General features: G+C 62.1%; 1 protein-coding gene across 2 annotated transcripts; it reads left to right on the forward strand.

The window, feature by feature from the left end:
- Window positions 1-5,508: 5,508 nt before the first annotated feature.
- BAHCC1 (BAH domain and coiled-coil containing 1) lies at window positions 5,509-59,297 on the forward strand (the record flags this gene model as incomplete). 2 transcript variants are annotated; one of them, XM_082860270.1, is made up of 27 exons in its annotated part: window positions 5,509-5,690; window positions 25,001-25,176; window positions 35,231-35,365; window positions 38,565-40,310; window positions 40,593-40,701; window positions 41,038-41,246; window positions 41,399-41,557; window positions 41,803-41,999; window positions 42,178-42,565; window positions 43,586-44,437; window positions 48,408-48,607; window positions 48,746-48,882; window positions 49,517-49,627; window positions 51,829-51,949; window positions 52,799-53,094; window positions 53,857-54,035; window positions 54,135-54,436; window positions 54,664-54,771; window positions 54,858-54,993; window positions 55,078-55,192; window positions 55,293-55,368; window positions 55,494-55,602; window positions 56,340-56,459; window positions 56,608-56,784; window positions 56,891-58,077; window positions 58,241-58,477; window positions 59,091-59,297. In XM_082860270.1, 27 exons carry the CDS (start codon window positions 5,509-5,511, stop codon window positions 59,295-59,297), a joined length of 7,971 nt encoding a protein of 2,656 aa, XP_082716396.1. The 2 variants fall into 2 exon arrangements, with proteins under 2 accessions (XP_082716396.1, XP_082716397.1); XM_082860271.1 differs by having other exon boundaries at window positions 42,178-42,511; window positions 43,601-44,437.
- Window positions 59,298-68,725: the final 9,428 nt, after the last annotated feature.

Here is a 68,725-nt window from a genome sequence, read left to right on the forward strand (position 1 = left end):
AGGTCCTGCGGGAGAGGGCGGGGGGGCGGGGAAAGGAAGGTGACAACAGAAGGCCTCCGGCTTAACCCCTTCGTGTCCCTACCGGAATGAGCCGGCGGAGAATTTCTAACGCGTGTGCCTGTGTTGCTTGGCATCTAGTATAAATACCTTTTTTTTTTGGTCCCCCAGAGGGGCAGGCAGAGCTTCACGTGGAGAAAGAGAAGTAAAAATAATGTAGCCATCGCCACTAAGGCATCGCCTTGACTCCAGAGAATAAATAGCATATTGTTGGGAAACCAAATCTAACAGAAATATTTGGAGAATATCTTTAAAAGTAGTTTGCATCTGATTACGACGAAGATATTCGTTCAGTGGCTCTTTTAATTGAGGCGAGAATTTAGCAGATATGCAGGAAAGCAACATAGAATTTAGCAGATATGCAGGAAAGCAACATTGAAAAATACCATGCATGGTTTCCACACCGTGGGTATCAAGGTGAACATATTTTAAAAATCTAGTTGCAGATGAAGAAGGGGAAATCTTTGTTATGGCCATAAACCCCCGATTTTCATTTTGATCGGTGCTGCGTTGCAAAATGTAGCCAAGAGAGATAAAAACTGAGGTTCCGCAGATAGGTGGCCAGAGATACAGGACCTTCTCCCCAGGGTCTGATTCCTGGGGCAGGGGGAGGAGAAGACCAGGCAGGCGACTCTAGAGCCCGTGATACCCAGGTTGTGGGCATGGGACATTCCTGAGCTCGGTCAGAGCAGGCGGAGGCCTCGGAGTGGTGGAAGGGCCGGGCAACCCGGGGAGGCCTCCATGCTTGGGACTCGGGCCTACCTGTGCCGGGTTCAGCCACCTGCCAGACAGATCCCAGGTATTTTAAAGAGCATCTGCTTCAACGCGTGTTGCTGTTTCTTCTCCTGGCCTCTGTGCTCCAGACGCCAAACTTTATACCTGCTGGGTTAAATTTAAAAAAAAAAAAAAAAAGCAAAATACTTCCCCTCGGCGTGGACACGGGCTCCCACTCGCCCCTGCTCCCTCTCCCGCCCTGCGCCAACACATTCCCATTCAGCAGCAACGATCTGCGCAAAGGAGCTGCGCAGTCGCCGGGCTTGAATTAGGCGCCATCGGGCTCAGTAGTAGCCCTGCTGCTCCCTGATTGGCAGCTCCCTGGCCCGGCGCCAGCCTATTGGGAGGCCTGTTTACGCTGAATGAGTGGCATGAGCTCCCGGCAGAGGAGGGCCGCGCGGCCAATCAGCGCGCAGGCTGCTCGGGGCTGAGTGGCACGAGCTTATTAGTATGCAGGGCCCGTGGCTCGCCGCGCCGGGCTGCAGGTTTGAGAGCCGCTCTGGATGGGCTCGCTAGAGTCGTTGTTGTGGAAGCGGTGCATTTACAGTGCAACAGTCAGCACATTGAAAATACCAATAGGAATACAAAACAAAGTCACATTTACTGGTTTAATTGTATTGCATTCAATTGTATCCAGGAAACAGCCTCCAGTAAGTAACTGAAATTGCTTTCATTTTTTTGTTTTTGTATTTTTATTATTTTATTTTTTATTTTGGCTTTGGGGATTTACAATTTTTTTAGTAAGAGAAATTCAGGGTTGCGATGTTAAGAAGTATATATCTTCCCTTTTAAAAAATCCGTTATAATGTCGAGCAGGCTTTTTTTTTTAAAGATGGACTATATATAAGAGCGATTTTTTCTCCCTTTGAAAAATCTTATCGATCGCTTTAAAATTCCCCCCGTAATGCGTCCTTGCTTTGCTCTGAGCGCTTGTTGTCTCGATCGACACCCAGCATTAAAAATAAATGATCGCGACAGGACAGGGACCGCCAGGCTGCGTCTGGCGCAAGCCGCGCGGGCGGCTCCGGGTGGACAGTCGGCGAGGTCCCCGACGCACCCAACGCGCTCCCGGCTCTGGCGGCACCACGAACGAACCCCAGTTGTTCGCCCCCCACACACCCTGCTCCCCTCCCCCGAGCAGCCTCGGGTCAGCCCCGCCCGGTCGCTCCGCGGCGCCGGGAACCGGCTGGCTCGCGCTGGCCGAGGCGGCCCGAGCCGCCTAACAGAGGGGCTTGCCGGCCGCCGGCCGTGTGCGGGGCGAGGGACCGGGCGGAAAGGGGTAACCGCGAGGTTTTGGGGGGTTCGTTTCCCAGAGCCTAATTCATTTTAGGGCATTTCAGAAAATTTTTTCCGGGGGGGGTGAGGGTGGAGGAGGTAGGTGGCCAAGCGAGGCTAGCGCAGCGGGGCTTTCTCCCCGCGCGCATTCCGGGCGGTGTGCGGGGCTCAGGCCACCGCCCGTGAGGCGGGGTCTGCGGGCGGGTGCGCCCTGGGGTGCGGGGGTCCGGCGCGGCCCAGGGCCTCGGTCCTCTCCCGGCGTGCGGGGGGGATGGTGTCGGGCGCGACCGTTTCGCAGGGAGCGGGTTCTGTGGCGGCGCCCGAGCAGCCCGCGCCCCGCGCGCGCCGGGCCCCAGCCCAGCCTGCAGGTCCCACAACGCCAGCGCACTCGGAGACGGCGCCGGGGGATGCGGGAGGCCGAAGCAAGGGCAGGTTTTTCCGTGTATAAGTTAAAACCGAAGGAAACCCGAAGGAGCCCCACATCCTGGAGCGCTTGAGCCACGCGCAGAGGAACGGGCGGCTCCAGGGACCGCGCCGCGGGGTCCTGGGGAAGAGCCCGGCTTTCCGAGGTTCGGCTGTTTCCAAAATACCCTTGTCAGCGATTTTCCAGCCGGCGTGGGGCCCCGTGCCCGCCACCGTTTTCGCTCCGTTTCCTCTCTGAGTCCGGCCCGATCCGAGGCTGGAGCTGTCCTTTTCTGCGGCCTCTCCTGGAGCTGGGGGGAGGGGGCTCGGAGCCCTAGGACTCGCGAATGGCGGCGCCTGAGCTCCGGGCTCGGGGCGCCGGGCCCAGGCCGGGGCGGCCGTGCGTCGCCGCCCCGCTCCCTGCCTGGCTCGTGTTCCGCAGGCACCCAGGAGCCGCTCTCTGGCGGGCGGTGAGGCGCAGCGCGGCCTCTCCCCGCGAGCAAAGAACACAAAGAAAAGCTCCCTCCGACCTGGTAAGAATCTCTGCGGCACAGACGAGTGACAATAACCCACCTCCTTCCGCGTAAAAAGTCTAGCGGGCTAGTGGGGAAGGATCAATCCAGCCCGCGATCCACCCGCTGAAGGTGAAGATTAAAATTGCTGCTGGTAACCAAGCCCGCGTCCCGAGAATCGAGAGCAACTCTTTCTTTCTCGACAATTTTGGAATTTCTTATCGGTAAAAAGAAACCCCACAAAACAAAAGCATAGCATACACGGCTCCCCGGAGGCCGCCGGGAAGCCTCCCACCCCCCGCGCGCGCAGCCCCGGGCCCTCCGCGCCTTTGAAGCCGACCTCCCTCCCCTCCTTTCCCTTTGTCCCTCCCCGTGCCCCCCGGCCCCTAGCCCGGCGCGGGCAGCCCCTCCCTCCCCTGACCCCGGCGCGGGCAGCCCCCTCGCCCGGCGCTCCCCCGGCCCTGGAGGCCGGGCGCTTGCTCTGCAGGCCGGAGCGGCGGCGAGCCGAGTTATTTGTTAGACCGGGGTAGAGAGCTGACGATCCCCAGAGGGAGGAAGCCCCAAACCCCTTTGTATAAAGTTGAGAGACAAAGAGAACTCTTAGTGTAGGTTCCGTTTATTTACAATGCAAAAGCTCTCCGAATAAATATTAAAAAGCTTATCAGCTGAGCAAATATGTATTCACTTAATACATTATGTTTTCGATTGTAGATTAAATCAAACACAAAATAGTCTGCAAATAAGACGTGTAGAACCTGTAACATTAAATATAGCAATTTAAAATGGTATTCACAAAATGGAAAACATCTTAATCGCTTTATTGTCACGATGGGACGGCTAAAAAAAATCAGAAGACTTTCTGCAAAGTTCACAGTGAAGAATATTAAGCCTACCCATCTCCCTGTTGTTAAGGTGATATCAAACATTAAAACAATGCAGATTTAGGAAATGAGGAGAAATGTGTCGAATGAAAGCGGTCCTCCACGCGGGCGCACAGCCGTCCAGTCTATGTGTTGCTCCGCCGTTCCGCGCTCAGCGTCTGAAATTACCCCCAATTTCGCTTCCGAGTGGACTCTCGGCGTTGGGTGGGGGTGGAAGAGAAGGGAGGTGGGGGGCATTAAGTGCCCAGCCAGGAGGTGGAGGTGGACGACGGAGGCCGGGGGTCTGCTGGGACCTGGGCAGCGGTGAAGGTTGCGCTGGGCCCGGGCACTTGTCCGCCTCCCCAGGGCCCAGCCCAGCGTCGCAAACCCCACGTCCCCCGGCCGTGCAGAGACAGGCCTCGGCTCGGCGACCCGGGGCAGGCGCTGAAGGGAGAAATAATGTGGCCGATTTGGGGCGTTGAGAGAAAACAATTTCTGACTCTCAAATCGCCCCTCTCCAAACCTCCAATCCTCAGAGGAAGATCCTGGGCGAATTTGACTGGGGGGCGGGGTGATTGTTCCAGCCTCTCCAGGAAGCTCCCGGCTCCGGGACGGCCGACCGGGCACTGCGGCGTGGCGGCCCAGGTGACGCCGCCGGCGGACGTAGACCCCTGGGGCTCCGGGGAGCTGGCCCGGGGTCCTGGCTCGGCAATGCGGAGTGGGGGCCTGGTCCCGTTAGGGATGTTGGGGGGGGCGCGGCGGGTTCAAAAGAATGGGCCGAAAGACGCATGAGGGGGATGGGAGAGGGGAGAAAATGAAGGTTATTAAAAAAAAAAAAACTCTTGAGTTACAATCAATAAAATTACTCGCTTAATTAGCATGGTCATTCGGTTAAGCAGAATGCAGTAAAAGCTGAACCTCGGAATGGGGGGAGAGGAAAAAAGCTAGCGTCGACCCCAGGCCTTCCCTCAGAGACACCTTTGGGCAGCGGGGGAGGGGAGAGGGTGTGCGTGTGAGTGTGTGTGTGTGTGTGTGTGTGTGTGTGCGTGATGGCTTCGCAGATTTGGGTTTTTATCACCCAGAGGAGCCAGCAGCCTTTCGCCGAGGCGCCCTCGCCGCAGGGATCCGCGAAGGGGAAGCGTCGAGCTGTACGGCCGGGTTCCCTCAGGCTCCTCCGGGCGGAGCGTGGCCGGGACGGTGCGTGTGCGCGCGGGGATCGGGGCGGCCCGGGTGGCCAGCGCGCGCGCGTGCAGTGGGGAGACGCGCGGAGCTCTCCGGACCCGGCCGCCGGGCCTGGCCGCGAGGCTCGGGCCGACGGGGTGGGGGGGTGGGGGGCGGGCGGGGCGGAGACCCCCGGGCGAGCCGAGCCCCAGAGTCACCAAGTCTCCTCTGCTTGCCTCCGCAGACTATGGACCCGCACGGCGGCCGCCGGCTCGGCACGCGGCCGCCCGCCGAGGAGACCAGTCCGCCGGCGTGCTGACCGGCCCCGCCGCCGCCGCCGCCAGTGACCCCGGACGCCGCCTCCTCCGCGCCTCCCGCGCGCCGTCCGCGCGCCGAGCCGCCCCCGGGCCCCGGCCGCGCTGCTCCCGGGAGGCGGCGGCGGGCCGGGGCCGGGGCCGGGGCCCGGCATGGATGGCCGCGACTTCGCACCGCCGCCGCATCTGCTGTCGGACCGCGGGAGCCTGGGCCACCGCAGCGCCGCCGCTGCCGCGCGCCTCGCCCCGGCCGGGCCCGCTGCGCAGCCCCCGGCGCACTTCCAGCCCGGAAAGTACTTCCCGTCGCCGCTGCCCATGGCTTCGCACACAGGTCAGTGCCGGCCGGGTGGGCGCGGGAGAGGAGGTCCTGCCGCGAGGTGGGCACGGTCGAGGGTCGTACGGGAGCCTGCCCCTCCTCTCCTTGGAGCATTTGCGGAGAAGCCTTCGGTTTCATTTCTCTGCACCGGCACCGGTGGCGGCCCGCGCATCCTATGGGCGCCCCGAGCCGGATCATCGCGGTTTAGAGCGGCCTTCCCCAGGGTCCCCCAGTGTCTCGGAGGGGCAGCCTCGGAGCCGGCTAAAAATAAAGCCTTTCCCCTCCTGCCACCCTCCCCCACCCCTTCCTGCAAAAGAACTAAATTCCGCGGAAACCTCATTTCTGCATTCTGCATTCTGCATTCACATCCTTAAAACATTCCGGGGCTGGGACAACGAGGCACATTCTGCGGGAACAAAACGGCCGTTGTGAAGGTGGGGGGGGGGGTGCCGCGGCCTCTCGGATTAGGGCGGTGTGTGCGCGGGGTGAGCGTTAATAGGGACTGCTGGTGTAAGACGAGCAAATCCTGTTTCTATATAAAGCCTTGAAGTGTCAGGGCGAGAATGGGTTTGCAGGGGATGCATTTGCTTTAACAAGTGCCTCTGGTATCCTGCTAAAGCCGGACAAAGCGTGGCCAGATCGCGGCCCAGCCCCGCGGCCTGCGCCCTGGGGGAGCGCAGCGCCGGCGCCGGCTCGGCTGGGGGCGGCGCGGGGGCCGCCGACGGATTTCGGTGCAGGCGAGTTCGCAGCAAATTTGCTCCAGGAGGAGAGAGCTGGGGCCGCCCTGCACTCGGGTCTTCTCCAGTTCTCTCCCGGAGAGAGCTGTTCCTTGGCAGAGCTGACCCAGGCCTCCAGAGCAGTCCCCGTCTCGGGTGGCTTTGATATTACTGTCGAGCCAGGTCAGAAGAGAAGCAGGGCCGGGCAGAGGGTGGCGAAGGGGCCGCGATCTCGCCTGAGACCCTGGAGGTTACTGGCCAGTGCCGGCTGAGTTTGCAGGAAGCTGGAGGGGCTGCGCGTGTGGGGACCCGCTGGTCACCCTGAAAGGTTGGCTTGCTTTTGTTTACAGTTTGTTCTAAACATCAGAAATGTTGTTTGCCGCTTTTTTTGTTGTTGTTAATTTGGCAGTAACAGTTATTGCTAGCTTGATGAACTGTGAATACTAATAAAATTATATCTGCTTTAATGGGATTACAATTAGTGTGTGGATTAAAACGGATGGCAGAGTCAGGCTAAAAGGGAAAATGTCAGAAGGGAGGGCAGTCAGAAAGAAAAACATAAATTACCTAAAAAGAAAAAAAATACGAGAAATTGCTTGATTACTAATGGGCGTTTAGCATTTACAACGTGAGATACGAAAAGTTCGAGCACGCTGGGAGTAGAGGGGCTGGACTCAGCACTCTCCTGGAATCAGCCCTTCGCCCGCGTTTCCTGTTCCAGTGCGAGCCTTCTGCAAGGCTGCTTTTTTTCTCTTCCTTGCTCTTCCTTCTTCCTCTCCCTTGCTTTTTTCTCTTATAGATTTATAACTCAAAAAAGCAAAAGTACTTGCCTGGGCAATTGGTGATTTTAAATATCTGTCCTTGCTGTTCCTGTGGTTGTCTCTCCTGCCCCTGCATTAGAGATGCTGCCCGCCCAGCTCAGCCCACACTGGGGGGTTGAGGTTGGGGGCTTGTGGTGGCAGCAGGGACAGTGCTACAGTTTCCCTAGCCCCTTCTGGCTGCACACACACACACACATACACACACACACCCCGCATATGCCATACCCTCTAGCCTGGAGGGTACAGAAACCGGTCCAGAAGGGCCCCCGACACCAAGGGTCTCCCAGTAGTACACAGACAGGCTGGGGCTGTGCCCCCCATGGGGTGGGGCAGGGCCAGACCAGATTCCCCGTCAGTTCAGGTCACTGCTGTCTCTCTCGTCCCCATTCAACAGCCCACGGCCCTCCCCAGGTCCTGGTCAGCCGCCATTTCCCCTTTCTGTTCTTATATCCAGATGCCGGCACCACCGAGTCAGGTGGGAACGTGGTCTGGGTGGCCCAAACCATTGTCTTGTTCATTCCAAGTTTGACCACGTGGTTCTTGGATCGTAGGCCATGGAGGGTTTGGAGAAATTGGATGGGTGCTGGCTTGGTCTGTGTCCTTGACCCAGACCCTACCCACCTCCCCCATATGCAGGGTGCTCTAGGGGGCGCTGGAGGTCCCCAGGGCACCCTGGGGGGGGGAGCTGGAGGGCCACGTGTCCCCTGCTCCTGGAGGCTGTTTGCACCTCCCGGGGGACCAAAGAGACCTATTGTGCTTGGAGATGTTCAACCCATTTGTGACGGGAAGGCTGGCCTACAGGGCGTCCAGCTAGAAACATCTGCCGCTGAAAGCCTTTTGAAATTGCTGAAAGCCAGTATCTTGTATTGGTTTTAAAATATAGCTACATCAGTTTTTTTAAAAGGAATTATACCCCAGACTACTTTGCTTTGGTCTGTATCTGTATATGATCTAGTTTAAAAAGAAAATGGTATAATTAAGTTAAAATATTTTTTGCATCTCTTGTATGGATTTCAAAATGGCCAGTTTGGCAGACTTTCTTCCCATTTTCGCGGATGGCCTCAGGTCCACAGGCCACGGCTGCAGCAGCCCATCCCGCCCCTCCCTGCACTGACTACCCTGCTGAAAGGAAAATTGCTCCGAGCTTCTTCCTATTTGTCCGGCTCTAACATGGGAGTAAGATCCAGCCACCGGAGACTGAGTCCCTGGCTTCTGAGGATTGCTCGTCCCTGGCACAGACACACGGCCTGGCCAAGGGTCTCCCTCCCTGCCCTCCGCCAGTGCTGCCCTTCCTCGTCCCCACCCAGTGCTTTCAAAATGTCAGCTTGAGGGACCCCGATGGGATATTGGGCTCCAGGGCTCCTTCCATTGTTTTTCTAAAACTGAAAGTGCCGATAGCTTTACCATCGGGCTGAAGGGTTTTATGGTAAAGTGCTGTTCCAGTAACCTTGTCACCAAAAGGTGTAATTAGAATGTTTGGAATCGTTATTTTTAGTGCAGTGTTAGATTTTGTCTCTAATACAGATGGTCCGGAGGCAAAGCTGTGAAATCTAGGGGAAAAAAAAGGAAAATCAACAACGCACCAACCCAAGATTTTTCATCAGCGCTACTGCCTGGAGCGATTGGGGATCGCGCCTCTCCTCCGAGCGCGTTTAGTAGGAGGCAGCCCGGCCTGGGAGAAGCCCAGTCCCCGCCCCCTCTTCTAGCCGGTCAGCTCCTGCCCTCCATCCTTCTCTGTACGTCCCCCTCAGGGCTGAACCTTCGAGAATCACCGGGTCTCCACCCGAGGAAGGCGGAGGAGCCGATCAAGTCTTGGTTTCAGCAATGTGACAGCGGGTGGGTTCTCCTCTCCGCCCCTTCTCCCGGCTTCTTTGGGGTGTAAATGGCCGGGCCTGGAAGCCAGGTGCCCTGGGCCTGCGGTTGTTGGGAGTAAACAGGATGGCACGTTCCTTCTGGTGGGAGAACCACAAACTTCTCTCCTGCTAACAGTGCTTCTGATTGCCAATCTCAAAAAAAAAAAAAAAGGAAAAGAAAAGAAAAATGCAGAGGAAAAAAAGATAATTTCCGGGTGTAAAAAGACCCCATCAAAGGGTCCCCCTCCCTCCTCATGGGATATTTTTTTTGTAAAGGAAAAAAAATACATTTTCGTAAATACCTCATTAACTCAGTGACACCGTGGAGTGTTTCTGCAACAGTTACCAACATTAAGTAGGTGTGAAAAGAGTTACTTTCCGAAGACTCTACCCATCCTGCTCTGTAAGTGACAGAAGCAGACATCAAAGCCAAGGCTGCCCTGCGGAGCCAGGAATCCAGTGGCCTCGTGGATCGGCCAGGCTGTGGCCGCCTCGCCCACCCCAGTGAAGCCATTTTTGGAATGTGGGTTTTTTCTCAGTGGGGCTTGTACTGCCCCCATGTCTGATTTTTCCTACAAGGATATTCCTATAGGAATATCCAGGTCATGTGAGCACTAAGGCAAATTAGCCAGCGAGGCAGGGAGCAGCCTTGTGCCATCCCTCATCACCCCCAAACACTCCCGTGTATTCTTAGAAATCTCCCTCGTCTGCTGTGAGACTGGGTTCAACAGCCCGCACAGACAGGACAAAACGCACAGGAGGCTGTTAGAATAACATGGAGGGAGCTAAAAATACCCCTCAGAAACACACATAAAAAAGCCAAATCCAACAACAGAACGAGCTAAAAATATTCCAGGCTTTGGCAAAGAGCACAGAGTTAAATAAATTATACAAGAGCCATTCATGGGAGCAAGTTGACTTTCTCTCTTACGGGAACTTGGTTCAAGCTAATAAAAATAATAATTTACTGGCCACTGAGCTTTGCTTGAGTTTAGATTTAATTGGTGGGGCTTCTGGCGTTTGTCACTTCTTGGCGATTAGCGGGCTTGCCCTGGCCTGGGGTAGGGTGGGGATGGGGTGCTGAGTCTGGGTCCCTGGAAGCAGGGCAGTGTCTCCCCACCAACCCGAGGAGCAGGGCCTGGGTGCAAGGGCAGGATGCCCAGGAGGCCAGAGGAGGGAGGCTGCAGGGGAGTGGTCAGGGAAGGCAGAAAAGAGGACAGGCAAGGCGCCGCTATTTTAATTTGATAAATGATCGTATACCTTTAAGAGTGTGTTTTAACAATCAAGATACACTCCAGCAAGTTGATAGGATGTTCGCTGTCAACTTACATATGTCATCAGCGGGGGCTGTGAGCATAAATAATGTGCGAGAGTGTGCGGGATGCGCTACAGCCTCTCCAGGAGCCCGGCAGGTAGCACCCTTGTCTCTCCTGCTGTCTGGGGGCAGCTGCCAGAGGAGGATAGAAGTCGGGGCACTTCAGACAGGGTTTTTTTCCCTCTGGGGAGTTCCCAGGTCTTCCCACCAAAATAAGAGCTCCAGATGGCTTGCTCAGAGAGACCACTGCGGGTATGATCTGAGGGTGGAATCCAGCGTTGGCTGGTATCTTTTCAGGGCGCAGATGTCTTAATAAGTTCAGCCATTTCCCAGGAATGTCAAACTTCCACCTTGGGATTACAGTCAGGGTAACCTCCTCTGCTCTGTCCTCTTGCTTGCTCTTGATGAGACGCCCCTGGAAATCCCAGCAGGCCCTCCCAACTCCCAAAGGACTACACTTCCCAGAATGCTCCTGGTCTAGCTCCAGGGTCTGAGCCTGGGACCGGCCCTGAGCTGGGAATTCCCAAGCTCAGATAGAGTTCAGCCAGTGCCACTGGGAATGAGTGCTTTCTGGGCTGAAGGGAGCCTTGGTTGCCACCTCCAGTTAACCCCTTGCCCTTCCTCCTGAAAGAGGCCTCTGGGCCCTGCTTGGCTTCCTCCCTACCATAAATATCTGAATATAGGCCCCAAAAGATGAGAGCTGCCCCTCTGCCCCAGGGGCACCCTGTGCAGAGGGCAGCTGCCTTGATTGGCGTGGCCAGAGTCCCAGGGGGATTCCCACCATATGCCCTGATCCCAGCCCATTGCACGTGGCCTTCTCAGAGGGGCCCTGGTCACACTGGCAAAGGGTCAGCTTGGAAGGGACGTGGGGACTCCACCTGGGTGGCATCAGGGCATCTCTGCCTAGAGAGTCCCATGAGAAAACCCTGCACAGACTTTGGGGCAGCGCCCCACTCCCCAACCTCCCACTGACAGGCGGCAGTAAACCCTATCAATGCCGTATTGACCAGTATCCACCTGGATGACTTCTGATGAACAGAAACCATCCCCCCAGGACGGGGGTGCTGCCCTAGCCCCTCTGGAAGGAAGGCCTAGCCCATCATCACCCATCCAGAGAAAGTTCTCACTCCTGCCGCTCCCGACAGCCTCCTGGAGAGGTGGGCACCCCTTGGGAAAGGCCCTCGTCGGAGGTCTTTGCTGGGACTTGCGCCACAGCTCTCGAGCTGAGGCCAACCTCAGGGCTTTGGGGTGCAGCATGTGCCCTGTCTGTTTGGCAGTAGGTAACTTGCACTGCAGGGCTTCCTCCTGCCTTGCCCGCCAGGGGATGGCTCCCCGGGGTTCCCCTGTCCCCATTAACCTCTGGGACCTCCTTTCTCCCACCAAAGACTCCAGATTAAAAGCAAACAACAAAATTACAACCAGCATGCACTGTCTAGAACATGTCCCCAAAGCCCCGGGCCACGCCAAGGAAGGTTCGGGTTTTGCAGCCCGCACTCCAAGACTGCTGCTCCGTCTCGGCTTTGACGCCCTGCCCGATGACGTTTTTATGGGATAATATACCATTTAGATCATGCAGGCCTATTTGTCAGTGGGCCGCCCCTGTTTGTTGTAATATATAATATTACTGCCTCCTGTGGCCCTGCCAGCAGCTGCCACTGGAGGACGGGGACCGGTCGGTGGGAACTGGGTGTGGGCTTAGAGGAGGTAGGGGGGCGCCGGGTGGGGGTTGCCCCCTCCCCGTTTATGGGATTGGTGTGGGTTTGCAGTAGGCTGCGGGCCTGGCGGAGAGGCATCCAGTGCCCAAGCTGGGAGCCAGCCGGGCTGGCATCTGAGGGCTGCTGCAGCTGTCCAGACGATTAGGTTCCAGATTGGATCAGCCAGGAAGCTTTTTTTTTTCTTTCTGACCTAGGGTGGGGGAGGGGGAGGAGGGAATGAACAGGTGGGTTGGGTTCCCTGCCCCCTCTCCCCTCCCCCAGGGCCCCCAACAAAGAGTCCAGTGTTTTTAGATCCAAAGACTTTTGAGGCTGGGGAAGGGGGGACCCACTGTGTGCCTGGAACCGGAAGGAAAGTTCAAGCAGCCCTGCTTCATCTAAGTATAGGAACTTGGTTTCCTCTAGAAATTACCAGAAATGCAGGGAAGGGGCAGAGGATAGGTGTGCTGCTGAGAGAGGCCTCTGAGCAGTAGGCTGGGGTCCCCAAGGGTGGCCTGGGGTGGTGTCTTCTTGGGGAGCCTCGCCAAGTAAGAGAGACCCATCAGCCACATTTTAGTGGCGGTTTACTAACTAAACCACGCTCTGCCATCTTCTTGGGAAGAGGCAGTCTTGGCTGGATCCCTCTGCTCCTCCTTCAGGGAAGCCAGAGCCTTTCTTCCCTGGGACTTCCTTGTGAAGGCAACTCTGGGGAGGGCACCATGGCCCCATCATCACAGAGCCAGACCAGGCAGGGCCCCCCACCATCAAGGCAGGCATGCTGGGAGCACAGCTGGATGGGGGTGAAAAGAAGGCAGTTTGGGAACAACCAAGGGGCGGAACCCAGGGTGGGGACGCGGTGGGGGTGTAAGGAAGGGGCTGCGCTCCCAGGCCGCTGTCCACCAGCATCTCACGAGCATCTCACAGCACCCTGTGGCAGGCTCCGTCTCAGCACAGGCATTGCTGCCTGGCTCAGCCCGTGTCCCCTTTGGGGGCAGAGGCACAGACCTACCCTGCAGACCCCAACGTCCCCACAGGCCCTCCAGGGCATTAACTGGCTGAGCTCACATGAGCCCACAGTGAATGGACACACGTCACACCTGCTCACGTGTGCTCACACCCCCAGGCATGTCCTTACACCCACACCTGCTCACACTCATGCAGACACTCGCTCACGGACACTCACAACTGGCCTTCAAGGAGTCACATCCCAGTTGGCCCCTGGGAGAGCCAGCCCGCCCCACAGTCGGAATGTGCTTTCTGATCTGTCTCCAGTTCCCGCCACCTGCTCCATCCTTCAGCTCCTGGCCACCTGCTGGGGATGGAGCCTGCAGGTCCCCAGTGACCCTCGGTGGCAGACTGAGGGCCTGATGTGCAGAGCTTGGTGCTGGTGAGCTGCCCACCCCCGCTTCAGCCCCCTTCTTCACTGTGTCACTGGCTTCTGCTGAACTGGAGCTGGTCCTTTCCCAGCACCCGCCCCAGGCTTCTGCTTCGAATGAAGCTATCCCCACGTCCAATTCCTCCAGGAGGTGCCGGTCAGCTTCCCTGCTCTGCCTCTACCTGCAGGTCAGCCCCGAGCCTGTCTGAGCCTTCAGCCCTGCTTCTCCTTCCCTTGGGGCCTCCCTTACCCAAGCCCCCTACACCGTAGGTCAGCTCCCACCTACCACCCTTGTCATATCACTGTCCCCGAAGGTTCCCAACACTCAGCACATGTGCCAAGCCACCCACAGGCTCTGGCCACCTGTACTCCCCTCTTTGCTGCCCCAGGTACCTCCTCTGCTCCCCTTCCCCTGTCCCTCCTGGAGTCTCCCCACCTGGGCAGCCCCTACAGCCACCAGTGCCCAGGCTCCACCCGCATGGTCCGTGACCTCCGGCCCTGACCGCCCTTGGCAGTCTGTCCCCCCAGGCCTTGCAGCACCCCCGCCCTTCTCCACGCGGGGCCATCTTCCCCGTGGGACCCCAGCGTCCTGAGTCTGGGTGTCTGTGCCCTCCATCCCTTGGTTCCCCCAGAGCTGGGCCTGGCCGTTGCTGGCCTCCCTCCCGTGCAGGATGGCTGGGGCCGAGACGGGGTGTGCGTGCCTGTCCACACTTGGGTAAGGCACACACGTGCCTGTGGACATGAAAAGAGCCCTGTTCGTTTTTTTTCTCCTGCAATTTTGACCCCACACTGGAAAATCGAGACGATAACCCTCTGGGAGAACCTCACGAGGAAGAGAAGGGCAGGAGACACCGGATTCTGAATTGGCCCTGGTCTCTTCACTAAAAACCAAGATGCCCGCCCGACACCCGACCACACATACATGGGGACATTCACGTGGGCAGTATCTCCAGCCTGTGTGGCCACCTCCCAGGGGCCAGGTCAGCATCTCCTTACCTTCCAGAAGCATCTTCTGTCGTCCGCAGAGGCTCCCAGACTGTGTGCACTCCATTTAGAAGAGGTGTCAGAGCTAAAAAGATTGGCAGAGAGGACAATCCGCTCCTTCTTAGTGTCACACCCAGTGACGGGGTGAGGGGGTGGCAGTGAGAGGTCCACTGGGCAGTGCAGCCCAGCGTCATCCTTGTGGCATGCGGGCTGGCCTCTGGGCGCACGTGTGAGGTTGTGCAGTGGAGAGGGGGACCAGTGGAGATAGAACAAGGCTCAGGATGGGACTGTCCCTGTGGAGACACCGCTACCCCTTCCCCCTGCAGTAAGGGAGGGACCTAGTGGTGCAGGAGCTGGGCACCGGGTGGGACCACTTTCTGCCTGTCCCCTGACTGGCCCCTGCAGGTGACTCCCTCACCGTCAACATGTGTGGTGGGGCACCTACGATAGATTGGAGGACAGAAGCCAGCGGCTTCACCTGGGCCTTAGGGCCTGGTGGGCGAGGGGGGACAGACGCTGGGGGAGAGCTGCCCGCTCCCCTCCCCTCCCTTCTGTGGTGGCTGTGTGGGTGGCTGCATAGGCAGGGGCTGGTGGGGGGACAACCAACAAAAGGGAAATGAGGGCCCAGGAGAGATGAGGGAGCAGGGCTGTGGCCCCTCGCCGTCTGCTCCATCTCCATCCCGGGCAGTCAGGCATGGCAGCGAGGGGCTGCAGGCACTGGAGCATTGTGTTGCCAGGTGGGACCCGCTCGCCGCACCACTCTGCTTTCCAGCATTTACACACCAGGAGGCTTCGGAGCCGCTCCTGGTTTGGGCCCCAGTGCCCAGTCTGGGAGGGGTGCGTGGCTGCCCGGGGCTGGTGTCAGTTAGTGGCACACCCCTGCCTGCACATCTCGTGGCGGCTCTTCCCCACAAGCCCTGACTCTCCAGATCCTGGTCGCTTCTCTCCCCCAGGCAGTGCTCACACCCCTGCACTTTGTACTCAGTGGGGCACAGGCCCTTGATGCCTCTTCCCATCACTCCCTATAGGGTCCTGGCGGCCGGCAGGTGGGGATTCAGGACCCAGTATTGGACATGGACGTGGGGAGGGCAGGACCGGGGCTCCCGCCCGCCTCCTGGCCTCAGCAGCACCGTGCAGAAGGGTGCCAGCAGATCCCTCTGTGCCTGGCCTGTGTGCACAGCCTTTCTCACCCTACACAGGTTGCTGGGGAAGGAGCCGGACCTGTGGCCCCCCAGGACTTGCCTGTTTGCCTGGTGAGGCAGCTGCCCTGTCCAGCTGGCCTCCCACAGGCCTGGCCAGCAGGTCACCTGAGGGCAGTTTGCCTGAAGCCAGTCCCCTTTTTGAGACATTTTGCATCCCTTTGGGTCTCCTAAAAATAAGCTTTCAATTTGTTTTAAATTAATATTAAAATTAAATCTAAATTAAATTGCAATGCATCTTTAGGCGAACTCCTAAAAAGCCCTTAACGAGTATGAATACAGATAAAATCAAGAAAAGTTGGGAAGGTGCCCACGAGCAGCGTCATCTTTCCACCTGTCAAACATCTGCTCCAAGACACAGGCCAGCGAGACGGCCCCAAGCAGCTGCGCAAGGTTGTGGGTCACCAAGAGGTCCGAGGGCCATTGTTGGAAGCCAGGGTACCCGGGCAGCCTGCGACTTCCTGGGATTCCAGGGTGAGGGTGAGTGACCCTGCACACTGCAGCCACTCAGTAACTGTTTGTGTAACGAGTGAGCTGGGTTAGAACTCCATTCTCTGGACGGGGCTCAGGGCCCAGTCTGTGGCTTGGGTGACAAGGACGTTTGTGCTGTCCGGTCTGGACAGCACTTTCTTCCGATGTTCCCACGCCAGCTGCCTGCCCTAGTGAGGTCAGCAAGTGCCCCGGGCTTACCTGGGCACTCCTCCTGGACTGCCTGCAGCCGATGGAGGTTCAGGGCAGCCCCACCAGGCCCTGGCTCCTGAGAGCCGCTGGACCAGGTGGCCGGAGGGCATGGTGCATCTTGAGGTCTCTAGACTGTGTGGGGGGCACCCTTTGGAGACCTCATTCCACCCGGGCAGCCCAGCCCAGAGCCCCCTCCCCTGGTCTGGCAGCAGAGCCTTTTCCACACACGACACTTGGTCGGAGCCCAGCATGTGAATCGGGCGAGGGGTCAGTCCTCAGGCTCAGGGCTGAGTCCCCTGCTGCCCCCTGGTCCTGAGGCAGGTGGGGTCCAGGTGGAGGCTCAGCAAGGCCACGTGCTTACTCTGTGGTCACATCGGGAGCCACCCAGGAGCACAGGCTTCTGGGCTGGAGGTCCAAGGCTGGTTCTCTGCCTGAGCCCCCCGCCCCTGGCATGGGGTGGGGCTGGGGGAGCACAGGGCTGGGTGCCCCAGGCTGTGGGTGAGCTGCACGGGGCAGGGGTCTTCCCTCCGTTGGGAGCTCTTGCTGGGCCGCCCCGAGGCTGGTTCCCCGCTGGCTCCCCTGGGCTGGCTGGCACTCCATCCCCATTTGGGACCCCCAGACCAGTGGGGTGCACTTCACCCCAGAAACAGCTCTCCTTGCCCTGTTCACTTCAAGAGTTCCCAGAAACACCGGAGTTTTACGTCAGAGAATTGAGGTTTTCTCCCTACTTATACTCACCGTCTTTAGAAATTAAAATACTTTCTCTCCGTTCTTCGAAGGAAGTGGGGTGGTTTGTCAAAGCGGCGCTGTTAGAAGAAACTACAAGGATACAGAGCCCTGGGTGCGTCCTGCCCCCACCCCATCTCCCTTCTTATGGGGGTGTAGCGCTGCCCCCAGGAGCACACTGTGGGGGATCCCTGCTCCCCAGCGGGCTGCCCCCCAAATGCTCCTCCCACCAGGAGCCGTGGGCAGCCGCGGTGCCAGGCCTTTCCCTGCTTCTGGTCACAGACATTAGAGTCGGGTTGGGAGGGCAGGTCTGCTGAGAGCCTCAGAAGGCAGGAATGGGGTGCAGAGGGTGGCCTGTCAGAAATTCCAGAATGTGGGCTCCCTGGAAGGCTCTGCCGGGAGAAGCACAGGGCACCCCCCCATCTGCTGGGAATGAACTGGGAGTGTTGGGTGCCCTCTTCCCCTGCCTGCCCACAGCTGAGAAAGAGGCGTGTTCAGGCCAGCTCGAGGTGCTGGGTGCCTGGGTCCAGGGGATGGGATGCAGGAGAGCGGGGTGGGCCCCTCCGACCCTGTCCAGATGGGCTCTCCCTCTGAGGGGAGCGGTGGGGCTAGGGCGTGAGTGTGCACCCTGCTGTCTCCACTGGACTGCAACCACTAGGGCGTCTGTCTCCCTGCAGCTGGCTTAGTTCAAGATGGTGTGAAGGGAAGCCTTGCCTTGGCTGGAGACGCTCCTCCAGCTGGCGGGGTTTGGAGGGGGTGGTGCCGACCAGCCCTGGTCACCTCCCCGCGCCCCCCCGCCCCCCGCCTGTTTGCTGGCCTTCAGGGGCGTCCTGGAGGGGGAGTGCTGGTCATTCGCCAGGGAGGGTGTGAGAGGGAAGGGAGGCGGAGACCCCAGAAGGTGTGAAGAATAGGAGGGGGTGGGGGGCAGCCCTCTGAGTCACTCTCGGCCAGAGTCCGAGGCGGCCCTGGTGGGGAGAGTTGGCCACCCCGCGCTCCCCGCCTAGCCAAAAGGCTAAATTTACCCTTTTAATAAGAACCAGACTTATATCCGGTTTTCCTTTTCTTTTATTAGTTCTGGGCTGTTGGTGGTTGGGCCCGTCCCCTGTCATCGTTGCCTCTATATTTGTGGGCCTGGTGGCTCAGCAACCACAGAGTTTTCCTATTATGGCCTGTGAGACACGGCCTTTGGGCCAACCAGGTCTTCTAGAAGGTTCTCCTGGACCAGCAGAGAGGGGCTTCCCCTGTGACGCACTCATGTTTCTGGGCGGGCACCCCTCACCGGGGCTGCCCCTGCGTCCCACGGCTGCCCCTGCGTCCCACGGCCGGGCTGGCGGAGGCTCACATTCTGCCCCCACTGCTGCCGTCCCACGCCCCTCCCCCACCAGCACCCCCTCTCCCACGGCTGCAGCTGTCTCTCTCTGCCTCCAGCCTCCTCCTTCTCTTCTGTCCTTCCTTCCTCCCCGTGCTTGTCTCGGCCTCCTCTTCTTGTCCCTCTGTCTTCTCGGGGCTGTGGATGGCAGCTGGGGTCATTGGGTGGCATCCTCAGGGATTCTGGGACTGTGGCAGCAGGGGGTGGCTTGAAGCAGGGCAGGCTCTGTGTCCGGTGAGACCAAGTGAGTGAGGGGGGTCAGACAGGCCGACATCTGGAGGCCACCGGTTTGTGGCTGGAGGGGACTGCCCCAGATCCCGATAATTTCTGTGTCCTGGAGAGCCTGCCTGGTGAGGCTGGGCCTGCCCGGAGTGGGTCCCAGATCGGAGGGGGCTTCTGAGCTGCTTTTCCACCACAGAGGAATCAGGCTGTCTGTGGGGAGATGGCCCCAGCCACGTGACCTGCCAACTGCCCCCAGAATCCACACAAACGCTGGACCCGCTTTCAGGTCCAGGTGGCTGGGGTCTGAGCAGCTGGGCTGGGGAGGGGGCCGACTCCCAGGCAGGAGGGGGTCGGGGGTCTTGGTGCTGCCGCTTGGTACAGGCTTGAGACTAGAGTTCCCCTTCCACCGTGAGTAGGCTGGATGTGCCCCCCAGGGTGGAGAAGGAGGGGGGTGTCCTGTTGTTTCTCGCCTGCCACCACAGGCATCAGACAGAATTAAAGGCCAGGAGCCTTTTTCAGAGTCTGGGCCAGGAAGGAGACCGGTTTGGTGGCAGTGTGACCCTGGGAAGCAGCATCCCTCAGGGCCGGCCCAACCCGTGTGTGACTCCCTCACACAAGAACAAGTCACCACCTTGCGCACACTTGGAGCCAGGTGTGCACACCCACGTTGAGTGCACCCTCGGAGCCTCTGCCCCAGACCTGCATGCACATCTGTGCCTGTGTGCACGGCCATTGCCCACATGCACACTCAGCCATGCACACACAGCCAGACACACCCTGAGTGCCCACACATAGTCCCATCGCTGCCTCTGTGCCCCTGTACACAGACACACACCCAGGCACACACATTATCTCATGCCTGGGCCACTGGTGGGTTCCAGCCCAGCAGGGAGTGTCCCTGGTGGCATCAGGAATTGAGCTTGCAAACTCGTGTACACCTAGAGTGGGTCTGGTGGCCGGTGGTGTGGTGCAGCCTCTGTGGCCCCTGCTGTGGCCACTTTGGGTTTCGTGTGGGGCAGTCCAAAGCGGCCCCTCCCACCAGGGCCTGGTATCCCCATCCCTGTCCCCCTCCCCCCATTCTGCTCCTGGGTGGTCAGACAGATGGACACCCACCTGCCTTCGAGCAGGCTGGACTGAAGCTTCTCCACCCCCGTCCACGCGGACACCCAGGGTGGACATCCTCCCTCCCCTTCCCTCTCCTGGAATGAGAGGAATGTGGGCCGGGTCCACACAGTGGGCTGTTATCCTTCCTGCCTCCTCTTCTCCAGTCCGCTCCCTCTGGAGCCTGGCCCAGCACTGGAGGGGCACTTTGGCCTCCTAGGCAGGCCGCCCCTGGTGTCCTGAGGGAGACCCAGGGATGGCCTCAGGGAGCTGGGTGTCCCCACGCCCAGGCAGGCTCTGCAGGGGGCTGGAGGCCGTGGGGAGCCTGAGCAGGTGTGAGCAGGAGGGCGGGAGCTGTTTCGGGCGGAGGGTGCAGCCGCCAGACGCAGAGCTGGGGAGCCCGGTGCCAGCAGCCTGTCAGCTGGGCCTCCAGAAGCATCAGGAGAGCCTGGGAAGGGGCTTGCTTCTCCGCAGCTGCCGCCAGCCGTCGCAACGAGGCCCTTTTTGTTTTTTACAACCCGTTTCACCGTTTCCAGAAAAGGTAGCTCACTTAAGTCAAAACAAATGCTCGTTCTGCTGTAGCTCTGCGCTCCCGCTCGCTCTCCCCAGCTCTCCGAGGCCCTTCTCTGTCCCTCTGTCAGCCTGGCATGAAGGTGGACGCTGGAGGGAGAGGGGGTGAGCAGGCGCGGTGCACACCTGGCTGTCCAGGGCTCCGGATCTGGCCTCTGGTGTGCCAGCCCCTCGCGCTCTGGGGCTTTGCTGCCGGTCAGCCCCTCCCTGGACTGGAGGCTCCCCGGGGTAGCACGTGGGCTCCAGGAACGCCCTCAGCACCCCTCGGGCCCGCCCAGCATCTGTTGACCGTCTCGGCTGCAGCAGGTGGGCCTGGCACAGGTTGACAGAGGAAGGCCCCTCCCCTGGTTTTGCCTGGGCATGTACGGTCACCTCTACCACGGCCAGCACATAGAGGCCCTGTGAGCAAAGGCTGGGCTTAGTGGTCAGGGCATTCCCGCCCAGCTCCGTCCAGCTGGGGCAGCTGGGAGGGAAGTAGCCACACAGCCAGGGTCCAGGTACGGCCTGTCTCCCGGTCCAGGTTGTCTGGGCCTTGGAGCGTGGGAAAGGTTGGGCCTCTGGGGGTGGGGCCTGGCCTGAGGAACTGGGCCATGGCAGTGGGTGGGGGGTGTCGACCAGCCCTCCTGAGCATTCTGGCTTCCGGAGTGGTTTTCTCAGCCAGCCCGGCACCCGGGCCAGGCCTCCGTGGTGTCCTAGGCAGAGCTGAGGCAGCGCTGGAGTTGGGGCTGGAGCCCTGTGTCTGGGGCCGCAAACCCTGGATTGGGCCAGCCGGGCAGTAGGGATGGCCAGCTGGGGGCTGGTGCGTAGTACAGAACGGCCTGCCTCACACAGCCTGACACCTCACACCGCATTCGGGTCCCTGTCCCAAGACGATGCTAACCTTGGCCAGATCGCTTTGATGAGAGCCTGCAGAGGATGCAGGGCACTGGCCACCGTGACCATGCTCACTGGAGGGGCCAGGGCAGCCTTGGAGTGGACAAGCCTCATCCAAACCCCAGCCCGGGCTCTTGGGGCCGTGGGGCCAGCACTGATGATGCCCATTCCTTTGTCAGCCCCGTGGTGGGACCGCCACCTGGGATTGCGAAGACCTGAATTGATACAAGGTTCATAAAGCCCTTGCCGAGAGAAGGGCTAGTGCAGATGGTGCCAGGATCGGAGCTCCCAGCCCGGGGGCTCTGAGCTGAAAGCCCCTCTGGCCCTCCCTGCTGCTTGGGGCTCCCACTGTCCCCTCCCAGGTTGCTAACCACAGCACTCCGTGGGCAAGGACCTTGCCAAGAGGAAAGAAGCCTCCAGCCCAGTTCCCGGCCAGACTTGGCCGTGCAGCTCCAGCCCTGGCCAGGGCCCAGGCCGCCTCTGCTCAGGCTCTGTCTGGGCCTGGCTACTGGTCGGCGGGCGGGGGCTGGGGAGGTGGCAGCCAGGTCTGCCCACGCCTCTGCTGGCTGGGCACGGTGCCATGGCCAAACTCCTTGGAGGTGGAAGTGACACAGGAGCCCGCACGCTCTGTCTGAGGGTCAGGGGCCAGCTGGGGGGGATGGGGGGACTCTGGGTACCAGCAGTCCCCTCCCCCACACCCACCGTGGCAGTGCCCGCCCAGCAAAGCCTGTAGGACTTTGTCTGCTTCCAAACTTCTAGCCCAGGATGGCGGGGGAGAAACGGACCCCTTCAGAGCAAGGCTCATGGAGCCCCATCGTGCAGGGCCCAGGCTGGGGGGCCCGTCAGGGAGCTGTCTTTGCACCTGCCCAGCGTGCATCCCCCAGGGCTGGCCTGCTGGTCAGAGAGTATGAGAGCCCTTGGCAGGACCTGCTGCCGTGGGCTGGGGTTTTCAGAGGAGAGGCCACCTGGGTACCTGCACAGGTCTCCCACCAGGGCGAGTGGGTGAGTGCCCAGAAGGTGGTCCCTGGGACACGTGTGTGGCTCTGCCCCAGGGCAGTGGGGTCTCCCGTGACCTCTGTTTCCTTCCTTGCTGTGTCTATCACTGGAACGTCTTACAGTGAAGATATAAAGACATAATATTCATGTGACAAGCCTCTTCCGTTTTCAACATGAAAGGAAAAAGGAAGGAAAAGACACCCCAGATAAATGGCCCAGACTGAGGCAGGACACAGGGGGCTGCAAGCTGCCCACGAGGCTGGGAGAGGTGGAGCGGCAGGGGCAGCCCGGAAGGCTTGGAGCAAAGGGGGGCCCTGGAGAGCCCAGAACCGAGGCCAGAGGGCAGGGCTGGAGCGCTGTCCCATTTGCTCACTTACCACACTCTGGGACAGAGGTTCCTTCATTATGGACTCAGGAAGGGCCCCAAGAGGGTCCCCCAAGTTGGGAGACTGGCTGGCATGGGGCAAGGTAGGCACACAGCAGGAAACTCTGCCTGTTACTGGTTTGTCCCCTGCCCCGTAGAGCCGGGACTGGGGCCAGCTGAGCTGCAACAACCCCCACAAATCTCCCATGCAGTGGGACCCCCTTCTGGGATGGTGTCAAAACAGGCACCCTTGAGAGTCCCCACCCAGGGCCAGGATCGGTCTCCCGGGGGAGGAGGGCATGAAGTCCCATGCCTCCCCCACCCCCACCCCAATTCCAGCTTAGGGGACCAGTCAGGTCAGACACCCCTCTGGGCCTCAGGCCTGCTTCCTACCTGCCCCTGCCCCAGGTGGGTGGTCCTTGGGGGTGTGGGTGGTGGGTCTGCAGAGGTGGCCTGCTGCCCGTGCAGGGCCCCCCGGTGTGGGAGACCCTGTGAGGGGGCCGCCTCTGAGCCTCGGTTTCCCTGGATCCTCAAACCGGAAGGGCCCTGTGGGACGCCAGGCCGCTTCTTCCACCCAGCCTGGGGCCTGCCCACTGCCCCCGCCCACCGTGGTGTGGGAGAACTCAAGGTTCTCAGGCCAAGCTCCTGGAGAAATCCTTTATCCAGACCGACTCCTGGACTCGGTTGCTTCCCACTGTCCCCGGGAAGGGCAGGGCGGAGGGACTTCCCTGGGAGGGTGCGGGGGTGGGAAGGCCTGGGGGACATGGGGTGGGCCCGGGCGAGGCAGGAAGAGGCCTCAGTCATCCCACAGGCATGGCCCTCTGCCTCCAGGGTCCCTGGAGCACAGCAGGGGCCGCCCTCCATCTCCTGCAGGCTCTACCCGCCCGCCTGGGAGTCCAGCACTTCCCTTCCCAGCCCAGGGTCCCCTCCCCGGCTGGACATGCCTGTGGTCTGGCTGGGGCCCGTGGAAGCCCCAGCCTTGCGGTCTGGGAAGTCCCTGGCTCCTGGGCACCTTCGCCCCCTGCCCCTGGGTCCTCGCACGGTCTCCCTTTGGCCTGACACCCACCACAGAGGTCAGTTCACACCTTGGTGCCCGGCAGTTCTCACAGACTCTTCCTCTGAGGCCCGTGGCCAGGAGAGGCCTCTCTCGTCCACATGTCCCATTCCCGCACGGGAGTGGAGGGAAGGGGAGGGGAGCTGCCAGGGTCCCGGCGGGGCAGCCCCTCCCTCTCCCCCGCTTCAGGGCCGTGCCGCCTCTCTGCTGAGTCACCCGGTGTCTGGGAAGCTCCCAGGGCCAAGCCAGGCTGGATGAGGCATCACAAATTCACAAATTCCCCCTGCCTCCCGGGCAGGGAAACAGCTGCCCTGACTCACCTTGGGCCGGGCCTGCAGCCTTCTGGGGCCCCCAAAACCCTTGCAAACCCCGCCAGGCCCCTACACTCAGCCTAATGGGATGGTGAGCCCCCAGGTTCCAGTCCCCTGTCCCCTGGGATGGTCCCAAGCTAGGCTCTCTGCCCATGGAGTAGAGGAGACAAGGTGCCGGGGGCCCTGCTGGGGTGGGGGCTGAGCAGTGCAGCCCAGACCACCCACCAGGCACCGGGTGCTGCTCTGCGTGGAGTACTCTGTGTACATCCTTCCTATGCGATCCACTGGTCGCCACGGTAACCTGAGGAGGCTTGATCATCCTGGCCTTGGGCGCTGGGCTTGGGCAGATAGGGTATACAGTGTCGGAGGGTGCAGGTGAGCAGGCTACGGAGGCTGGCTGCCAAGGGAAACGCCAGGAGTGTCCTGGACCATAAGTGACTGCCTGCATCCCGCTGCCGCCGGTCAGGGCCTGACCCTGAGCAACCCTGGGGGCGTTAAAGCAGATGCTGACACTTCCATCCTCAGGCTCCTCTTGCATGTCTCTCTTCCTCTGCCTTCGTTCCTTTTCTTGGTCACCTGGGAGAGGGCACCCCAGTCTGATGAGGTGGTTAACTGGACCTGGGGAGAAGGTTGAAGATGCTGCCTGGGGGAAAGGCCGGCCCTCCCAGTGCCACCCAGGCGGTGGGCAGAGACTGCCGTGCACCTGCTGCTCCTGGACCTATCCAGGAGGTATCTACTCTAGCAGGTCTGCCGGCAGCTAAGAGGCCTTGGCCTGCGAGAGTCAGAGTCAGAGCCTCCGAGTCGAAGGCCCGCCCACAGGGCCACCTGTTTCCTACAGGCCCTGGGGCCCACAGTACGTGGCACCTGGCTGATGGGGGTGGGGGTGAAGGTAGGTCATTCGGCAAAAGTGCCATTCTTGGGGGTTTTGCAGTAACAAGAGGGTGTCAGGGCCTCAGGGGCCTGAGCGGGCAGCTTCTCCCACCTTGGCTTCTTGGCTGTTTGAAGACAGAAGCCCAGGGAGCTTGGGACCTGATAGTCAGCCCTGGAGAAGGGCTCCTTAGCGCTGTCCCTGCCCAGACTCACTCTTGCCCCCTGTGTCCACAGCCAGCAGCCGCCTGATGGGGAACTCTCCGGCCTCCTCTTTCATGGGCAGTTTCCTCACCAGCAGTCTGGGCTCAGCGGCCTCCGCGCATCCCAGTGGCCCCAACCCCTCCCCCTCGGATCAGGCCTACCGTGGCTCCCACCCCACCACCTCCCAGATCTGGTTCTCCCACTCCCACGAAGGTAAGTCGGGGCCGGGGCTCCCAGCCGCACCGCGCGGCTGGAGCCACTGACTGTGGTGCCCAGGGCCAGTGGTGAGGCAAAGGGCTCCCCCGCTGTGGCTGGCAAGAGCCAGCTGGCAGACCATGCCAAGCACTCTGGCGAGGGGCTGCCTCCCTGTTGAGGAAGCCCCCACGGGGGAGGTGGTAATTGGTTGGAAACAGGGGGCCAGTCTCGCCAGTCAGTGATCCTGGCCAGATGTGCACCAGAGATGGTCAGAGAGGGAAGAAGGGGGTGGGGCCAGGAAGGCTCTGGGGAGCCGAGGAAATGTGGAACACAGCTGGGCTGGCCGGGCAGGGCTGCGCCCACCTCCTAGACTCGGGGAGGCATGGGCTCCAGATGTGTCAGCTGGGAGGGAGGGGTGGGGAGGAGAGAGCTGTCAGCAGACTCCAGCTGCCACCCCGGGGGCCTGGCCGAGAACAGAGCCCCTCCCGGCCCCTTCCTCCCCCTCGCTTGCAGCCTCACACACACAGTAGGTGCCTCATGTGTCTCAGGCCTCGTAGCTGGAGAAGGGCCCCTGCAGACCCTTCTAGGACCCTGGGGCTCCCGTTGGCTTTCCCAGGGAGGGACAGAGCTCTGCACCGCCCAGCTCCCCACTGTCCGCTCAGCCCCTGGGCACTGTGACGTGGGCAGAGGCCCTGGGCCCCAGTGTCCCCCACCCGAGCTTCCTGGTATTGGCTTGGCCACCACAGCGTGGGAAGGGTTAAACCCGACAGCGGCTGGCACACGGAGAGGTAATTGCAGTTGGCAGCGGGCACAGAGGGCTCTCCGCTCCTGGCACCGGCACCGCCGTAACTCAATGACTGCTGAGCAGCGGGCGTTGTGTTTGCAGAGCACGTGGACCCACACACCGCGCCCGCTGCCACCCGCGTTCCAGGCAGGGAGATTAGCGCCCAGTGCTGCTGGAGAGCGAGAGAAACTTCTCTTTGTGCAACAAGAAAGGGGCTGTTTTCCAAACAGGACAGGTGACGAGTGAGGGACAGTTGTTAAAATAATCTGGGCTTTAAGCGCCGTGTGGAGCGCACATGTTGGGCAGGCGATAAGGAGCAGTTCTCCTCCCCGGTGGAGGGGAGGCCGGGCTGGCCCTGAGGACCCAGGTGGGCAGAGCAGGCTCCCTGGCCGAGACACCTCTGCTGCCTGCTTCCCACCCCTGCCTCTTAGCAGCCTCCCCGGGGGAGACCTGGTGCAACAGTGCCAGGCCCTGGTTCGGGGCTTCCTGGGCCGGCCATGGGTGGACCCCACAGGCTCGTGGCACCCCTCGCTCCCCTGCTCTTTCCAGCCCTTCCGCCTTCTGTGGCTGTCAGGCACACTCCTGGCCCTGGTGGGAGCATCTGGCTCCCAGGACGTCTGTGGGAGGGAGGAGAGGGCCGATTGCTGTGGCGAGGGCAGGGGATACCCACAGCAGCCATGTGGGACCACCTCGACCGAACTACCGGCCGCTGCCCTGCCCTGGCCCAGCCACAGGTGTGTGGGCACAGCCAGGCTGGCTGCAACGGTGGCCCCGGTCAGGGTCAGGATGGCAGAGCTCTGCGTCAGGAGACATATATCCCCCGCCGCTCCGGCCCACCCTTGGGGACCTTGCCGGCAAGGAGGGCAGTTTGTGGGCAGTGCCACCTGCCCTGGGGCCCGGGGAGAAGGTGCCCCTGTCTTGCCCCTCTGGGGACTGCTGGGGAGAGGCGGGTGGGAGGCAGCCTGCAGATAGCACCCTCAACGGCCTCCAGACACTCACTTCCCCCGGCCAACGGCTGCCTCGGCGGAGCTGCTTGTGGGACACCCCGCCGCGAACAGCCACAGCCTCAGAGCCACCTGGCAGTGACAGTTGTCACCACCCAGTGGGATGGGACCAGCGTGGGGGTAGCACCCTGGCTGTGCCGGCCCCCTACCCACCCTACCCATCCTGCATGTTGGGGAGGCAGCTACTTCGAGGCAAGGGCAGTTTGAGCAGCCCTGAAACAGCCCCGGGTCCTCCTCAGGCTGGACGTGCCCATGGTCTCACGGGGGAGGGCACGCGTGTGGGGCACTGGGCTCAGTGGGCAAACACTGGTGGATGCAGGACAAGGGGAAGCAGATGGGGCCTCCGAACCTCCCACCTCAACACAGCCTCTGGAACATGGGGTGGGTGGGGAGCAGGGCCCATCCGGGGCTAAAGATGAGTGTGGGAGAGCAGCAGCCCCCGGGGAGAGCACCCCAACCTGCCGGGTCCCACCTGAGGTAGCTAGTGCATCTGTCCTGGGGACCACACCACCTCCCAGGCCTGTGCCTCGGTCTCCCCCTCACACTCCCCCCTTCTCTGCCTCCGGGTAGGCTGCCCAGCCTGGGATCCCCTTCCTACGGGGTTCCCCTGCCCTCCGCCCTCTGCAGCCTCGCTCCGACAGGCCACGTGGTGTGGCTGCCTCGCTGTGAGCTCCCAGTGTAGAGGCCGGCGGGCGGGCGGGCGGGCGGGGCCGAGTGGCAGTGCTTGCTGGCGGGCTGCCCTGGCAGCTTGCCGGGCTGCTAGTTTGACTGGGTGCCAGCTGGCTCCCTGCGTGCTGGGGCCTGTTTCTCTGCCGTGTGTGTTCAGGGGAAAGGGGGGAGAGGTGGGCGGGGGGCACGCGACATGGCTGGAGAGCGGGGGCCGGCAGGCACGGTGGGCTGCCTGGGCGGGCTGCTCAGAGGTCTGACCTCACCCTCATCCTTTCACCACCCCCGGGATGGGTGGGAAGACAGGTGCCTGGCAAAGCCTGCTTGCCGCCCCCTCCCCAGCCTGGGGCTGGTCAGGGCTAGGCCCTTGAAGGGGTTCTTAGCTTAAGGGCAAGGAGGCCAGGATGGGCTCGGGGGATGTCAGCGGGGGCCAGGAGGGGTATGGGCCCAGGCGCCTTTCCACTCCAGGCAGGGCCCCCCAGCTCTCCGTGGGTGGACCCAGTCCACCATCTGTGGGACAACTGCTAGAGCAGGGGCCAGAGCTTCCTGGTTCCCTGGTGGAGCAGCTGGGGTGCAGGAGAAGCACCCCGGAGCTGGAGGAGCCGCCCAGGAACATCTGGCCTGGGGCAGAGCTTGTCTGTGCAGCCCTCGGGCCTCCTGGCCCCCCAGGTTCACCCAAGTGAGGGGTCCTGCCAGAGACTAGACTTTCCCTTCTGGGGCCTGGGGTGGGGTGGGCGGCGGAACTGGCCCAAGGCAGGGGTGAACCAGTGTCCAGCCAGCCTGTCCTGGGTGGGTCCTAGCGGGGGTGGGGTGCAGCACAGCTGGTCCTATTGTCAGCAAGCCTGGCCCCCTCCCTCCCTACCCCACCCCCGGTGGCCTGGTGGGACCACCCACAGGGCCATGAAAGGGGATTCTGTTCCTGGGGGTTCAGCTGGGGAGGGATGGGGGCCGGAGCTGCTGTGCTCCCACAGCCTGGGCTACTTATGGTCTCTTGTGCCACCTGGAGGGGGAGCCTCGAGAGGCAGCAGGCACATGTGCCAGCGCTGGCCGTTAGCCTGCCTGGCCTCTTTGTCAGAGCCGCACCCACCCCGGCAGCCACTTCTCCATCCAAGGCTGGGCTGACCTCCAGTGGGGGCAGGGGCTGCACCAAAGGGCCACTGGGCACCCCCTGCCGTTCCCGGAGCCCCAGCTTCCCTGAGCCCTGTCAGCTGTCCCTCTGTCCCCCTCTGTCCCCTCTGAGGCTTCAGGGCTCACCAGGGCTTCTGGGAGCATGTCTGTGTGAGGGACAAAGGTCCCAGCCAGTGTCACCATCTGTGTGTGGTGACACCGTCTAGACGAGCGCTCCACCAGCCCTTCTCTGAGGCAGGTCCCTGCCCTGGACCTGGTCCTTTTCCCCCAGACCCTGGCAGCTCCAACCCCTTCTCCTGGCCTCAGTTTTCTTGGTGGCCAAAATGGCCTCTGAATCGGCCCCCACAGGACCACTGACGATCACTGCCCCCCAGCCCAGTGAAGATGCCCCCACGTCTAAGCGGCACCCCTCACTCTGCCCACCTGTCCCTGCCCATGCTGGAGGCGAGGAGCTGGGTCAGTGGGAGCAGCTGGCTCCTCTGAGATCTTGGACAGCATGGGGGAAGGGCCCGAGCTACCCAGATCCAGATGTGGGGATCAGGGCTGCCCTGCCAGACAGGCCCTCTCCCGCCAGCTTCATCTTAGTCAGAAGGAGGCCTGTCCCGTCTGGACCTCTGACCCCCTCCAGAGCCTTCTTGGGCCAGCCCTCCCTGTGACCTTGGCCCCTCACTTGGCCTTGCGTCAGCCCGCCTCCTCATCGGGGTCTCAGCATCTGGGGACCCCTCTGTCCTTGCAGGTCCCCTGTAGCAACTGTCCACTGCTGGGCCGGGGGCCGTGGTGCCTTCCTGCGCTGACATTGCAGCAGGGGTGTGTGTGGGCAGCCCTGGGCCTGACAGGGCTGGGGAGAGGCCTGGTGTCACATCCAGGTGTGGGGCTGGCTTGCATTGTTCCTGCGGCCCCACGCCCCGTGTCTTAGGCACCCCGGGGTGGTGGCGGGGGGAGGCAAGGCTTGGAGTGTGCAAGAAGGCAGCGTGCGGAGCCGGGTGCAGGAGGCCTGGGCAGGGGCGGTGCAAGGGTTCCCTCCAGCTGAGCTCCCTGGCAGTCAGAGCTGCCGGCTGGGGTGTTCGTGAGGGTTTGGGAGGTCGTGCCAGCTTGTTCCCAGCTCCAAGCTCTGAGATTCTGTTATCTTCTCCATCTTTAGTCCTGCAGCGAGCCCTGGGACCCAACCCTCCCCAGCCCGCAGGCCTTGCTCCCTCGCAGGGACTGCTGCCGAGCCCTGCATCTCTGCTCTGTGCGGCCTGAGCCCAGCTCCTCCCTGCGCAGCACGTGCCAGGAGCCCAGGACTGTGCACAACCGCCTGGCTCCTGGGCTAGCTGCCCGCTGCTTTTGTTCCAGAGGTGCCCGCGGCAGCCTGGCACCTTCCCCCGGCTCTGAGCCACTCCTCCCGGCCTGGGAACAGACCAAGGCTGCCAGGCCCAAACCTGGGGTGACTGGGGGTCAGTGTGCGTGCGTGGTGGGCCAACTCTGATGGGATGGAGTGGAACAGGAATCATCCTGTGCCGCCCTCGGGCCCCCACCCCAGCCCCCAACTGTGAGAGGCTGAGGCCTGGCCACTCCCTGAGGGGCCCAGCTTCCAAAGCCACCTTCAGCCCCAGAAGGGGTCTCGCTAGGCTCCTCCCAGCAAAGCCCAGGGTGGTTGGTCCTGGGAGCTGCACTTTGATGCACGGCCTGGACACCCATGGGTTCTGACCACTGTAAACCTGAGAGGGCTTATGGACAGAAGCTGGAGTGTTTGGCAAGGAAGAGGGAGGACATGGGGAGGGGGCTGTTGCAAGGTTACCCACTTCAGATACTAGAGCAGGGGTGGTGGCAAGCGTCCTCCCAACTTGTTGCCAATGCCCCTCCTGTACCCAGGGCAGACATTATTAGTCAGTCACAGCACTTTCTAAACTGCATGTGGATGCAGCCTCAGAATCCTTCTTAATCCAGCATTCTGGGTGGTCACTATCGTTTAGTAGTCTTACGCACCACAGTCGAAACCCATTGGCACCCTGAGTGAAAGGGGTGTCACATGGGAGAGAGCCAGCACCCAGTTAGTGTTGGGCATTGGGTTGGGACCCCTAGCCTGGCACGTGTGGCAGAATTCAAAATGACAGGAGTGTGCAGGGCCCCAGGAGCAAGGGTGGTTTGCCTAGGTGTCTGCGGGGATTGCTGTGGGTCGAGAAAGGATGGGATCTGTCAGGGCTGGCAGGACACGGGTGGGGGGATGGCGTGGTCTGGTGGGGCTCTATCCAGAGGGGCTTTAGCCTCTGCTGAGCCCTGGAGGGTGGCCCCAACCCAGAGGAGATGGGTAGTTGAGATGGTCCGATCCAGGTTTCCCAGAGCCTGCCCAGAATGGCTGGCTATGTAAAAGGATGGTTCCTGGTCCCAGGGGTTGGGGGCCGAGCCAGTCATGTTGCGGGCAGCTGCCCTTGGGACCTGATGCCAGAACCCTGCTGGCAGCCCCTGGCCTTAACTCAGGGCTCAGTGGTGGGGAGAACTTTCTAGCAACTTGAGCCTCCAGAGAGGTGGCAATGCCTTTGTCAAGGTGGCATGGGGGGCAGGGGGCATCCGTTGCAGAAGGCCTTGCCCTCGTGGGTGTGCGTACAGGGAGCTGGGGCAGGACCCTGGTAGCATGGGGGTGATCAGAGCCCTGTGCGTCAGGCCCCTGGAAGAGTTTGCTAAGCCTTCAGTGTCTGCACTGAGCTCTGTGGGCCTGGGGGTGGGGATCTCGAGGGACCCTGTGGTGGGAGGACCCCTGACCCCCACCCCGCTCCAGGGATTCTGGTCCTCTGTTGGCTGGCCATGCACCCCTCCCCCAGGACCTGGCCAGGAGCACTCCCACCATAGGGGATGCTGGGGGCGGGGTGCCGGGGCGTCCCAGCAGCCCAAGGACCTGGTCTGTGCTGCCCCTGCCCCGTTCAAGACTGCTTCCACTTCACTGCACCTCATTAGGTGCTGATGGCGTCAACCTTTTGTCCTCCGTTGCCACTTATGTCACAGGATTGGGTTGCCTCCTGGCGACTCAGAGCGTGGGGCCAGGATGGGGGGCATCCTCAGTGAGGTGTTCCCTGAGGCCCAGGGCCTCTCCCCGGAGCTCACCAGGGGCCTCCAGGGCTCCGAGGGCAGCAGGGCCCAGGGATACAGCGTGAGCTCGCGTGTCAGTTGGGGTGATCACAGTAGCCCGACCTCAAGGGGTGTGAGGGCCTGGGAATGACGGGGTTCTGGACCACACCACCCCTGAAAGAGTACTGGGTAGAGGAACTCTGACACCCGTCCGCTGCTCCCTGAGCCCCCTCGAGAGCCCTGCACTACCACCACGTTCTCCTCTGCAGAAGCCCCTTCTCCCAGGCTGGACGCAGCGGCCCTGGCTTCTGGTTTCAGAACAGCTGCTCTGATTCATGAAAATCATTTTTTATTTTCTTCTTCAGTTCAGAGAGTACAGTCTTGTTGGGAGAAGAAAGGGTCCTTTCTGTGGCTGGGCTGGAAGGACTTCTCCCCTTCCTCCCTCGCTGCCCCCCACCCCAGATACCCACCCGTCCGGGCCTCTTTCCTCACACTCGCCCCGGCCGCCCCACTCAGCCCTGGCCCATACCCCCTCTGCTTCTTCTTCCGTCTCCCCCAGCTGCTCCCTCCTTCCTCCCTGAACCTTAATTCCCCTTCTGGGGTCCCAGAGGGTGGGGCTTCAGGCAGGCTGGAGATGGGGGAAGGGCCCCTGGTAGATTTCTGTCCCCTCATCCCTGGCCACCATCTCCGGGTCAGAAGTGGAAGGACGTGCATGGCCATCGCCCTCCCACTGCCCCCAAAGGGTGCGGCAGGAAGGAGCCCACCACTTGGCCAGCTGAATGCCTGCTTCCCGGAGGGCGGGTGGGCGGGAGGCCCAGACCTCCCGAGGGGTCATGGGGGTCTGTGCCTGGGAAACGGCGTCTGGGAAGGAGGAATTTACAGACTTCTGTTTACCAAAACGAGGCCCCGTAAAACATTTAACAGCAGCCAATTAAAGGAGGACAGCTGTGGTGGTTTAACCGCTCCCCACACTACACACACAGGCCTCTGCCCCCCTGCCCTGGCCCGCCCCACCCCCGTCCGGCTCTCTGCTTTTGTCAAGTCTTCCAGGAGCTGCGTTTAATCTAGGGAACATCTGCTCCAGATGTGTCTCTGCACACAAACCAGGCCAGTTGGCCAGGCTCTCCGAACTCAGCCGTGCCCTCGCAGGAGGGGGCTGCAGGGGGACAGGCCTGGGGGGCGGTGGGCACCTTCCCTGCGTCCTCAGATGGGCCTGGGATGTGAACCCCCAGTGGGGAGACGTCTTGGGACTTCTCAGAGCTTTCACAACGTGCACGCTGGTGGAGAGCCTCCGAATGGGGCTGGCACGGGCCGTGTTCTGCGTGGAGCACCTCTTGGGGATAAGCGTTCCAGAGCTTGACCTCAGATCCCCTGGGCTAGAGAACGTGACACTGTGTCATTAGGGCTGAACGGTGGCTACTGCCGAGGGGGCTGCCAGGAGCAGGGTGCAGGGTGCGCCATTTGGACTGGGGGCCTTGATCCTGGGGCATCCCAGAGTGTCCCTGTTGGATGCCTGCCCATTTCCCATTCTGAGTGGTACTCCTGGGGCTCCTCGTCCATCCCTACCTCTGAGCTGGGTTCCACAGCCCCACCCACGCTGGCATAGCTCCCCCTCAGCCTCAGACCTGCCAAGGGGCCTCTGGGCCCCCCACGCTCACGGTGAGCTCCAGGGCTGCCCCCTATGCCCCCACAGATGCCCCCAGCACTGAGACAGAGCCGGCCTTCACTCTCCATCTCAACAGCTGCAGCAACATGGCAGGCCGGCCTCCGGGCCTCTGAGGGCCTGGGGGCCTGGAGGTCTGTGCTATGGCTCTGAGCCTCCCCTTCTGGAAAGGTGTTTGTCTCGTGTATTCTGTGGAGTGGAGCGGAGCGTGCGGCCATGAGTTGCCACAAGGAGTTCCACTGAAACGGCAAAGGGCTTCTGTCCTAAAAGGAGTTTGGAAAACAGTTAATGAGCAGGTTCACACGGAACTCCCTGACTCAGACTCATCCGTGACTTCAACACGACGCACTAAGTGGGGTGCTGGCACCCCTGCTCCCCAGGCATGGGGCTCGCAGCTCCCTTGTTTCAAGGCACAGTTATGACCTTGTTCAAACACTTGCCCTGCGACCCGCGCCGTCCCCTCGGGGACTGCTGCCTCAGGGCCCTGCTCCAGCCCCTCCCTCTCCCTGTCCCTGAGGCCACTGCTCCCTGGGGAGACCCAGTGACTCCTACTCCCCCGTCAAAGCCCAGGAGCCCCAGAAGTCAGGTGGGAAGCCGCTCCCAGCAGCCGGTCACTCTTGGGACAATCATGGGGTCCCCAAGACAAACTCTTCTGGGACTCATTTTCCATGGGGAAAATGTTCAGAGCATTAGCTCGAAGCATGAGTTGTGGAGTAAGACAGCGTCCTGCCCACCCCAGCCCAGCCGACTCGGCCATCCCAGCTGCAGGCCCTCCACCCACCCCTGCCCCCTCACTGCTGGGCCTGGTGGGGAAGGACCAGCTGTGAGGAGCCACATTCCAAGTGGCTGGTAGCTCTGGGCGTCCAGCAGACACACCTCCCCTGGATGTGCCTGGCCAGGACGCCAGTGCCTAGATGGGCCTCCCCGGCCAAGTGTTAGTTCTGTCTGTCTTCATCCCTTCTGGGGGGCAGGGTGTGTGTCCCAGGTGGCCAGAGTGAGGTCCAGGGTGTGGCTGGTATTCCTGTGCTGGGCAGGGCCAGGCCAGGAGGACAAGTCCAGGCCCCTCAGAGGGACAGAGAGGGGCCTGCTTGACCTGACTGGGAAGCTCCAGGGAGGGTCTCAGGCTGGGGACCGATGCAGGGAACTCTCCTGGGGGCGATGCTGCCACGGCTGGGCACCAGCTCCTTTTGCAGATCTCACAGCACAGAGGAGGCCCGGCTGGTGGAGAGCCCCATGCCTGCGGCCTCCAGCAAGGCAGAAGCCTGTCACACCCAACTAAGTCAGCCCGGGGTGTGGGTCACTGACCCCAGAGCCACTTGCTCACCGGGAGGCTATGGGTGGTGCAGGCGCAGGTCGTGTCCAGCCCTGCCCCTCCTGGCCAGAAGCTCAGCCAGGGCTGCAAGGGCCTCTGTCCACTGTGTGTGACCACCGCATCTCCCTCCTCCCAAGATGCTCTCCAGAGCCCCTTTTGTTGCCCTGCCTCAAAGCTCCCGCGCTGCCAAGTGCTGCTGGGTGAAAAATCAAAGGCTCCCTCCTCCCTCCTCCACGCTCTCCCCAGCCCATCAGCAATTCAATTTGTGCCACACCGGAGGGATGGCATCAGTCGAGTCAGAGTTAATATGATGTATTGATGGGTTGATTTCCCACCGGCGGGCTGCACGCACCAGGCTCCACGGGGCATCGCTCCCGGGCCACCCGCCAGCTTCTCGCCTCCCTGGGGTCAGGGCGGGTGCGAGCCTGGGGCCTGGAGGTGCCTCTACAGCTGTCTCCTTGCTTCTCTAGCTCCAGGGTACCCCAGATTTTCAGGGAGTCTGGCATCTACCTTCCTACCCATGAGCCACTTGGATCACCATGGAAACAGCAATGTTCTCTATGGGCAACATCGTTTCTATGGAACCCAGAAAGGCAAGTGCTGGTGTGGGGCCGTTAGGGATCGCGTGGGGCCTGGGGCACAGGTCATCCTGGAGGGGTGGAGGGCAGGGCTGGGGGCTTCTGGGGTGCCAGGTAAAGGTGGCCAGCCTGGGTGAACCCTCACCTCCAGGTCTCAGGCCACGGCAGGGATAGGGGCTGGAGGAGGGTGGGCCTGCTTCTCAGGCCGCTGGAGACTTTGAACTGCAGGGCCCAGGACCACAGCCAAGCAGCAGGTTACATGCCGGGGTCAGGCGAGCTCGCTGAAAACACAGCCGAGCTCCCTGAGCTCTCGTGGCTCAGATGAAAGCATCGCAAACAACCGTGGCCCTGAGGGGTGGCACCCAGGTCCCTCAGCACCTGGCCTTTTGCTGTAGCACCCCCCACCCCGCCCCAACAGGGGTCCCAGGGACATCGGGTGGGAGTAGGGAAGGCCCCCCAGAAGCCTGTACTTCATGCCTCACCAAGCTAGGCAACACGAGGCCCAGGACCCACCCCACACCTGGGCCTGAGGTCAAGACAGGGCAGGGGACGGGTGGTGGCGGGGGCGGGCGGCAGCAGGGAAGGGGGGCAATAGTGTGCCCCCAGCAGACAGAGGAACATCTACCCTGTTGGCAGGAGGTGTCGCTGGAGAGGGGATGCTGAGGTTGAGGCTTTGCTGATGAGAAGGCGGGGTTGGTGGAGCCATGGGGAGGGCATTCCGTGAAGAGGGCATGCTCACGCCATGCACGCACACACTCACACGTCTGTGTGCAAAGGCCCAGCCTCAAGGAGCCCGTGGGAGATGTAGCCACCTGGAGATGAGACAGGTGTGGGGAGTGGCCTGAGGCCTTGGTGCCCTGTCTGCAGGATTTTCCTTGGTGGGGTGACGTCTCATTTGCATTTTATAAAGATCTTCTGGGGGTGGTGCCCAAGAAGCTGGGGCAGAGAGATTTTTCGGTTAGTTACTGTGTTTAGATGACAAATAATGGACTTGAATGGGGACATGGGATCCCATGGGAGACCTGAAATGGGCATGAGGGTCAGGGGGTTCCCAGATAACCCCCCATTTGTGGCCCAGCCTGTAGGAGGGCGGCGCACCTGCAGAGGAGCAGTTCAGAGGGGAGGGGTGAGTTCAGCTTCCATGCAGAGGGACTGGGGGACCTGCCTTCCCAGGGGTGACTGGACATTCATGGTGGGGGGTCAGTGCCAGAGGGGTGGGTTAAGAGGTTGACCCAGGCCAAGGAGAGGGACCACCTGGGTAAGAAGGGTGGATAAGAACAGAAGCAGCTCCGGGGAGCCCAAGGATCCCCAAGATCAGGGCTCTGAGTGGGGGTCGGCTTCAGGTGGCAGCAGCTAAGCAGGAGAGAGTCCTGAAGGGTCTCACAGAAGGAAGGGGACCCCAGAGAGGTGACCCTGCGAGGAAGGTTGGGGGCGGGCCTGTGGCCAGCCCTCCTGCCCTTCCACCGCCGACCCCAGCCCCTTCTCACAGCCTCCCACTCTGTGACCTCAGCTTGTCTATGTCCTGGAGCCCATCTTGCATCTTTGTCCAGGCAGGGCTAGGGAAGGCCTTGGCCCAGCCCAGGGCTGGCCAGCTTTGATTGGTGCAAGTAAGACCCCGCCTACAGACAGGGCCGGGAGAGCTCCCCAGCCCCATCAAGGGTAGGGACAGACGCTGGACGCTCCCAGGGAACCAAGTCTCCTCGGGGCTGGAGGCCAGGTGCACTGCTGCCCAGAGGACAGCCCCCCCGCAGGCCTCAGGCTGAGCGCCTCAAACTCCCACATCAGCCGCTTGTGTGCTGCTGACAGTGCTTGTCAGGAGCAAGCAGGTGGTCCCAGCCCCAGAAATCGGACCCACAGCTAGGGACCCCCTCCAGGGTGTGGGCCCCTGGCTTCCAGGAGCACTCCCTGGCTGGTGGCCTCCGGCTTTCACAGTGCTGTGGTGGAGCCCCACCCAAGAACACTTTGGTTTTGGAAATTGAGCTAATTAGGTTTAGCTACACTCTTCCCCCTTGCTTTAATTAGCAGGAAATTGACAAGTAATTTACATGACTCAGGACGGTTTTACAAGTTCTGAAGGTTTCTTTTGTTCCCTCTCTGCTCCATGCCATCCAGGGTGCCAGCTGGGTGTAGATGGGGTTGGCCCCCCAGGGTCCCCAGAGGCAGGCTTAGGGAGCTGTGGGTGTCCCCAGGGCTGGCTGGGGACCCAGGTAGAGAGCAAGGCACCCCAGGTTGAGGGCCCATGCTGGACAGCAAGCCGTGGCCCAGCGCAGGGAGCTGGGGTACACCTGCCACCCACCCAAGCTGGATGGGCCCAGAGCTGTAGAGGCATTGAGAGCCCATAGTGGACTAGGTGGGGACGGCCATCTGGGACCATTTTCCTTTCTTTAAATGATCCTAGGCCCCCAGCCTGGCTGGGGGCCTCCCAGGGTATTCAGGAGGTAGGTGGGCCTGGTCCTTCACACCCGGCCCATTCTCAGACACACACCTGCCCTGGGCCTCACTTCCTCCTGGGGGTCTTAGCACTTACAGGGGGCTACTAAAGGCTGTCCACTTTACTGTCCACAGTGCACGGTCCTGCTTACAGGGGCGTCTCTCAGGCAACTCTCCACGTGGCTTGGCATCCTGAGCTGTGTGCTGTGCACTTAGCCATTCCCCAACTGTGAGCCCACAGCCTCCGTAGCTTTTAAGGTTCTGATGGCTGTGTGTAAAGACCCAACCAGTCTACACTTCCCCAGCATCGTGTGGGGTTGGGGGAGATGCCCGTGGCCCCAGACCTCACCCCCTGGCTCTGGTCAGGGCACACTGCCACCCGCTCCTGCCTTCCCTTCACTAATCTCCATGGGTACAGCCGGGCACAGGGGCTGGGCTCTTTGCAGCTCCCATCTCCTAGGGGCTGAACATAAGTCAAAAGCTCTGGGGCATGGGGAGTCAGTGTTTAATGGGGACAGAGCTTCAGATTGGGACGATGAAGAATTCCCGAGATGGACAAGGGTGAAGGCTGCATCACACGAGTGTACTAATTACCACTGAACGGCACACTTAAAAATGGTTAAAGTGGTGATGTTTACATCACGTGTATTTTACAATTATAAACCTTCCTCATAGAGTGCCAGTGGGTCAGTGTCAGCTGGCAGTGGGGAGGCACCTGGTACAGTGTCTTGGGGGCACTGAGCCCTCCAGCCCCTGCCCCAGGCTTCCCGGTGACCTCAGCTCTCTCGGCACACAGATAACTTCTACCTGCGCAACCTGCCGCCCCAGCCCACGCTCCTGCCCGCCAACCACAACTTCCCCAGCGTGGCCCGGGCCGCCCCCGGCCACCCCATCGGCTCCTGCAGCCGCGACCGGGGCGAGGCCGGCCACCTGCAGAAGGGCGCCAAGGAGTTCGACCGCTTCCTCATGGGCAAAGAGAAAGCCGGCAAGGCGGCCGAGGGCAAGGAGCGGCCGGCGGTGGAGGAGGACGTCGTCAGGGGGCGGCACAAGCTGGTGCTGCCCGTACCGGGGGACTCGCACTGCAAGGAGGGTGGCGTGGCCCGGGGTGCCTGCGAGGGCCGCCCCAAACACCTGGCCTCCTGCCTTCTCAACACCAAGGTGCTCGACGGTGAGCTGGGCAGGTCCGCGCTGGCCAGCTGCGCGGGGGGTGTGCTGGGGCGGCCGGGTGTGGGCGTGCCGGCCTCCGGACGCTGCACCAAGGAGGCAGCTGGCCCCGTGGAGCCTGGGCCAGCCTTCGGCGAGTGCCTGGAGCGGAGGCAGCTGCTGCACCATGCCGTGCCCTACACGGTGCCGTCTGGCCTGCCCGCCGGGCCGCCCCCACCCCTCAGCACGGCCGCCGGCTCCTTCCCCTGCCTGCAGCTGCATGGGGGCCCGGATGGGCTCTGCCCCCTGCAGGACAAAGTCCCCCGGGACCCGAAGGCCAGCGGGCCCACCTTCGTGCCTTCCGTGGGACACCTGGCTGACAAGAGCCGCCCGTTCCAGGTGGCCGAGGCCTGTGCCGTGGCGGGTGAGGGCAAGGACCGGCACCTGGATGGGGCTGCAGTGCCTGACCATGCTGCGCTTTATGGGGTCTCCTATGCCCACCTGAAGGCCGAGGGCAAGGGCGAGCGGCGGCCCGGGAGCTTCGAGGCGGCCCTCAACCCCCGGCTGAAGGGCCTGGAGTACCTGGACAGCGCAGGCCCCGAGGCCCCCTTCCCGGGGCTCCCCAAAGCAGGTCTGGACAAAAGCGGCTACTTTGAGTTACCCGCCCGCTCACAGGACTGCGCCCGGCCAAGTCACCAGGACCCGTTGGGCGGGAAAGTCACCCAGGCCTGCTGCACTTTAGACAAGACTGCCAGCAAGGAGACCCCTGTGGGTGCCCCCGGGGCCCAAAAGGTGGCTCGTATCCGGCATCAGCAGCAGTCGGTGGCCCCCGAGGTAGAGCCGGGGGGCAGCGGGGCTGAGGCCAAGCGCAAGTCTCTGGAGCTGGCGTCTCTGGGCTACGGCGGGCCGCCCCCGCCCCCCTGGAGTGTCCAGTCGGGCCAGGGGGCCACCGTGGCCATCAGCGAGGAGTGCAAGGCTGGCGCCTACCTGGACCCCTTTGGCGGCACCCTGCAGCAGGCCGCCCTCCTGCCTCAGGACCTGCCCGCCCCGCCTGACGAGGTCTCGGCCATGAAGAACCTGCTCAAGTACAGCAACCAAGCACTGGTCGTCGGCCAGAAGGTGCCCTTCGTGGGCCTGGGAGGCCTGAAGGCCAGCTGTGCCCAGCAGGACGGGAAGTTCCCCGCCTCCAAGGGCACGGGCCAGGCTCCCGGCGACATGGAAAGGCCCGACTGTGCCCGAAGCCGAGAGCACGACGCCCCGCATGGCGATGGGGAGGTGCGGCAGCCGCCTGTGGGCATTGCGGTGGCCTTGGCCCGGCAGAAGGACACGGTGAGCCGGGCGGAGTCAGCCTACAGTGCCAACACAGGGCGGCAGGGCCGGGCAGCCCCCGCCTTCAAAGGTATGGCCCCTCCACAGAGAGGGAGGCGTGGGGCTGTGTTGCTGACCTGCCCTCATCCACGCACCTGAGGCTCCCAGGGCTGGGCCCTGGGCCTTTGTGCCCATCACCTCCCCATGTCTCCAGGCCCTCCCAGGGCTGCCCTGCCCTGCCCCTTCCCTGCGAGGGCCACGGGGCAGAAGACCCTCTCTTAGTTCGTCAGCCCCCCTGGCTCGAAGTAGGGTTCCTGCTGGCTCCCCAGCCGCCCCAACCCTCGCCCCTTTCTACCATCTTTAACCTGTGCAGCTGGCGGTGGGCCCCGCTCCGCCCACGCTCTGGACCTGGAGGCCGAGGAGGAAAGGGTGCGTCTGTGCGAGGACCGCTTGGGGCTCGCCGGCCGTGAGCTGCTGCTGCAGTAAGAACCGGGCTGCAGCCTTCGGGGTGGGGTCCGGGCCGTGCCTCTGGGCTCAGCCGATATTGCCGTGTGGGATTAAGTGGCCGCTGTGTCAGGTTTTGTGGCCTGTCTCGGGCACAGCTGTGCACCCACCCCAGGCTTTGCTGGGGTTTCTGTCTCTGTTGGAGGGAGTTCTGCTAACTCCCCCTCCCTCCTCTGCTAATTCCCCTTCTGCTGGGGGACTGCTGCTGGGACAGATACCTCTGGCGCTGAGCGTGACCCCGAGGGGTGAGGTGGAGCAGCTGGGCCAGGGGTGGCAGCTGTGCTGAGCCCCCACCCATCCCCCGTGACGTACAGGGACAACAAGGACCTCGTGGAGTTCGCCCGGATCCACCCGTCAAGCGGCTGCCCTGGAGACCTGGCCCCCCATCTCATGATCGCCGGGGGCTCCTCCCTGCAGAGCAGCCAGCTGGGCGGGGACCCAGCCCCCCATCCCCACCCTGCCCACCCCCCCTGGCTGCCCCGCACCCGCAGCCCCTCCCTGTGGATGGGGGGACATTCCTACGGTCAGTGCTCTGAGGGCAGGTAGGGGTGCATGGGGCAGGACAAGAGTCCTGGCCGGGCGTGGTGGTCATTGTTGGCCTGGGGCTGACAGCCCTCAGCCTGGAGCCCTGCTTCCTGCCCCGCACTGCCTGACCTCAGTGCCCTGTCTCCCCAGGCCTCGGGCACCCTGCCCTGCACCAGAACCTGCCCCCCGGCTTCCCTGCGTCCGTGCCTGGCTCCATGCCCCCCGTCTTCCCCCTCTCCCAAGATGCCCCCACACAGCTCGTCATCCTGCCTCCTGAGCCCACGCCCCACGCCGCCCCCCACGCGCTTGGTAAGGGCCCCCCGGGCCAGGCTGTTCGCGTGTGCGGCTGTCAGAAGTGGGTCTGAGGAAGGGAGCAGCCCCCCACGGGGGTAGGGGAAGGGACAGGGAGGCAGGCACCCGGCCAGAGCCCGGGAGGCAGGTGCGAGGCGGTCAAGCGGGAGGTGAGGGCTGGCAGAGGCCAGCTCGGTGGCTGGGATGCAGCCCTGCGCTCTGTCCCCGCCGGGGGCTGACGAGCCCTTTGGCCCGGCCCACAGCTGATGTCATGGACCAGGCTTCACTGTGGCCCCCCATGTACGGGGGCCGGGGCCCTGCCTCCCACATGCAGCACCCAGGCCAGCTCCCTGTCTACTCGCGGTCCCAGTTCCTACGGCAGCAGGAGCTCTACGCCCTGCAGCAGCAGCAGCAGCGGGCCGCTCAGGCTCTGGAGCAGCAGCGGGCCACCCAGTTCCAGGTACCTGCCCCCTCGGCCACACCCAGCTGGGACCCAGGACACTGCTGGCTGCCTCTCTGCTGCAACCTGGCCTGGCCCAGGAGTCCCCACTGCACACTCCCCCCACCCCTGCCCCACGCTGATGTGATGCCCTGAGCAGGGGGCCCAGCCGGGCTGAGCCTCTGCCCCAACCCAACAGCAGAAGCCTGAGGACCGCCACCTGGAGCTGGAGGAGCCCGCCCAGGAGAAGGCCTTGAAGTCCACCCACAAGCCAGTTGCCTTAACCCCCACGGCCAAGGGCACCCCCTCACCCGCCACCGCAGGCCCTGCCAAGCTGTCACCCTGCTGCCACTCTCCCGCCCCGAAGCCCCCCGCCGCCAGCTGCCCTACACCACCGCCGCATCCTGGCGCCCCGTGCACTTTATCCGTCTGCCCCACCGGCAGCCCCGGGCCAGGCTCCAAGCTGCCCAGCGCCGAGGAGAAGAGTGGGGAGGGCCAGCGGCCCGGAGCCGACCTCAACACGTTGGAACCAGGTGAGAGCGGGCGGCACTGGGCTGGCCTTGGCCTGCCCCCCTCCACTCAGGCCTGTCACTTGTCTGGTGGGCAGGGCTGCCTGGCTTAGCACCTTCAAGGGTGTCCTCACCGACCCAGTCCCCCCAGTAGGGCCTGGGGCAAGGTCGCCTGTCCCTCTGCTCTTTCTCTTCCTTCTTCTCCACAGTCCTTCTGGGGGACCCACAGGGGAGGCACTCAGGGCCCCCGCCCCTGGCAGATGGGGCAGGATGAAGGTCAGGCCCAGCCGGCTGGCACTGGAGCCTTGTGGATAAGGAAGCGCCTGGCCTGCCGGGGACAGTGGCAGGACCACAGGGCAGCAGGCACGAAGCTGGGCAAGGGAGCTCATCCTCACTGTCAGGGCCCGAAATGCCACCACTTGGGCCCAAGGCAAGGAGAGGCAGCCTGTGGTGGAGGGTCCGGGCCCAGCCTCGGCCTCTGCAGCTGCCCTCCCACCCTCCGCCCCGCAGCTCCTCCACAGCTATTTGATTCTCTCTGAATTAGGCTGAGCGTGTACACGGGAAGCCCGTGTGGCGAACATAAAATTCGTCCCAGTTCCACAAGAAGGAGGCTGAAGCCATCCGAGGTTGTTGGGTTTTTTTTTTTTTTTTAGAGTTTTTTCCTTTTTTTTTTTTCTTTTATTGTAGTTAATGGGGCATAATGCCTCCGACAGGCTGCCAGCTCGTTCTGGTTCAGGGAAAGCCCTGATTCAAGTATCTTGTTTTAAAATCCCCCTTTTCTGGTTAGACACACCACACAGACCAGAGATGGCCTCCAGGGACCGCCATGGACCCCCCCACCCCCGCCCTACCCCCGCACGAGGCGGTGGCTCGAGCTGGGGAGCACACAGCTGTCCTGGCCAAGGAGGAGGGCCTGGGGGCTTCCCCTCCTGCACCCGGTGCTCCCCTGCTGCCCCCCGCTGCCCCCCTCAACATACCACGTCCCCATTCCTGCCTCACACATTTCCCAGGCAGAGGGTTGGCTGGGGACCCTCCCCGTCAGGTGTGGGTCTGAGGTGTTTGAGGTCACCCTCACCCCCAGCTGCTCTCTCCTGACAGCGCCCTCTTTTGCAGACCTGCCTCCCGGATACACGTGCCCTGCGGCCGGCTCGGGCTTCTCCCTGCCCCGCATTGTGCACTCATCTGACCTCTCGGACCCCGAAACTATGCAAACCGCCCCGCCGGGGGCCCAGCCTGAGCTGGCCAGGACGTTCCCACCCGGAGAGCTGGGCCCACACAGCCCCCAGAACCTGGAGGAGCCTGGGCTGCCCTCAGGGGCCAGGGAGGCCACCCAGGACCTTGCCGCACACCCCAACCCTGCCGAGCGGGGACCCCCGGGGAAGGCAGCGGACCCCAGCCCACTGGAGGGGCTGCGAGAACTGCGGTGTGGGGCCCTCCTCGAGGGAGGGGGACCTGAGGCCACTGGCCAGGCTGATTCTACTCAGGGAGGGGCCCAAGAGGAGAGGACCACAGAGGAGGGACGGGAGGAGGGAGAGCAGGGGCCCTCGTTGGGGGCCAGCCCCCAGGCCATGGAGCAGCCGGCAAGGAGCCTGGGTGCCCCGGATCAGGCCAAGCCGGGTGAGCAGCAGGCCCCTGCAGAAGCAGAGGCGGAGGAGGCGGCCAAGTTCAAGGAGGCCGAGCTGGAGGAGGAGGAAGAGGAGGACTGGGGGCTGACTCCCGAAAACAGCCAGCCGCCCAGGGAGCTGCCGGGTCTGGACGCCCTGGTGGCAGCCACCATCAACCTGGGGGATCTGCCCGCTGTCAGCCCACTGGACCCTCAGCCCCCCACTGTCCCTGGGCCACCCAGCACAGCTCCCCTGCCCCGTAGCTCAGGGATTCATGGCATTGCCCTGCTCAGCGAGCTGGCCGACCTGGAAATCCAGCAGCAGAGGACTGAGCCAGACCTGCAAGGTAAGCCCCATCCCTCCGGAGCCCCAGGAGCTGGACCCTTGGGCATAGGCTCAGGGTCAGCCGGCCAGTGGCCTTCAGCCCTGCTCCGTTGTCCCCACAATGTGGCCCCTTGTCAGGAAACCAGGCAGGTGTGCCCACACGGTGTTACCCCCAGCCCTGGCTGCAGGGTGAGCCATGGGGTAGGGCCTCAGGGCCAGGCCTGCACCCTGACGATGGTGTCAGAAAGGTGGCTGTGCGTATTCACGATGCCCTGAAGGGGCTTGAGGGTGTCTCCAGTTTACACACAAGGATGCCAAGGCCCACAGGGGTGGGGGTGGGGGGGGTCAGGTCACTAAACTACGGCCTCACAGCCAGGAAGCGGGTAGGAAAGACGGTGCTCTCGCTATAAGCTTTCACTTCCTTGGGTTCTGCAGCTTCCGAACCTAGCCTGCATGGGGCCCAGCTCAGGACGTGGCAATTCTCGCCTCCCAGGCCCCGGGGAGGTGGCACCCCCCACGTCCCCCTCAGCCTCACTAGGCCTTGGGGCTGACCTGTGGGACAAGATGCTCCTGGGCTCCCTGCACCCTGCCCAAGGTCCCCAGGGTGCCAGCCCAGGGCTGGTGCCGCCCTGACTCGGACCAGAGCCCAAGGGCCAGGTGTTTGCTTAGGCCTCTCTAGCACTTAGGTCCCCCACAGGGACCCCTCCCAGGCGCTCCCTGCCAGAACCCCTCAGGCGGTGGGGGGAGCACCCCCAGCCAGGCTTTGTGCCCCGTTGATACTTATAGAAAGAACCCAACGAAGTCCTCAGCTGGCCCACTCGTTTTCCCACCGCGTGAAGCTCTCCACTGCCCACTGCCAGCCACCAGCACCTCTTGTGCTGCGTGGAGCTACGGGAAGGTTCTTGTCAAGTTAATTTCCCTGAAGGTCTCTGTGTCCCTCCTCTCTTGTCTGACCAGAGGGGCCACCACTGTGCTGAAGAGAGTAAGCCGGGGAGCCCTTGCCGGTCAGGAGCTCTGGGAGGGCCTCGCTTGGAGCTGTAGCGTGAGGCGGGGCTGCCCCAGTCAGGGCCTTGCTGCCCAGAGCCACCGAGCGAGTGTGGCTGGCGTGCGGGTGCACCGAGCAGGCTGCCGGGCGCCATGTGTGTGGCCACCGGTCTGTGCACGTGAATGCCTGCTGGACCCGTGCCCGTTCATTGAATGGATGCTCACGTGTAGACCACGTGTGTCCCATTGTGGGTATTGCAGCTGCCAGCCCAGGCCAGGCCCTGCTGCCACTGCTGGGTCTCCACCCAACCCTTCCCTTCTGGAAACTCCAAACCACCCCCCTCCCCTCCTGTTTCTCCCAAGACCCCCGCCCTCCCCTCTTGGAGCCCTCAGGCCTTCACCCTCCCCTCCTGCTGCTCCCAGGCCCCCACCCTCCCTCTGTCCCAGTTACTTGGCCTGTCTGCGCAGCCTCTCAGCTCTAGAGCCGTTCCCTACAAGCTCAGTGACTGCTTTGCCTGAAATTACTTAGGAAATCAGTTCATTTTCTGAGCAAAAGGCAGGACTCACAGACAGAGGAGGCGGGAGAAGACCATGCCGGGAACGGGCCAGGGTACAGAGGGGAGAGGGAGGGGTAGAGATCCAGAGGGACATCGGGGCCTCCTGCCCCCTCCTCCCAGAGGAGACCCCCTGAAGTACCTCCCAGGCCAGGCAGAGCTGGTGAAAGGCCAGGTGGTGGCCCCTGAGAAGTGGGGGTGAGGAGGTAACCAGGTTCTGAAAGGTGGCATGGCCCCCAACTCCCATAGCCGGGCCGAGTGGAGCTGGTATTCAGGTCCCGGGCTCTTTGCTCCCAGGCTGGGGCCAGCCCCACCCTCACTGATGTGGGCGTCCAGAGCCCTCACACCCCGCACCAGTAGGACTTGGCCGCAGGACCCTGGCTTATCCCCCACCTGGGCTCAAGTCCAGGGAGCTCAGTGGGCAGGCTGCCCAGCCCACGGACCACCATCGCAGGGGGGCAGGGACTCAGGCCCCAGATGGAGCCCTGGGGTGGGAGGGAGTCAGACACTTCTCTGGCCATTCACTTGGGGCCTGCCTGCAAGGGCCCATCCCCAAGACACCCAAAATGCTCCACTCTGCATTTGGAGGGGCCACTGGGGGGCATGGTGCCCACTGGGCTTCCCATCCACCCTGGAATTTTGGGAAGGCCAGGCCCTGTCCCTTCCGGAGTATGGTTGCCCCTTGTTCCTGAGTGACCCACCTGGTTTAGGTGAGTCAAGATCCCAGACCCCCCTTTTGAACTTCCCTGCTGACCTGCACCCTTCCTCCCACCACCTCCTGGCCCCAACAGCTTCTACCGGCCTGGCTGGTTGGGGGAAGTCCAAGCCTTGGCCCTCTTCTGTGCCTGTGGAGCCCTCAATCTGCCTGGACAGCCCAGCCCTACATCTCTCCCGGGACAGGGATTATAGACCCCCGAGGCTTGGGGGTGGGGCTGTTATTGTCTGCCGCACAGCTCCCTGAACTGGAGAGCAAGGCCGGTTGTTTGGAGGCCAGAGAAGAGCCCAGCAGCACCACCACCCCCGCCATCTCCCCGAGCCCACCATCCCCTCGCAGAGCTCACCCTGCAGGACTTTGCAGTCTCAGCAGGCTTAGCCTGAGGAGTGGGGGCCGGGGTGGGGGGGCTTCAGGGAGGAACAGAGGGGCTTCCTAGCAGTCACAGGGACCCCAAGAGATGAGGAGACCCTGTGGAACTTTTAGCTGAAATGGGGCTTGCAGATATCCCTGCCCCAGCTGGAGGTGGGAGGAGAAAGCCCCCTCAGCGCCTCCCCCACCTTCCCAGGGCACCTTTGACCCAGCAACCCACCTCTGGCCTTGACCCAGCACTGCGTCCAGAGGGTTGAACTTCCGGTGTCCACCTGTGCTTTGTCCCATTACTGAGGGTGGGTCACTGTGATAACTCCATCAAGGCTATGGCTGGGCACTTCCCCTTTTGTAGTTACTAAGTATTTCGTGGGGAGGGACTTTGAAATGGTGTGATATCCCCTTCCCCTTCAAACATTGGATTCATTTATCTGTATCAGTGTGACTTGTGGAGTTTTATTCGCTTCAATCTGTTATAATTTGTCACTGTCACTATTTAATTTTGGTGATTGAATTATCTCAGATTTGGCCCCTTCAGCTGGATCATCCTCTGAGAACTTCCTGTGTTCCCAGCTCACCCCGAACGTCCCAGTCCCTGGAATCAGCCATTTCTCCAAGGAGCCCAGTTCCCTTCCTTAGAGAATTTTAGAAGCCAAGTTCAGGGTGCTAGGTGTGCTCGTTGCTACTGGGGTGTTGCTGCTCTCAGGCCTCCTCAGAGGGCAGAGCTGGCTGTGTGTTCTAGAAATCACGACTGCCCACTGACACCTCCAGCTCTAGGCACCCTGTCTGACCCCACAGGGCTCATCCTGGCTGATTCCTTCCCCAGCTGTAACTCCTCGTACGATCAGCCCACCTGTGCATGCCCAACCCCCATTTCTGCCACCACCCTCTCCCCATGGTTGCGCTCAGTCCCAAGTCTCCACTCCAGGCCTGTCCCCTGGATGGACACTGCCCTCCACTGGCTCGGCTCTGACCCTGCACTGGGCCATCCCTCCCCACCCACCAGGGCTGACTCTCCGGGTTTTCGTGGATCTGGAAGAGGGCAAAAATGCAAGGCAGTTTCTGTTACGAGCATAGCAAGCCACGTGCCTGAATGGTTTGGGCTCTGTCCTGAGGACTTGCCATCCCAGCCGGCCTGGCCCACAGTAACCAAGGGTGACATCTCTCCCACCCAGAGCAGAGGCGAGTGCTAGGTGCCCATCTCATTGTTCCAGGCCGCCTCACTCTGCATGTCTCAGGGAGTCCGGCTGCCTCCGGGCATCTGGGGGTGGGGGTGGGTACATGGGGTAGGAGGGAGTAGTCTGGGCTGTGCTGAGATGCAGGCTGACATCAGGAGCCTCTTGCACACACACTGACCCTCATGTCTCCTGCAGAGGAAGAGGATGTGCTAGCCTTCAACCTGCAGCGCCTGGCCACGCTGGCCTCAGCCTGGTCCCTGGTAGAGGCTGCTGGCCTGGACAGCCCCGCCTCCTTGGCCCAGCCCTCCACTGCCGACTCCTGCAGGGCTCCCACGCTCACCCCCCGTATGCAGATCCTGCAGCGCAAGGACACCTGGACCCCCAAGACCAAGCCTGTGAGTGGGGGGCCCTGGTCGCCCCCATTGCCCAGTGCCGTGACCTGGGGGAGGCCTCGAGTGCCCAGGCTGGCCACCTACCCACCCCATCTTGGTCCCCTAGCTGGGCTCACAGGCCCCTGTGCCCCTGCCTACTAGGTATGCCCACTGAAGGCTGCCATCGACCGGCTGGACACACAGGAGGTAGAGATGCGCGTGCAGCTGGCGGAGTTGCAGAGGCGCTACAAGGAGAAGCAGCGGGAGCTGGCCAGGCTGCAGCGCAGGCATGACCATGAGTATGGCCCAGGCTGGCAGTGGGGTGGGGAGGGCTGGAGCGTGGCTTGTGGAAACACCCCCAGTTCAGGCACTGGGGCAGATGTGGGCACAGCCCAGCCCAGGGCCACCGCCTTGTGGGAAGAGGTCAACCTGTGTGTGCTGGGATGAGTTGGGCCAGAAGTAGGGGCCTGGGAGGGTCCCCAGAGGTAGTGGAAGGTTGAGGCGTTCACTCAGTGGAGAAACCAAGGGAGAGTGGAGCGGTGGAAGGACCACCCAACAGAGACTGGTGCGAGGCAGAGGCCGGTCCTCATGATAGGGGGGCAAAGGGTGAGAATAGTGGTGTCTGAGAGGGGGCTGGGAGGCCGGGGCAGGATTGGGGTGTGGGAGGGCGGAGGGAGCCCCTAAAGTTGCCGTAGCAGTGCGGGGAGCTCACCTGACTGGAGTGTGCAGGACGGCTGAAACTGGGAAGCAGGGATGGTGGGGGCAGCGGGGACGCTGGCTCAGCCTTGCCCTCCGTTTGGGGACCAGGCTCCCGCCAAATCTTGGGAGGGCCCGCCCCCCGCCACAGCCCCCAAGGGTATTGCCCTCTCCTGGACCCCTGTCAGGGAGCCAGGACAGGCGTCAGCCTCTGACCACCCCTCCTGTGGCTCCCAGGAGAGACGAGAGCTCGCGGAGCCCTGCCAGGCGAGGGCCCGGCCGGCCACGGAAGCGCAAATACTCCAGCTTGCTGCCTGCCCTGCGACCCAGCGAAGGCAAGAAAGTCAAGTGAGTCTTGCATGCATGGGCCCCGTGGGGTGCGTGGGGCCGGAGGTTACTCAGTGGCGCTGGGCTGGCCCAGGTGCCCTTGAGGCCCGGGCAGTGGGGGCTGGGCTCCTCTCTGGCTTCCGTGGCCGCTGGGCCTCCGTCACAGCTTCTCCTGAAGATCCAGAACCCCGGGCCAGCCGCGGTGGGGAGCGTCTGGGGCACTGAGCCCGTAGCAGACAAGCCCCTCCCCCTGGGCCTGGGGCATGGCCGCACCAGCTCCACGCACCTGGCCGTGGCCGGCTGGGGCCGTGGCATCCTTCCTGCCAGGCCCCAGCCCCAGCCCGGCCCCACGAGTGCGAGGCGGCGTTGCGTAAAAGCCTCTTTATCTGCACCGTATAGAGTCGTTGGTCACGCTGCGGTGCTGCGCACGGCTGCCGGCGCGCGGTTATTATCCATTACCCGCCCGGTGCAGTCATTGGCGCACTCCCGGGCCTGGTATAATTGTCCTTCTCGGCTACAAATTGCCTCTCCCGGCAGGCCCATTTGCATAAATTCTCGAGCTCCTCGAAACACGATTGGCGTGGCGTGTGCGCACTGCATCAATCCTGATGATTTGGTAATAATAGTTAAATCGGCACTAAATGGTTCCTTCAATTAAGACAGAGGCAAAAAATTAATCTCAGGGCTTTATGTCACAAAACATTAGCAAACGCGGAGAAGGTTACAGGGAGGGGAGTTCGCGTAGGCTGCTGCGGACGAGGAGGGGATGCACCATATGGCTGGGGGGCCTCCCCAGGCTGTCCCTCCGCCCTGCCCAGGTGTCACCCGGCGGGGGCTCCAGGGGCCTCCCTTTGAGGACCAGCCAGAACTGTAGGGGCTGCTGGCTAAGACCAGGGCCTGGCAGGGGGCCCTGTTGGGGAGCCCCTGGCGAAGCTGCCCCATGCTTTGCTCGAGCCCGCCTGGCGCCAAGCCCCTGCCTGACCTTGGAAGCCCCATCCTGGTGCTTGCATTGTGGCCACTTTCTCCACTGACCTGAGAAAACAGGCCCTGGCTGGACGAGGAAGGAAGCCAAGGCCAGGGCCCTCCCTTCCTAAGGATCGGGGTTCCCTCCCGCCCTCTCCCCATCTCAGGCTCCTGCCCACTCTCCATCCCTCTGGGGGGCCCCTGCCCTTCAGTAGCTGCTGACAGTTGGGCCCAGGCAGGAAGTGGGAGGGCCGAGGCCCGGGGGCCAAGCATGGTTCCGGGCCGGCTTCCTGCCTGGCCTCTCTGGGCAGGAAGGTAAAAGTTGACGTCTGGCCGCACAAGGCCAGGGCCGGGCCAGGGCCCTCAGCCTCCATCTGTGACTCATTTTCATTAATGCTATGTGGGTAAGGGAGGGAGTAGGTGAGAGGCCTAGCCCCCAGCCCCTGTCTGGCAAAGGACAGGCAGCCAAGCTCCCAGCCTCACACCTGTGGGACACAGGGAAACAGGCTCAGAGTCAGCAGCTTCCAGGGCCCCATCTGGGAGCTGGGGGTGGGGGCGGTGCAGAGTTTCTCCTTTGAGACGGAGAACTGAGGGCAGGGGACAAAGCTCTGAGGGGTCTGAGCCCAGCACTAGGGGTCCCTGGGGGCTAGGAGGCAGAGCCTGGGCACGAGTTTCTCTGGCCGCTGTCCCCCACATCCTCTTCCTGGCAGTGGCAAAGATGCTCGGGGTGGATCCCTTTCTCAGGGGCCTCTCCTGATGCCCTTTTTGTTCCTAACTGAGGTAGCTGCTGGCCTTTGCACTCACTAAGTTACCTCAGTGAGTGCAAAGGCCAGCATGATCCCACCCCAGCCTTGCACAGAGGCACAATTTAAAGCATCCCCATTTTCCAGGTAGACAGACTGAGGCCACAGCCCAGGTCACACATTGGCCCAGCTGGCCACAGAGCCCTGGCCCCCGAGCAGTGGGCTGCCCCTCCCCAGTCAGTGGGCAGAGGGGGCTAGCTAGGTAGCGGGGGCCGGGGGGCTCAGCACTGGCTTGGCCCCCCTGGCCTCCCAGCAGCTCTGTGTGCTTAGAGGAGACTGGCCCAGGGGCACAGCCTTGGCCAGGAAAGAAGCAGGGCCCTTACAGGGGCAAGTGGGTCTCCCAGACATGCAGCTGCACCACACGACCCACCGTGGTGCCCTGGCTGCTGCCACAGGGACTGTCTCGGGGACAAGGCCCAGGTGCCCAGGTGTGACCCGCGCCCCCCGTGCTCCCAGGGCAGTGCGGTCCAGCCTGAGCCTGCTGTGCACCGAGCTGCGGGGCGGCGATGATGAGCCCTCGAAGAAGCGAGGCCGGCTGGAGAAGGGCACCTACGTGGGCCTGCAACCCGCATCTGCGGTGAGTCCCACAGCAGCCTCACCCTCAAGCCCGGGTGCAGGATGTCAGATGGACAGGACAGGGGGCAGGCGGTAGACCAGCCCCAGGCCAAACACTGCCACCCCGCCCTGCCCGTGTCACCATCCGGCTGGGGCCCCACTGCTCAGATGAGCAGACAAGGTCCGGCGAGCTTCGTGTGCGTCACACAGAGGCGAGCCTGTGAGGCTGCAGGTGTGACCCGGGGCTGGTTATGCTCCACGACCCCTCCCTTTCCTCTGCTCACTCCAGCGGGAGTAAAGCAACACACAGTTATCCCAGGTCACAGGAAGACTTTTCAGGAGGGAGGGCTCACGATGTCCACCATGTCAGGTGCATACCTGGTGTAGTGGGTGGACCGAGGGCACTGCCCCTCTCTTGGGACAGGCTTCCCCAGGGGTGCCAGCACCCCATTCCTTCTCAGTACAGTGGGTGCCTCCCACCCCTCACCTATTCTAGGGTCCTGGGAGGGACAGGTGAGAGGTGGGTCTGAGTCTGTTGTCACTTTGCCTGTCCCTCCCGGAGCAGGAGGCTGGTCCCTCTCTCTAGGACATGACAAACACCTGGGCCCTTGGCCTCCCTCCGCCAAGCTGAGTAGGCTGGGCCGTCCGGGGAGGCTGTGCCATGGGGGACAGGACAGGCACAAGCTTATGCTCCAGTGGGCAGGCCCTGTGCCCCGGGGCCAGATTCCCTCTCGGGCATTTTGGAGGGCAAGGCCAGCGAAGTATCACCTTCCAGGCCCAGTGCTGGCAGAGGGGAGGCCGAAGGCCGCAGGGCCGTGGCTCAGGGCGGGGGACCCGGTGACTGCAGCCTCCACCTGCCCGTTTACTACAGGAGAAGGTTCGGTGCAAGAAGAGCAGCGGTCAGGGCGACCTGGCATCTGCAGTGGCCCACAAGGTGGCCCAGCTGAAGCCGAAGGTCAAGAGCAAGGGGCTGCCCACCAGCCTCAGCCCCTTCCGGCGGAAGGAGGCCACCCCAGGGGGTCGCATCCGGAAGAAGCTGTCACGAGCCAAGAGCGCCAAGGTGTCTGGGGCAGCCCGGCACCCACAGCCAGATGGTGGTGTTGCTGGCAGGGAGACACCTAAGTTCCCAGCGCAGCCGGCAGCGGCCACAACACATGAGGCAGGCAAGTTGTCGGTCTGAGCTGCACAGCCAGGACCTCCACGGTCACTGGAGGCTGGGGGAGTGGGTGGGCGGGAGCTGGGACAGCCATCAGAGCCTGGTCAGGGCTCATTGCGTATGCCGGACACAGGGAGAAGCTCTCACTGGCCCAGGATGGGTTCTCCGTGCCCCACCCCCACACGGGGGGGGGCCACAGGGAGAAAAGAGGCTGCTGGATGCATCCTGGAAAGAGGGGCTAAAAATAGCCCTTCTGCCTGCTCCAGCCTGCCTTCGTGCAGCGTCCGGCCCGGTGACCTGGAGGGGTTATCTGGCCCCCAGCAAACACACATGTCCAGAAACAGGAGCCTGGAAAAATAGATGCTTCCTCCCTGCCAGCCCCTGCCCCCTCCCCCAGGTCCCGCCTGAGAAAGAACAAAGGGAGGGAAGAGGAAGCAGGAAACAGGAGGGCATCTGGCAGGGGGACGAGGGAGGGGAAGGGGCTGCCCTGGGGAAGGGGGTCCCCAGCCCTGCAAGGCGGGTGCTCCACTGCCCAGCGCATAAGAAAGGAAAACTGAGGCAGAAAAAGGGAGGTCAGAGAGGCAGCCCCTTCTCCTTTCTGGTCCAAACACCCTCACCTGGACACCTGGCCCAGGTGCCTGCCCTCGAAGCAGCCCCGGGATGACAGTGACGGGCTCCACTCAGCCCCCAACACATCCGCCCCCCCGAACCCACCCCAAAATGGCACTGCTCTGGTGCCAAATCACCTGGACCACCCGCCTCTCCCCAGGCAGCGGCTCGGACAGTGAAAACTGCGAGGGTCTGTTGGAAACAGAGGCACCTCCCAAGGACACCGGGCTGGCACTGCACGCTGGGGCCCGCGTGGCCGTGCTGGGGCCCTCGCCCTCCTCTGTGGTCAAGATGGAGGCCAACCAGAAGGCCAAGAAGAAGAAGGAGAGGCAGGGCTTGCTAGGTACCCAGGGGGTGAGGGCGGGCTGGGGCAGGCCTGGCCGACGAGGGCCCCAGCAGGCAGCTGGGGCTCCTGCGACGGCTTCCCTCCCTCCCTCCCCAGGGGCCTGCCGCCTGTCCAGCCCCGAGAGTGAGGTCAAGGTCAAGAGGAGGACGGTGAAGGCCAAGGTGGGCGGCAAGCTGGAGCGGGCCCCAGGACGCAGGCCCCCAGGTGGGCCTGGCAAGAAGAAAGCCAAGGGCAAGGCCAAGGGCAGCCTGCGGGCAGAGCCGGGGGCCACACCCGGCAGGGAAGCCCTCTGCAGCCCCACCCGGGCCTTCACCTGCCACGAGGAGGGCAGCAGGCTGGCCAGTGAGCGCCTCAAGAGAGCTACGCGCAAGAGCACGGTGCTCCAGCCAGGGCTGCGGGTGAGGGCCAGTGGGCACCCCAGGGTCCTGGGCCCAGCAGGGTGGGTGCCAGATGTGAAGGGCCTTCGGGGACATTTACTCCACTCTTTCTCTCCACTTGCTACACCAAGTCACACTCTGGGACTCCTATTCAGGGTCACACTCAGGGTCGGCCTGAGTCACACCATGGTCAGGCTGGGGGCAGGAAGGCTGGTGCCACCCTCACCTCAGCCCCTCCCCTCCGACAGCGGAAGAACGGGGCCCTGTCCATCGCCCTGTCGCCCCGCAACGCCAAGGCCATCCTGGGGAGGGGCAGGAAAGCGGGCAAGGTGAAAACCAAGGCTGCCGGCAAACAGGTAACATCCCCACCCCGACCTTGGGACCCAGCCAGCCCTGATATCTCCTGCCCCTCCCAAGAGAGCTGACACTTCTGACCCCCCAGGGCAAGGGCCGGGCGGTGAGCCGGCTGCTGGAGAGCTTCGCAGTGGAGGACGACTTTGAATTTGAAGACAGCAGCAGCCTCTCAGAGGAGGAGGAGGCCAGGGGCCCCCTGAGCGCCGAACAGAGCGCCGCCTTGGGTGAGCGGCCAGGAGGGGATGCCGAGCGTCTGGGGCCAGCAGTGGGCGGAGGGGGGCCAGGTGCTGACACCCCCATCTCCCCAGCACGCTCATGCACCATCCACAAGGAGGACCTACAGGACGGGCTGCCCGTGCTCATCCCCAAAGAGGACAGTCTGCTATACGCGGGCAGCGTCAGGACCCTGCAGCCCCCCGACATGTAAGGCCTGGGCGTGCGCGGGAGGGATGTGGGCTGAGGCCTGAGCGGGAGGTGGTGGATGCGCAGGCCTGTCTCATGCTCCCCCACCCATGCCCCTCAGCTACAGCATCGTCATCGAGGGTGAGAGAGGCAACCGGCAGCGGATCTACTCACTGGAGCAGCTGCTGCAGGAGGCGGTGAGGGGACAGCCCCCGCTCGGCTCACCACCCCAGGGAGGTGGACCTGGCTGCGCCCAGCCCCTCCCGGGCACCCCTTGGCCAGCCTCGCCCACTCACAGCCGCCGCCCCCACTGGTCCCGCAGGTTCTTGATGTCCGGCCACGGTCCAGCAGGTACCTCCCGCCCGGCACGAGGGTCTGTGCCTACTGGAGCCAGAAGTCCCGCTGCCTGTACCCAGGCAGCGTAGTGCGAGGTAAGCCCCGCCCAAGGACCCCCAGGGAGGCCCATCAGCCCCTCCCCTTAGGCGAAGCTGAAGATGAGAGACCCGAGTGCCAGGGAGGAGACCCTGTCTCTCAAGGAGGGCCTCCCGCCAGCCCTGCTTCCCAAGCTGGAGCGGGTCAGACAGAGCAGATGATAACATCAGCTCCCTGGTCGCCAGGAAAAGGCGAGGGGGGACCTGGGGTGAGGACAGGGTGGAGCCTCTGGCTGTCCAGAAGGCCTAGCAGAGAAGGGGCCCCAGAGCCCCAGACCTGGGGGTTATAAACTGGTCACCTGGGCACCAGCTTTCCTGGGGTAAATCCTTCTGCCCCCTCCCCCAGGCACAGGACGTGGGGACCCTGTGGTCTGACAGGTGCAGGGGCAGGGGGGCGGGCAGGCCTCAACCAGGCATGTGTTTGCACACATGCGCGTGTGCGTAGGGGGAGGTCGGGGCCCCACGTCCCTGTGAGTGTGCCCTGGGATGCGGGTGATGGATGGCGGTAATATTGCCTCTCCGGCCGCACTCCAGGAGGTGGAGGGGAGGCAGGCTGCTCCCAGCTGCCATGGCAGCTCCAAGGTCAAATGTGATCAGGGAGCAGAATATCCCAGCATCATCTGTCAGGCGCTACGGAGCCCATCCTGTCATCCTCCCGTCCCGGCCACCCGGCCACCAGGGAGAACCCCGTGGGCCCCGAGCAGAGGGCCCTGTGCTCAGGTGGGCCCTGTCTCCAGGCGCCTCCAGTGATGAGGAAGACGACCTGGACTCCGTGGTGGTGGAGTTTGACGATGGGGACACCGGCCACATTGCTGTCTCCAACATCAGGCTGCTGCCTCCGGACTTCAAGATCCAGTGTGAGCCCCAGGGCCCTCCAGCGTGGGGTCCTTACCTTTCTGGGTCGGCCCCTATGGCTGGAGTCGGGCTGATAGTCTCCCAAGGAGGGAGCAAGGGGAGGCGGTCACCCTGGCAGCACGGCGCTGAGGCCACTGGTCCACTCTGCAGGCACAGAGCCCTCGCCAGCCCTGCTGGTGTCCGGCGGCTGCCGAAGGACCAAGAAATCTTCCTGCGAGGCGCCCCCGCCTGGTGAGGCCGCCGCGCCCAGCCTGTCTCCCAAGGCACACGATGGCCCTGAAGCCTCAAAGACCCCCGGGAAGAAATCCGCAGGCAAAGACAAAGCTGGTACTCGCGGGACTGCGGGGACCTCGGGTGGGGAGGCACCCTCAGGAGTGGGGGGCCAGAAGGGGCGGGCAGGTAGTTCCTCTGACTCTCCCTGGCCTCTCCCCAGGCAAAGCGGAGCTCCTGGCCTCTGGTACCAAGCCCTCCGCGGGGGCCTCAGACCACTTCCTGGGCCACCGGGGCAGCCCGTTGCTGAGCTGGTCCGCGGTGGCGCAGACCAAGCGGAAGGCGGTGGCCACGGCCGCAGCAGGTGGCAAGGGGCCGGGCGTGCTGCAGAACCTCTTCCAACTCAACGGCAGCGCCAGGAAGCTGCGGGCCCGCGAGGCGCTCTTCCCCGTCCACAGCGTGGCTGCTCCCGTGTTTGGCAACGGCTTCCGCGCCGACTCCTTCAGCAGCCTGGCCAGCTCCTACGCTCCCTTTGTCGGTGGGGCCGGGCCCGGCCTGCCCGGGGGTGCCCACAAGCTGCTGCGGGCCAAGAAGGCCGAGCGGGCAGAGGCCGAGAAGGGCGGGCGGCGGCGGGCGGGCGGCGAGTTCCTGGTCAAGCTGGACCATGAGGGCGTGACCTCCCCCAAGAGCAAGAACTGCAAGGCGCTGCACGCGGGTGACAAGGATGTGGGGCCCAGGCCAGGGAGGCCCCTGCCCGGCCCCAGCTATGGGCACCCGGCCCTTGTGGGCAAGGACAGGAAGGGGCGGTCGCCTGTCCACCCGCTGCCCATGGGGCTGGCGCTGCGCAAGTTCGCAGGCCAGGCCGAGTACCCGCTGCCCTGCGACAGTGACTGCCACAGCTCCTACTCGGACGAGGAGGAGGATGGGCCTGGCCTGGCCCCCGGCGTGCCCTCCCGCTTCCTCGCCCGCCTTTCTGTGTCCTCCTCCTCCTCGGGCTCATCCACCTCCTCCTCCTCTGGCTCCCTGTCCACCTCCAGCCTCTGCTCCTCGGATGACGAGGGCTCCTCCTACAGCTCAGACGAGGAGGACCCAGCCCTGCTGCTGCAGACCTGCCTCACCCACCCGGTGCCCGCCCTCCTGGCCCAGCCCGAGGCCCTGCGCTCCAAGGGGGCTGGCCCACACCCGCACGCCCAGCGCTGCTTCCTGTCCAGGGCCACGGTGGCCGGTGGGGGCGTGGGCGCGGGCCCCAGCAGTGGCAGACCCAGGCTCAAGCGCAAGGAGGCCCTGAGCTTCTCCAAAGCCAAAGAGCTGTCCCGGAGGCAGCGGCTGCCCTCCGTGGAAAACCGGCCAAAGATCTCAGCCTTCCTGCCTGCCCGGCAGCTCTGGAAGTGGTCGGGGAACCCCACACAGGTAGGTGGGCCCGACCATGCACACTTACACACAAGACACACCATCTGTCTCTCCTACACGCTCCCTGCGTCTGTCTCTGTCATTCTGTCCTGTGTCCCCTGCCCGCCGCCTGTCCCCGAGGCTCCTGTCCTCACTGCCCTCTGCCCCTGGCTGTCTCCTACAGAGACGCGGCATGAAGGGGAAGGCCAGGAAGCTGTTCTACAAGGCCATCGTCCGGGGCAAGGAGACGCTTCGCATCGGGGACTGTGCCGTCTTCCTGTCAGCTGGGCGGCCCAACCTGCCCTACATCGGCCGCATTGAGAGCATGTGGGAGTCGTGGGGCAGCAACATGGTGGTGAAGGTCAAGTGGTTCTACCACCCAGAGGAGACCAAGCTGGGGAAGCGGCAGAGCGACGGGAAGGTGGGGACCGGGGTGGGGCAGGGGGTCCGGGGGTATGGGCAGGCTCAGAGTGGGGGGCCTGGGAAGGGGTATCTCAGCAACTGGCACCAGCAGCCAGAAGGGGAGTGGTCATCTATGGACATCCCTCGCCCCCGGTTCCCACACCTCAAGGCCTCCCGGCCCAAGGGTGCCGTGGGCCCCACAGAGAGTAACACAGCTGAGGACTCAGGCCCCAGAGCCAGGCCACCTGGATCCCTCCCCAGCTGGGCCTTTGTGGCTCCCCACGCAATGGGTGACAGTTTCACCTTGTGGGGGGCTGTGGCCCACAGCAGCCTGTAGCACCTGCCCTCAGCAGCCCATGTCCCCCACCACGGGCCTGCTGATCCCTGCCTCCCAAGGTCAACCCAAGACAGAAAATGCCCCCAGCTCACTCTCCAGTCTTCCCTGAGAACCATGTTTGCAGACGGTGCAGAAACAAGTGTTTCTCCAATTCTGCCAGCCTGCTGGGGGTCCGGGCGCAGACCCCGGCCACACAGTTAAGAGCTTATCCAGAACTGAGGGTCCTGGGTCAGGTGGGGTCCGCTGGCCAAGGCCAGACCTGACGCCGAGCGCTCCTCGCCCCCTTCCCCAGCAGAACGCGCTGTACCAGTCCTGCCACGAGGATGAGAACGACGTGCAGACCATCTCCCACAAGTGCCAGGTAGTGGGGCGCGAGCAGTATGAGCAGATGACACGGAGCCGCAAGTGCCAGGACCGGCGGGACCTCTACTACCTGGCGGGCACCTACGACCCCACCACCGGGCGCCTGGTGACGGCCGATGGTGTGCCCATCCTGTGCTGAGCCTGCACAGACCGGCTGCAGGTGACCCACCTGCCCCGCCATGCCCAGTGCCAGAGCCACAGGGACGTGAGGACGTGAGGACCCAGCCCCATGCCTCCGAGCGGGAGGCTGGCCCACACCTCGGAGGGGCAGGTCTGAGCAAATATGCAAACCCACCAAGGCAAGATCCAGGCTTTTTTATTATTTTCCCTGGAAGGAGAGAGAGCTTTTGGGCATCAGAACCCAGTTCCATCCGTCTGCTGCGGAGGGTCAGCTGTGCCCCAACTGGGACCTACCGGCCCTCTCTGTTTTCCCACATCGGCAGTTCACGAGAGATTAGAATCCAAGCCATATTTTCCCTAGTACCTCCGACTGTCTCCCACCAGGGAAAGCAGAAATCAGGTGTGTTGTCTATTTATTTCTCTATGTAAATATTGTATTTCTGCGGGAAAGTTTTATGGAAAAAAAGCCGAAAAGGATTTTTTTTCCTCACATGCGTAACGAGGGTATGCGTGCGTGAGTGTGTGTGTGTGTCTGTGTGTGTGTGTGTGTGTGTGTGTGTGTGTGTGTAGAGATTTTGTTCTTGGGGGGGGGTGGGTTTCTTTGAAAATGCACTGTTTTCCTCAGCCTAGCTGAGTTCCAACTGGGGCGTCTGTGACGACAGAGGCAGCTGGGGGTGGGGGCAGGGGGGCCGGAGGGCACAGGAGAGGTCAGACAGGACCCTAGGTTACACCTGTTGATATATTGGGGGGACTGTCTAATATGGAAGTCACACTCAAGTTTATTTCCTTTTAATTCATCTCCTGGGAAAAAAAGGATTGGGGGGCGGGCTTGACGATAAGGGTCCCTCGGGGAGAGAAGGGATACCAGAGCAGGCTCCCCAGCCCGAGAGTGTGACGGCAGCCATATGTGTATCTTACCTCTGTTTAAAACAAAGCAAAAATGAACAAATATTTTAAACTATCGATAAGAAAAAGCGATGTTTTGATTTTATTTCCTGAATGTTCCAAGTTATTTCTGATTTCCGTCTCAATGGCCAGCTTGTCCAGCCTTCACTCAGAGCAAGGAAGGAACTGGCCCCCGCCAACTCATGTGGAGGTTTCTGGGACTTTTCTGCGGCCACTTGGCAGGGCCGCTGGCCTGGCAGGGTAGTGCTTGGGGCACAGAGCAGGGTTCCGTCCTGCCTACAACCCAGCCTCAGGTGCACGGAGCAGCCCTCTGCCCAGCGCCCTGGCTACCGTTGTGCCGTGTGGGTGTCCCAGACCCTCAGCACCACCCCCGTAACCCTGGAGAACTCATCACACCTCCACTTCTCCTGAGGCCAAGAGGGACAAGCAGGGCAAGCCAGACCCGTGGCCCAGCAGCCCTTGTCCCCGAAAATACGCACTGAGGGCCACGTGCTCCCATGTCTCACCATACTAAGTCTCCCCTGGCCACAATGGGAGCCCCAGGAAGGCCTCCCAAGTTAGCCACTGCTCCTTAGGACGGGCTCTTGTGTGACCCACAGGCACAGGCCAGGTACCTGGGAAATAAGGGATGTCAGTGGGTGCCCGGGCCCCTTTTTCTTTCCAACCAGGAAATCACCCCTCCCCCGCTCCTGGTGGCTCCACGGGAAGTATAGGGACATGGAGGGATTCCCCTGCACCGCAGCTTTCTTCTCCCACCCCAACTCTCCACTTTGTCTCGGCTCGAGTGCAATATTTCATTCTGGTGGTCGTCCTGGAGAGGCGGCTGAGGTCCTGCTGGCGGCTGGGGAAGTGGCAAGATGCTGTGGGGCGACGCGGCCAGTGCCAAGGCATGTGTGGGGAAGCCCCAACCACAGAAATTAGAACCTGAGGCTACTTCCAAACCCAAGCACCGAGGCAGGAGCGAACGAACAGGCAGCCTTTTCTTGGCCTCCCGCCCTCCCATTGGTTCTTCTCCCTAGTCCATGGACTTTTGTCCCTTGCTTTTCTCTTCCCATCCCCCTCTGTCCGTGCGTGCGGACAGCGTGGCCCTTCCCACCATGGTTAAACCTGGCAAAAGCACGACTCTTGTAAATGTGTAAACTAAGAGGATGGTTGAATTTTTTTTTCAATGTAAACACTAAAAACAAACAAAAAAAATACAAAGGTTTTATGAACAGCAAACTCTATGTAAAGGCATTTTAGTATTAAATTTTTTATTGATAACTTGCTTAAGAATAAATATATGAACTATTGTGCAGGTTTTCAATGGTCCAGAATCCTAACTTCACCCCGGTGTCCGTGTGCGTGTCCCATGGGGACTCCCGGGAGGGACTGGGACATCTGGGTCAGGGCTACGTCGGCTGCGGCAGCCGAGCAGAGCCCCTTGGGGTGCTGGGCCCGTGAGAGGCACATGCAACCAGAATGATTTTGGGGTGGCCTTGGCCTTTGAGACCCCCCAGGATGAGGGTCCCTTATCTTAGTAGATCTCCCCCACGGTGGGTGAGATGTTCAGCCTGAACCAGTCCACGTGGCCAGGCCGGGTGCCCCTGGCGGGGAGAAGTGGAGGGCCCAGACACAGGAGGAAGGGTGGTCCCCACAGTGCAGGGGAGGGGTCTGTGCAGACCAGACAGCAGACACCCTCCTCAAGGAAGGCATGAATTTACTCATTTGAGAAACATTTTCAGCTGTGCAGGAGCAGTGAACAGCAGTCCTGATCGTTCAACAGCGGGTTGGCCCCCCAGGGCCTGAGGGGTGTTGGGCGGGGGTACATCTCAATGCATCCCCCAGCCAGAGAGCCCCACCCAGTGAGGCTGCAGCCCCGAGGGCTTTCCAGGAACCCTACCAATTTGGGGGGGTGCTGTTTTTCCTCCACCTCTAGGATCCCCTGGGGAGTGACCCCCTCACCTGGGATTGGGGATCCTGATGAGGGCACCCTAGGTCAGGGCAGATAAGCATGGGGCGTGGGGCTGTGACCAGTGTGACCAGCACTCACCCCGCCCCCCCCCCCTGCCCCCCGCCACCCACCACCACCACCACCCACCCCCGCAGGCATGTCAGGAGCTGCGGGCCATTTTCACATATGCACAGACCACACTGCCAGCCCACCCACTCTGAGGCGCCCGGGCCAGCCCTGACCACGCCCCTTCCCTCCGAGAGAGGGGCAAAAGCCCTCCCTGGGATGCAAGGACAGGCCAGGGCCCAGAGCATGGAGGCCGAGGCCAGGCGAGGCTTGGCAGCCTCGTCCCTTGGCCCCTTCCGAGCCCAGCAAGCGAGAGTGAGCCGGTGGCCTGGGGCCGCAAGGCGTTGGGACAAACAGTCTGAGTGCCCAGGTTCAGCTGCGCCTGAAGGCAGGCGACCTAGCCCTTGGATTCTCCGTCCGTGAGTCAGCAGCCCCCACTTTGTGCAGGTGAGTTGCACAAAGCGCAACCCTCCAGCTGCTCAGGAGGGAAGCCCAATGCCAAGGGCTGCAGCAGGGAGAGGGAGCGAGTAGGTCCAGAGGAGGCCTTGGGACCAAGACGAGTGACAGAAGAGGTCTGAGAAGGGAATGCCTGCAGACCAGGGTTTCTGGCTCAGAGCCCCTCTGTCGGGGGGAAAGGGGGCAGAGACCCCCTGTGGGCCTGGAAGACCCGTCTTCAGTACCTCCGGTTACGTGCTGCAGCAGAGTCCACGCAGGACCTGGGCCAGAGCAGGGAAGGGGGTAGGTGAGGAGCACAGCTGGTGGCCAGGAGGGCCGGAAGCTGGAGCCGGACCGTGGCAGAGGCTAAACCCTGAGGGGCCTAGACAGGGTCTGCATTGTCTGCTGGACAACGGGACACACCGAAGGCTCTAGGCAGAGTCCGAAATCAGATTGAGACCACTCCCTCTGTGACCCCAGAGTCAGAGTTACAGGGGCTTGTCCAGCACCTGAGGGAGGAGTTGACACCAGAGAAAGACTCCAAGGGCCTGGGGTGGGGGCAGGAGCACAGTTTTAGGCTGGGGGGTAAGGGGGCCCTGAGGGCCAGAAACCAGGGAGGGGTGCCAATGGGCCCAGGAATGTGGGCAGGTGGGGGTGAGCTGGGAGGCAGGTGACTACTGGGTCACAGCAAGTGAGGACCACAGCAGGATTAGGTGAGTCCCCAGGGGTCCATCCCCAGCGGCCCCATCTCCTCCTCCCTTCCCCCACCCACCCCCTCTTCCCACCTTAACTCAGACAGGGTGGCCCTTGCCTTCCAGAACCTCCTGCCTCCCAGAATAGGGCCTGGGCAAGGGACGGCAGTGGGCATGTGAGGCTGCAGAGCCCCAGGGGTTAAACACACGGGACTACACTTGAATCAAGACAAACGAGCCATTATGTGAAACGCTGAAGCAAGATAAGTGATGGCATTGGGTGAGTGAGATCAATAAAAGTGATGTTTTATCAGGTAGAAATGACAATCTGGCTGATCACAATTTGTTTTTAATACCACAAACCAACCGGGGACAGGGGTTGAAATGTTCGTGCCTGGTTGGGGCGAGGTGGCTGGGGCTGGGTGGGGAGCTCAGACCCAGGCCAGGGATGGGGGAGCTCGACTCTGCAGCCTAGCCATTAAGAGGTCACCTGGGCACTCAGCCAGCCAAAGGCCAATGACCAGCCAGGCCCTGGGCGGCCTCCTGAGTCTGTGCAGAGGCCCTACCAGGTTAGGAGGGACCCACCTCTGGGGCCCCTGAGTGAGGAAGTGGACCAGGGCAGCACCAAATAGGGTGACCCTAAGGGCTCCCTGGCTCCCAGAGAGAAGCTGGGGTCCGGACCTCCAACCTCCTTGCCCCCCGCCCTCTGCTGCCACCCACCCCATTCCTCAGGGCTCCCGGTGACAAGCCAGCACCCCTTCCAAGCCATTTCTGCTCTAAAAGTCAGGCCACCTTCTGAGATCCAGGACAGTGACGAGAGCAGGGCTGCTCGGTGCACAAGGTCCAGGCAGACAGACAGGCTAGGGATCACCAAGGTGAGGCCCCACTCAGTGCGGCCTCTGGGACCAGAGTGCCACTAGCAGGGGCGAGAAGAGGCCCGAGTGACTCGGGCCTCTGGAGAGAAGGACGGGAGGAAGCGGGCTGGGCAAGGTGGCCGGTGGGAGCGCAGAGTCCTAGTCTGTGAACCAGGTCCCTGACGCTTGCCCACTTATGGGAATGGGGTGAGGTTCATGGGAGATAGCAAGGGATTTCTGGATCCACATGTGGGCAGAGTCCTTTCTGTGGGCCACAGGCCACTGCCCAGGTAGGAAGAGAGTGACCGTCAGGGCCCTGGGCCGGGCGCCTCACACTGTCTGCCACGCCACCCCTCTATGCCCTCCTGGCTGGCAGTGACAAGGCTCAGAGTGTGGGGACATGCGCAGGCCCTGGGCTGGACATAGTGGAGCTGGATTCCATCCACTGTCTGCCTCAGGGGCCTGGCTCTCCCCCACTTGGGGATGCCTCAACACCCAGGAAGCTGCCCCAGCAACTCCACCAAGGAGCCCCCGGCCTCCCCAGGGGCTTGGCTGGGGGTTGATGGGGCTCCCCTCTGGCTGCCCTGGGGGCACTGCCTACCCTCCCCAGCAAATACTCACGGAGCCATCTAGATGTCAGATATGCATCCACTTGCTGCCCTATGTGAGAGGGGATGCCTGGTGGGTCCCCAAAGCCACACTTCCCTCCCTCCGCGCTATCCTGGGACCCCAGGGCCCCCGTGCAGCCCCCAGCCCAGCCCTGAAGATGGCAGGAGCGTGGGGGCTGCTGGGAACAGCGCTCTGGGACAAAGAGGACCCGAGGGAGAGAAACAGGGTGAGCAGAGGGACCGAGGGTGGGAGCGCTCTGAGCAGCAAACTGGGCTGGGGGCCAATGTTCCTCCTTCCTGCCTGGCCCCCTTCCACCTACCGGCTGCCCCTTCGCCAGGCTCCAACTCCCAGAACTCAGCCTGACAGGTGCGCTGCTCATTTGTCAAACTCTGTGTCCTTCTGAGGCCAGCCCAGGCCCCAGGGACAGCCTCCACCAGACCTGCCAGGGACCAGCCCCCTGGGAGCTGTGGTGCTGGACGGTGGTGTGGGCCCTGACGGACAGCATGGGGCGCCTTCCTTCACCCCCCTCACCAGCAGCCCAGACCAGCTCTGGTGAGAACAGAAAGCAGGTCGGTTACTCAAGGCATGGCAAATTCGGTCACATCTAGATAGGCTGGCCAGCACAGCGCGAGGCCAGGACATGGAAACCAAGGCCATAAACCGAACAGTCTGGGAGGGGCAGGCCCCTGAGTTGTCCGGCTCCCTGACTCCACATTCTGCTGTCTTAACGCCCCCTCCTCAGAGGTTCCTGTCCCCGCCCCACACCCTCACGAGACCTGGGAGGGCCCAGTTCAGGCAGAAAGAGGACATGCTGGTCTCCAAACTACTCCTCTGTGTTTGGTGCCATACTGAAGGAATCGAGTCTGGAGCCAGAGCTCTCCGGGCCTTACATCAGCTCTGAAGTTCAGACACGTTTCAACTTGTCTTCGGCCTACTCGAATCTCGACAGCTGGGGAGAAGGCCCTCCCCAAGAGGAAGAAGCAGCGTCTAGAACCAGCCATCTCGGAAGAGCAGCCGAAGAATTGTCCTGTTACTTTGCTGACCGAGAGTGAGCAGCTCAGAACCGAGAGATGGGCTTGGAACAAGCTTGCCACACAGCTGTGGGCACCTAATGCCACTGCAGAGCTTGGCAAAGCTTTTATTTTCTTAGGTTCCAAGTTCCCCTGACAGCATCCTTTGCCCCCTTCCTCTCCTTAAACTGAGCTTTCAGGCGCTCTCTGTCGCAAGCCACCCCAGCTCAGGGTCAGCGGGGCCTACTCGAATGAGTTTCCCATCTGACTGTGGGGCTCCGGAGGCAGACTGCATCCATCTTCAGAAAGAAAAGGCAAGAGACTGACCCAGCACCCTACGCTTGCTGGGCCAATGACTATTGTTTGGGGAAAAACTTCACCAGTCCTAACTCCCTCGATGGAGGACAGGGGCCCCTGGTGATACCCAGGGCTAGCGGGAAAACAGCCAACGCCTCCCGCCCTTTCCAAACATCCTAGAATCAGCCATCCTGCCCATCAGAGAAGGACATGGCCTACATCTTTTCTCAACTCCCGCAGATGTTATCTGTTCCTGGCAAGAGCACAACTTGTTTCCATCTGTCCACTCATCCATCCATCCGTCTATTATTTCAACAAGTATGTGCTGAAGACCTACTGTGTGCTGGGCCCTGTGCCAGGCACCAGAATGAAGCGTCGAGGGCATTACCCCAAATCCCCGCCCTCCAAGAGCTTGAGCTCAACAGGGAAGAAGGCTGGCACAGAAACCACGGCATCCAGTGAACTCAGAAGCTGTGCAGGGCCCTCCTTAGCACAGAGCAGCTGCAGGGCCGAGAAATCCAGGTCAAGGACCCGGTGCGGGGGAGGGGAGCTCCTCTCCCAGGAAACTCAGCCCCTGACAGAAGTGCTTCTAGGGGCATCCACAGCTGCTTCCTTTAACTGGTTTAATCTGAAGAAAAAAATTACAGCTGAAGCAGCTTTCAGAGGACGGCAGGACTAGGGGTTTGCTGGGTGGGAACCATCTTCCACTGGCATCACCCCAGAAAACAGTGACACGGAGAACAACTCTAGGCCTGAGTTCTCAGCTCTGGGGCAGCCTGGCCCTGAGGCCAGCAGGAGCTCTGCTCTTCCTGAGCCTGGGAGTGGAGACTGGGGCTCCACTGAGAAAAAGCGCTCCACATGGCAGTGGGGTGGGCTAAACCCAAGGCCTCCCACAGCCCCTCCGCCCCAAGGTTCCCAGCAGTCAGGAGCCTCAGGCTCCCCAATCCTACCCGCAGTGATGGAATGGTCCAGAGGCCTCCTCACAATTTGGTTTGCTAAGAGGGGAAAGTTAAAGCCACCCTTTTTTTTTTTTAAAGGGCAGAGTACTTTTTATTTTATTTATTTATTTGGCTGTGTTGGGTCTTCGTTGCTGCGTGTGGGCTTTCTCTAGTTGCGGCGAGCGGGGGCTACTCTTCGGTGAGGTGCGCGGGCTTCTCATTGCAGTGGTTTCTCTTGTTGCGGAGCACAGGCTCTAGGCGCGCAGGCTTCAGTAGTTGTGGCGCATGGGCTTAGTTGCTCCGCGGCATGTGGGATCTTCCTGGACCCAGGGCTCGAACCCGTGTCCCCTGCATTGGCAGGCGGATTCTTAACCACTGAGCAACCAAGGAAGTCCCTATTTGGGAGCTTTTGAACAAGTTTAAGATCTTGCCCCTTGTCAGGAAATCTGTTTTCTCTTATAAAAAACAGACTCGGGGGCCGCCGGTGAGCAGGGGGAGTGTCAGGAGACTCCACACTGACAGGGCAATTATATTTTTCTCCACCAGGTCCTTCAGCCGACCCCTCTGATCCTGGGCAAAGCATCCCGGCCCTGGGGCTCCCCAAGGTTCCTGCAATGTCTCCCTTCTTGGGGTGCCCGTTGGACGCAGGCTGGAAGTGGGTGTGGAGGGACCCAGCAAGAAGGGGACACTAGCCCACTGCCAAGGACAGGACAGCGCCAGGGCAGCCTCTGCTCAAGCCACCAAAAATTCCGTGGGATCAGCAGGGAAACCACGCCGCCCCAGCCCCACGGGACTCCCTCCTGAGGCCACCCGTGCATGCAGAAAGCCAAAGCACTTGGAGGCTGCCCAAGGCCACTGTCCCAGGGGCCCAGAAGCCCCTGGCCCAGCAGGAAGAGCCTCCTCTGCAGTCCACACCCAGACGACCAGGGAGAACTGCATCACACAGCACATATGAGGTCATGCGGGCAGCCAGGCCACACTCTAGTCATATAACCTCAGCCTAGCCAATCAGGGTGCTTCTGCCACAGTGGTTGGTTTTGAAGTGTGTATGTGACCCAAGCTGAGCCAATCAGGGTCTAATCCTGGGATTCTCAGGTGAGCTGGAGATGTAAGCACAGCCCTGCTTCGAAAGCCAGGTGGGGTGCATGAGCCCACGGTAACGCAGGTGAAGCCTCTATCTCCTGGCTTGGTACCAGCCTCCTGCAGAACCAACCCCTGACCTGATCTGGCCACTGGATAAGAAACAGGACGCCCAGTTTAATTCAACTTTCAGATAAACAAATAACTTCTAGTAGAAGTATGGTGCATGCAGTAATAGGGGTATACTTATACTAAAAATTATTCAATGTTTGTCTGAGATTTAAATTTAACCCAACATCCTGGGACTTCCCTGGCGGTCCAGTGGTTAAGACTCCGTGCTTCCACTGCAGGGGGCACAAGTTGGATCCCCGGTCAGGGAACTAAGGTCCCGCACACCGCGTGGCACCGTCAAAAAAAAATTTTTTTTTAATAAATAAATAATAAATTTAACCCGACATCATATATTTATTTGCTACTGCGGGACAATGGGTTGAACTTGAAACCCAACTGTTCAATATAAACTGGGTGCTCCCCAGCCCACCTGGCCATAAGCAGGTGTACCCAGCAGCTGTCCGTCATGGGACAGGAAGGGTGCACACAGAGGAGGCCAGGAAAGCCCTGAAGGAA

This window comes from Leucopleurus acutus (assembly GCF_964270905.1).
Source record: "Leucopleurus acutus genome assembly, chromosome: 19".
Classification (NCBI taxonomy): Eukaryota; Metazoa; Chordata; class Mammalia; order Artiodactyla; family Delphinidae; genus Leucopleurus; species Leucopleurus acutus.